The sequence below is a fragment of the Gossypium raimondii genome, chromosome 3 (genome assembly GCF_025698545.1).
Source record: "Gossypium raimondii isolate GPD5lz chromosome 3, ASM2569854v1, whole genome shotgun sequence".
In the NCBI taxonomy this organism is placed as follows: domain Eukaryota; kingdom Viridiplantae; phylum Streptophyta; class Magnoliopsida; order Malvales; family Malvaceae; genus Gossypium; species Gossypium raimondii.
Window position 1 is genome coordinate 51,318,843 of NC_068567.1, and position 72,049 is coordinate 51,390,891.

Here is a 72,049-nt window from a genome sequence, read left to right on the forward strand (position 1 = left end):
AACCCAACTCGTACACACGCAAGCCGCATTGTTCCTAATAATTTTCCAAATTTATGAAAAAATTAGGGTTTAAACTGTAACACCCTTAACCATTCTCCGTTGCCAAATTAGGGTTACGAAGTATTACCGTAAAAATCAAAACAATTAACTTCAAAATAGATCAATAAATCCATTTAATATTAATTACCAAAAACTCATTGAAAACCTAGAAAATATACACATTTGGGCCTTAAATCGAGCCTTCGAGGCCCTAAAAAAAATTTGGAACAATTTAGGACTAATTTAAAACAAATAAAAAATTTGGGAAAAAGTTAAAAAATTTGAAAACAGGGGTCACATGGCCACTCGGCCGTCTGGCCTGGCCATGTGACATAACCCAGACCGTGTGGACATTCAAATTAAGGACACACGGCTGTGTCCCAACTCGTGTGTCCACCGATGTGTGTTTACGAAATTGGGTCACACGGTTGTGTCGCCAGGTCGTGTAACTCTCTGAGCCTATGTGGTTCATCTTGCACCTAAAATTTACCTGTCAGACGGCCATGTGGGGTGACCGTGAGTGGCACACGACCGTGTGACAGCCCGTGTCCCAGGCCGTGTGCTGCTAATTTAGCTTTAAAACAAGTCATCTAAAATCCTATACTTGCACATCTTGACACATCTTTCCCACTCACTTTCATATGACCAAAACACACCCTAACACATTCAAAACATACCAATTCAAGCATCCTATATGTTCTAAACAATATGCCATTCAAAGGCATCACATTTCATATACAAAAAAACCATTCATGAAAAAGATTACAATACCACATCTCAACCATACAACATGGATACAAAATATCACTTCTTTTCAATCTATACTATCTCAACTTACCAAATTAGCTAGGCATAACCAACATGACCATATTCAAAAGTGTTTGGTCATATGCATATCAAGGTTTAGTACAACTCAAAAACATTACCATATTGCCAAATTAGCAACAATTCCTATACATGTCAAAACACATATCACACACACACTCTCTATTTAGTTACTTCATTATCAATTTATACCAGTTAGCCATCCTTCTTCACAAGACACACATGAAAGACGAAATTCATCTATCAACACAAACATATACCAACTAATTTCAAAACATATTTATACGCAAGTAGGTTAAGCATAGGCTCGAAACATATCTAATTAAGATACAACCCTATATAGGCCATTTATAACCATTCCAATATATTCATAGGTTACCAAAGTAGATCGATAGATAGTGTGATCGTGCTCTGATGTTAATTCCAACCGTTCGAGCTTTCCAATTATCTATAAAACAATTAAAACAACTGTATAAACAACTAATGCTTAGTAAGTTCTTATAAAAGGAAACTCAAATTTACCGAATACATTAAATTAAGCAATCAAGCATAATTTAGCTTAGTCATAGTCCAAATTTCTTTTCCTATAAAAAAAACCTCATATGGTTAGTTAGTGAAGCAATACGCATATAAATCCAATCAAAACATGGTATAAAACATGTCAACATTTCCATTTCATAATTCATCACTTATACATGTATAATAAACCATCATTTCCTTTTAATTACACATATAATTATAATCCATTTCATTATCCAAGATCATGAATCATTTTATATATTCATATACTCATTTAAGATTTATTTACCCGTTGAACCAAATAGAATAACATCGAATACCTGGGAAATGCTTACACATAGTGTGTCTTTTCATGTAACTGTAACATAACCTTTCCAATAGTGCTCATACGAGCTGTGAAATGGGCCTGCTCACATGAGCTGTGGGTCGAGATGTTAGCTACACGATATTGCTTACACGAGCCGTGGAGAATCCGCAACAAATGTAGGACCTCAGCCATCGGTAGGACATCCAAGACTGGCACCCAAAACTGTATAATCCTAAATGACATGTCATTTGTATCCTAAGTATTCATAAGGTTTTAACGGGACTCTTTCCATATCCTTATTAATGACCTTCATTTTCATATTAGCATTTCAATATATTTCTATGAAATTCACATTTTTCATAGTTAAATTTTAATTCCCTTTTCGATGCAATATCTCATATAACCATTCATGGAATTTACATGTTCTTAAATTCATCAATAATTCACTTTAATCATTTAATTCAATTAACCATGGAATACATAATAATCAATCCAAAATACACTTACATTAATTATTTAATACCAATTAACAAATTTATAATTAATGAATGATTTAATATAAGAACTTACTTGAACTTGTAACGACTTCTAACACGAACCAACCACTATTCTGTGATTTGTGTCCATTTGAGTTGTTTTTTTTATTATCTTTTGTGCAATTTAGTCTTTAAACCCTAAACTTGCAATTTACCATTTTTAACCATAAATCATGCTAGCCAATTTTTACCTAATCTTATAAAAGCCCATATTTATCAACAATTTACAATATTTTCCTTAAACTTTACTATTTTCATAAATAAGTCCTTAAACCTTAAAATTGTAAAAAATTACTTAACAAAATATGTCTATTTTACAACCAAACTTAAAAATCTACCATAAAACTTCAAAAACATATCAAATTCATCCATGGCATAATTTATAACAATTAAAAATTTTACAATTTGACCCCCGGTTAGCTAGATTAAGCTAAAACAAGCTCAAAAACATAAAAATTACTAAAAACGAGCCAAGAAATCTTACCATGCAATTGAACAAACCATAGCCAAAACTCAAACTTCTCATTTCATGGAGGTTTCGGTTTAGCAAGGTGAAAGCAAAAGAAAGATGATAGCATTTTTATTTGTTTAAACATTAATTTAATTAATTACGTTTTTGTCCTTTAAAAACTAATTAAATTACACCAACTAACCAATATCGTCCACTATCTTTAAATATGGTATAATTACCAGTCAAGTCCATTGATTTATCTTTTCAAAGCTATTTGGTCCATTTAGCTATTAGAAATCAACTTTTCTTTCTATTATGATTTAGTCCTTTTACCTAAATAGCTATTTGAACCTTAAAATTTCTTAACCAAATTTTAATATAACCCTAATAACACTCGTAAATATTTAATAAAATATTTACAAGCTCAATTTATAGAATTAAGTTCCTAAATCCTCATTTTCTAAAATCACTTGACTTTAAGGATTTACCACTTAAACCTAATTATTCGTTCAAATAAAAAAAAATTATCAAATAAAAAATTATTATAATACTATACTTGACTTGTAAATATTAAGTAATAATATTTAAGAATTTTCTCGTCATTTTTTTGGCCTTAAAACCACTATTTTCGACATCACTGAGAAACAGACTGCTTCATAAACCATTTGGTTTAGGCAATTTATTTGGGTGCATATAATATACTGATTTCCTAAAATCATCTAGCTCAAAAGGTGCCATAAGCATTTGATTTTCCTCCTCTGAAATTCTATGCCTCATGAGACAGATAATCGAGTCATAATTTCCAGCATCTCTTCTATACAAATCATCAAAATAATGCCATACCAACATTTCAATAATCACAATTTATCAAAATTTCACAATTTAAGAACATATACAACATGTTTCAACACAATTTCATGTTAGTTATCACATATTAAGTAAATATTGTAATTTTGTACTTTTTCAATTTAGTTATTTTCTGATATTCAACTTCAATTATATAAATTCACTTTAATTAGTTATTACCAAATCACCTCATTACCATGGAATGCAATATGTCATGGATGTGCAATAAATAAATTGGTCCCGAATCATAGAAATACGAACCTTCGTAATTTTTTACAGACTCGATTTACGGAAATAGGATCCCGAAACCACATTCTCCGACACCATTAGAAACTGGATATTACAGTAACAATCAAGTCATCAACATAAAAAACAACATAAATAGTCACATCATTTTTTGAATAAATAAAGGGAAAATTATTGGAGGTAGCAATAGTCAACTTTAATTATATGAGATAATCTCGGAATTTTGAATACCAAGCACGGGGAGCTTGTTTAAGACCATAAAGTGACTTATGAAGTTTGCAAACATGAGTAGGGTGCTGATTATCAAAAAAACCTTGGGTTGTAACATATAAACATCTTCAGCTATGGTCCCATGCAAGAGCGCACTATTAACATCGAATTGATGAATGGACCAATCATTATAAACTACCAAAGAAAAAACAATTCTTATAGTTTTATGTTTAGCCGTTGGAGTAAAAGTTTCAATATAGTTAATGTTGAGACATTGACTAAACCCTTGCGCAACAACTCGAACCTTATATTTATTGATTTTATGATCAAAATTATATTTAATCCTGAAAAATCCATTTAGAACCAACAACATTGTTAGACATATATCGAGGAATAAGAGACCAAGTACCTTGAGATTTGAGTGCATTAATCTCCTTAACCATAGTGAGACGTCATTTCTCACTTTTCAATGCTTGAGAATCTATTCGTGGTTCCACTTCCCTTGGTTTGGCTTGTGGGTTTATGGAATCGATTTGAGGATTAAGTTTTAGTGGTGTAGGAAAAGGCTTGATGGTGTTAAGGCAAAGACGAGATATGTGTTTTCTAATATTGTTCTTTGCTCAGGTAATCATGGTTGTGTTAAATGTTGTTTTGGTGATGTTGATGGAGGTGAATTTGATGGTAGAGATGGGGAAGTGTCAAATGAAGGCTTTGTTGGAAAAAATAGATTTTTGGAAGCTTTGAGGCATATTCTCAATTAGTAAAGGTGGAGATTTGAATCATAAAATTATGGTTTTATATTCTACCCCATGAGACCTTTACAACGGTATATCATACGCTCAAAATGATTGAGTGATGAATGAGAAATTGATACTCAAAGTAAGCTATTTGTGAATTATATTGAGGAAAATGGATAGCTTAGTCCTACATTGGTTAGATATCAAGTGTGGAATATGTTTATATATATGAACCAACATGGTGGTTGTTTAATGACTAAGCTAATGCTCTCCCTAGCACATAAGGGGGTCTAAATCCAAACCCACAAGGGTTGGGGGCACACCCGCATGACGTGGACGATGCGAAATATTTGGATCAGTTGGGCCCTTCTAAGCCTGGAGATATTTTAGCCCAATACGTAATTTTATTTTCCTCAACAGAGCTTATTTCTTCAAATTCTGTTTGGATTTAAAAGGACAAATATTAAATTAAGGTTAATGACTCCTTTAATTCAGACATTAATTTGAGTTTTTAATGGCTCCTTAATTCACGAACGTTAATGGCTCCATTAGTAAAAAAAAATTCAAAAGTTCGTTCATTTTGAATTTATTTAAAATCGAAATAATTTGCATGAATGATACACATTGAATTTTTTCCTATTTTTCTTGCAAAAATTTCGAGATATTTTCCCTTCATATTTCGAACCTATTTTTGGTGATAGAAGAAAGCTAAGCTACAGTTTGTTGATCATTGCAACCGTGCTACTATCGCGCTCATCTCATTGTTGTATCCTGGGAGACAGTGAATCAACGTTTCTCCAGCACCAAAGGAGCGGTCAAATCTATCTTAAGCAAACTGTGAAAACATGCCTCAACTACCAATCGAATTTCTGTCTACCTACGAGCACACAATTTCAATCCAATTTTATTTCCAATTTTTGTTTTTTCAATTTTTTTTTATATAGATGTATCTATATTGTTCTGGTTTGATCTTGTGTTTTAAATCAATATTTTACATTACTGTTAATTTTACTAACGTATGTGCAACAATCTTAAGACATTTATTTTACCACTTTCTAATCCAAGATGAACATGACACCGAGGTGAAATTGTATTCTATTTGTAAATAGAAATCAATTGAACAATTCTATTTTAGGATTTTATTCTTGATATTCAATAGAATTTGTTTGATTTTCTATTTCCAAATGTAAATTAATTGAAAAATTTCATTTTAGGATTCTATTCTGCTGCTCAACAAAATTTATTTGATTTTTATTGTTAACGGTAATCATTTAAGAGTAACAATTTTCTTACCAGAAATTGGTTACTGATTTTGTTTCAGAATTTTTAGTTCCTAACTAAATTTTACCGTTTAATAGAATCGATGGGTAGTATAAACTGGAAATTAAATTTTCTATTTATTATTATTACTAATTCTAGTTCTGTTTCTGAAATCTTAATAGAAAATAAAAACTCCCACAACTTCACGATCTTGAGCGTTGGTTCCAATTCAGGCTTCGAATAAAAATTCAATGTTGCTGGTGGCTGTAAGCCACAATGAGAAGCCTATGAAATTCTCTAGATAGAATTTCAAGACATGGCAGGAGAAGATTTTATTCCATTTGGCCATGTTGAACTGGGCCAAATTTTTTGAGGATAACCCTCCTACTGTTAAAGAGGAGGAGGTAGATGGTGTTACCGCCTTCACTACTATTGAAGCTTGGGAGCATTCTGATTTCCTATGCCAAAATTACATCCTGAATAGGTTGTCGGATGCATTGTAGGAAGTATACAATGTTAAGAAGACGACTAAAGAATTATGGACGTCATTGGACCATAAATACAAAACCAAATATGCTGGAGCTAAAAAGTTTTTAGTTGCCAAAATCTTGAATATTGTAATGGTTGATTCTAAACTAGTTGTGAATCAACTGTAGGAACTTCAATTGACCATTCACGAAATTCTTACTAAAAGGATGGTCATAAGTGAATCCTTTCAGGTGGCAGCCATTATTGAGAAGCTATCCTCTGCTTGGAATGACTTTAAGAACTACCTAAAGCATAAAATAAAGGAAATTTCAGTGGAAGACCTAATTTTCAGACTTTAGATTGAAGAAGGCAATAGAGGTACTGACAAAAAACTCAATAAAGCAGCAAATGTCAATGGTGCTAAGGAAAACGTGGTAGAAGTCCAGAATGGCTTCAAGAAAGAAACAACCACAGAATGGGTCTAAACTGGGACCAAATGATGGTGTTTCCAAGAAGCAAAAATTTGAAGGGAAATGCTTCAATTGCAGCAAGATGGGGCACAAGTCATCTGATTGTAGGTTTCCAAAGAAAGTCAGAGCTAACAAGGCCAATGCCGTGGAAGAAATTTTTAAGGAAGTGTCTAATATGGACTTACGTGCTGAGATTTCTGAAGTCAACATGGTTGACTCAAATCCAAGAGAATGGTGGCCTGATATTGGTGCCATACTTCATATCTGTTGCGAAAATGACTCATTTTCTAAGTTGGTGCCTAATGACAAAAGGGAGAAACTCTATATGGGCAATGTCACGACTTTCAAGATCAAGATGAAGGGTATTGTGGTCTTGAAGATGACTTATGGCAAAGAACTCGAGCTTCAAAATGTGTTGTATATGCTTGAAATGTAACGACCCGTTTTTAGTGAAATTAGAACAGTGGTTTCGAGACCACAATTCTAAAATAGAAAAAAATATTTTAATGTTATTTTAATATCTACGACATGATAATATGATCGTATAAAAATTTTGTTAAGAAATTTTAACGTTTACATGCTCAATTTGTGAAAAAGGACTAAATCTCGTAAAGTGCGAAAGTGGTGTTCTATTAGCTAAATGTATTAAATAGCTATAGAACTTTAAAATGGAGGTCCTTATATGGTAATTAGACCATTAAATGAGTTAGTAGATGAGCATGGCTTGGTAAATATAAAATTATCAAAGTTAGGTAAGGGTAATTTGGTAAAAAAGGCAAATAGGGGACTAGTTTCTAATGATTTTTATGTTTTCGAAATCATTGCAGCTTAATCTAGCTAAATAGGGGACTAATTTGTGATATGATTGAACGTCTAGGGTTATTCCATGAGAGAATTTTATTTATTCTTGATGTTTAATGGAAGAAAATGAAACATTTTTGTTAAATAAACAACTTTTGTTAAGTGAGTTTTGATGAAATTGTTAATGAGGGGTTTAATTGAGAAGTATGAGAATTATGTGTTAAATGTGTGAATTTGTGGAATATATGGGCTACTATAAGCACATATAAAATTCGGATAGGCTTGGGTGTAGTGAAATTGTATGAATTTCATTTTACGAGGCTAGGGACTAAATTGTAAAAAAGTTAAATGTTTAGGGGGAAAATGGTAATTTTTCCATAACATGAAATTGGATTGAACTGAATAGAATAATGATTAAATGAGTTAAATTTGATTATATAAATCATGAAAAATGACATACGGAATTAGATCGAGGGAAAGACAAAGTTATCAATTAAATGATCATTTTTCGTTGTACGAGTTTGAGGTAAGTTCGTATGTTAATAAGCATTAAGTTATACGTGTTTTGAATGGTTTATTATTGTAATTGTAATTATATGAATCTAAGGAAATACTCGACGAAGATTCAACGTATTACGGTTACCTTACAACTTGTGTGGGCAGCACTGTGTAGCTACGTCTTGATTAACAACTTATGTGAGCATACCAGTTATGGCTCGAGAGTGAGCATTGATATGAGATATGTGATAGAGGTATTTTTGACCATGTATGGACACTTAGTGTACGAGATACCCGAGTACCAATAGTATTCCAAGTGGTTTAATGGGCATAGTGATGATACGAGGTTATACAAGTTCAATACGAACTAGTACAGGTACTTACATGGAAATGGTTCATATACGATATACTGACATACGGTAGAGATGCTACATGTACATGAAATTTGATAATTGTTGATTTCATACATGATTATCGGTTTTTATATGAATACATGGTTAATTTGGATGATTGATATATGTTTAGCCATATGTTTGAATTATAAATGTACATAAGTAGTGTGTACTTATGTCATGATATTTTGAGATAAATTGGCTAGTTATTGTGATATTTAACATTGAGAGGTTATTGTTGTTTAGGCTAAGACCAAGACACGTTGGATTGACTTAAATGGATTATGCTTATAAACTGAAGTGGTAAAATTTATTTTTGAGTTACGAACTTACTAAGCATTACATGCTTACTTTGTGTTAATTTCTTTGTGTACCTAGATATCAGAAGGTCGTTAGGGTTGGAAATTTTCAGAGATTTCATCACACTATCTATCGGCTATTTTGGTACTTATGGTTTTATAATTTTGGTTATAATGGCATGTATAGGTTATTTTAGCTAATGATATCCTACTTGTTTTGTTATGTTTTAGCCATTTGATTGGCTTGAATTTGGTATATTTTGTTATGTAAATATGTAATTAGCCTTATGGTATTTGATATATGGTTGTCATGTGAATGACTTGGTTTTAAAATGGTGTTTTGAATACCAAATGGTTGATTTTGATAAATGGCATACATGTTAAGTTATAGGCACAATGATGTATGTATGTGTTTGATCATATAGACATGTTTGAGATATATAGAGTTTGCATGATAACAAGTGGTCAATTGAAGTAATTATGGTCATTGTGTTGTATGTGTGGATATTACATTATTCAAGCTTGATATTGGTTGGTTTGGATGCCTAATTATGCCATGGTTGTATGCATATGGTTGTGGTTAGTTTGGTACCAATTTCGGTGAGAAATGTTGCTTGGAAAATGACCTATTTTTATCTACACGGGCAGAGACACGGGTGTGTGTCTCAGCCTTGTGTGACACACGGCTAGGTGACACAGCCATGTGCCCCCTGATACTTCTTTAGAAACTAAGTAAGTAGCTTCACATGGCCTAGCACACGAGCTTATGGCTTGGCTGTGTAGCGCAAGATAGTATACCCACTGGTTTTCATACGGCCTAGCACACGGCTTGACACACGGGCGTGTGGGTTGACTGTGTCACCCAAGTTAGTGAGTTACACAGGGTCAGACACAGTTGTGTGTCCTCATTTTGAATGCCCACACGACATGAGACACGGACGTGTCTCTTGGCCTTGTGAAACACATGGGCTAGCCACATAGGCGTGTGTCCCTTGTACTTTGAAAATTTTTAATGTTTTCCTAAAAATTCCTTAAGTACCTAGTTTAGTCCCGAACCATTTTTAATGTTTATTTTGGGCCTTGAGGGCTTGTATTAGGTACCTTATGAATGGTTTTTGATTTGAATAAGAATTGTACATGAAATGTTTGAATGATTGAGGTATAAGTCCGGTAATGCTCCGCAACCCTGTTCTGGCATCGGATACGGGTTAGGGATGTTATATTTATTGGTATCAGAGCTACGATTTAGTCGATTCTTGAACTGAACGTAGCATGTGTGAAGTCTAGCAGTACAAGATATTATATAACCTGTGATAGTATGATATCTCCTGGCTCTGATGAGATTTGTTTTACTTAGATAGAGATACCTTCCAGTCAAGCTATTTTCGATAATGCTGAAAAAGATACTCAAGTATCTAAGTAAAAATATTTCTTAGCGATGAGTTGAGACTCATAAAGGTATGAATGGAAGTTCATAATGTTATGTTGTTTATAAACGTTATGTTATATGTGTGTATAAATAAGAGTCAAATTTTGAGGCTTTAGAATCTTTAGCCCCTCACCAGTATAATGTTACACAACGAAATTCACAAGATTTAGATTGAATAAGCTCACAAGTGTGAAACTAAAGAGTTTAGTAGCTGAAGGACTAATCATTCAGTCAAGGCTGAGAATGGGTTAACAAGTAAAGACAGTTCTAGAAGAGATATCAATTTTTTCTGAAGATCATTCGGATTATGCAATGTCGTTGTTAAAGAAGAAATTAATCCTGACTAATCGACTTATCCAAATATGATATCTAAAGAAGGTATTAATCAAAATTTCTTCTGAATTGATTTCGTTAGTGAATGGAATAATGTGGGATTATTGATGACTGTAATAGTAAGTGGAATAATGCTTGAATTGTAAAGATATCTGAGAGCAACAGTTACAGTTGAGTACCATACGACGATCTCTTCTGGGCATTCTATGTGTTCAATTATTCTCAGAGGTATATGTAATTGTTCATTTTTAGATGTAATTCTTGTCGTTTGAGAATGCTAGCTGACCATAATGTTAGTCGGAAGCATTGATAGTCTGGTTGGTTTATGATCGAAATTGCTCTATTTTTTCTTTGGCATTCTATTCCATTATGTTTGGTACAAAATTCGATGGTAAAATTCATATGATGCTATTATTTTGTTTCTACTGGTTGTTACTTTGCTTTATATATATGGAAATTATATTGTCTCAATATCACAACTGAATTCCAATGAGTATGAGCAGTGTTTTTCTTCTGGATTTTTCTCTAAGGAATCAACAAGATCTTTATCATTGAATATGGGATGTGTTCTCGGAAATCCAGTATAGCTTCACATCTTGGATTTTATTATCTCGGTTCTCCCATCATTCTTATTGGTTAAGTTATCAAACATGACTCATCTATAAAGAATATTCATTGGCTGGAGATAATTATAACTATTATGGTTATAATTTCTAGTTTGATGATGGGAGCATGGTGATACTGATCTCAGGTTTTTCGAGTTTTCGTGAAGGGGTTGACAGCGGCAAAAGTGTAGATTGTGGAAGATCAAGCTCAAATTTGTATATTGGTTTTCGTTTCTCAAGTAACCTTAATTAAGGTCAATGAGTTAAATCGGGATGTTATGTTTCGTTTGAGCTAATGTAGTTGGTAAAGATCTTTGACTAGCATTTTGAGGGAATTATGAAAGATAGTAAGTTTGGGTTGTCTGTACAACATGAAGAAGGGATTACTTTGAAATGTTATTATTTGATAGTTAAGATCGACTCAGTTGTTTTAGTCAAAGCGGGTTATTCAGTTGAAAAGTAAGTTGAGTTATATGCATTTAAGTTTATCCTCAGGTATGGAAGTAAATTTTGTGAATTCAAGGGTAAATAGAAGGACAGTTTGAATGAAGAATTCATGTTCTAGAAAACATGATACAGAAACATATCTATTAGATTAGTTCTAACCGAAAGACGTTATTATGAGTTAAATTTGTTCTGATTGATAAAGTTATTGCACTTGTGAAATTTGAATGGTCTGATACATGTTAGGAAAGTTTTAAACAGTTGAAAGCATTGTTAACCGAAGCACTCGTTCTGGTTCAGCCTAAATCGGGCAAAGAATTTGTGATTTTCAGTAATGCGTCATTGAACAAATTGGGATGTGTTTTAATACAAGAAGGCAAAGTGATAGCTTATGCTTCCAGACATTTACAGCCACATGAAAAGAATTATTCGACACGTGACTTAAAGTTGGTTGCTATTGTGTTTGCACTGAAAATTTGGCACGCCATTTCTCGATGGAAAGTGTCATATATTTATCAATAACAGGAGTTTAAGGTATCTGATGTCATAGAAAGATCTAAATCTGAGACAGCATAGATGACTCAAACTATTGAAAGATTATGAGTTAGTTATTGATTATCATCCGGGAAAAGCAAATGTAGTTACGAATGCTCTGAGTAGAAAAATCTTTGTTTGTTTGCGAATGATGAATGGACGATTGACATTGTATGATGATGGCTCGATCTTACTTGAGTTAAAAGCTAAATCGATGTTTCTACAGCAGATCTGCGAAGCCCAAAAAAGTGATAATGAATTGCAAGTTAAACGATACAATGTGACTCGAGTTCTGATTCTGAATTTTAGTTCAGGCCCGATGATTGCTATTGTTCTGAGGTAAAATTTGTGTACCAAAGAATCTAAAGCTTGTATAGAAAATTTTGCACGAAGCTCATAGTGGTAGCTTGCCTGTTTACCCAGAGAGTAATAAAATGTACAGTAACTTGAGACAGATGTACTGGTGGTCGGGTATGAAACGTGAGATTTCTGACTTTGTGTCCAGATGCTTGATTTGTCAACAGGACAAAGCCGAACATCAAGTGCCTTCAGAACTTTTACAGCCAGTGATGATTCCAGAGTGGAAATGGAATAAAGTTACGATGGATTTTGTGTCGGGGTTATCCCTATTGCTGAAAAAGAAAGATGATATATGAGTTATTGTTGACTGTTTAATGAAATTTACACATTTTATTCCGGTACGTATAGATTTCTCACTTGACAGATTAGCTGAGTTATATATTTTTAATATTGTCAAATTATACGGAGTGTCAGTCTCCATTATTTGGGATGGAGGTCCGAGGTTCACATAGCGATTTTGGAGGAAGTTACAAGAAGCTTTGGGTACGCGGTTGCATTTAGCACTGCATTTCACCCTCAAACTGATGGTCAATTTGAGAGAGTGATTCAGATTCTTGTCGATATGCTTCGTTAACTGGGAAAAATATTTACCTTTGATCAAATTTGGGTATAATAATAGTTTTCAGTCGAGTATAAAGATGACACTGTATGAAGCTTTATATGTTCGTAAATGTCAAACTCTGTTAAATTGGATCGAGCTCAGTGAGAAAAAGATACACGGGGTTGATTTGATCAGAGAGACTGTCGAGAAAGTGAAAGTGATTCGTGAAAGTTTGAAAGTAGCTTTAGATCGACAGAAATCGTATGTAGATTTGAAACGTAAAGATATTGAATTTCATATCGACAAAAGAGTGTTTTTGAAAGTATTTCCTTGGAAGAGGGTTTTTTCGATTTGATCGCAAATGGAAGTTGAGTCCGAGATTTATCGGTCTGTATGAGATTAATCAGAGAATAGGGCTAGTAGCGTATCGATCAGACCTTTCGTATATGTTGAGATTTAGTCGACATGTCGTATAATGAAGAACCAATCAAAATTTTGACACGAGAGATTTAAAGAGTTATGAAACAAAGGTCTAACATTAATGAAGGTTCTTTGGCAATGTCACAGGATTGAGGAGGTTACTTAAGAACCCGAGGAAACCATGAGAAAATAACTATTTTCTGGTAAGATTTTCGGGGACAAAAATTCCTAAAGGGGGAGAGTTGTAACGACCTGTTTACAATAAAATTAAAATAGTGGTTTCGAGTCCATAATTTTGAAGTAAAATAATTTATTTTAATATTATTTTAATATCTACAACATGATAGTATGATAGTATAAAAATTTCATTAAGAAATTTTAATGTTTACATGATCAATTTGTGAAAAAGGACTAAATCGTGTAAAGTGCGAAAGTTGTGTTCTATTAGATAAAGATATTAAGTAGCTATAGAACTTTAAATTGGAGGTCCTTATATGGTAATTAGACCATTAAATGAGTTAATGGATGTGCATGGCTTGGTAAATATGAAATTATTAAAGTTAGGTAAGGGTAATTTAGTAAAAAGGCAAATAAAAATAAAAAAACAAAAAAATTAAAGCTACCATCTTTATTCATCTTCCCCAACCGAGATTTATAGCAACAAGGAAGGCTTTGGGAGCTTGAAACTTTTGGTTAATAAATCTCTTGCGTGTAAGTGATTTTTGAACCCGTTTTTTTTTATGTTTTCGGAATCGTTGTAGCTTAATCTAGCTAAATATGGGACTAATTTGCGATATAATTGAAAGTCTAGCATTTTTCCTTGAGAGCATTTTAGTTTTTCTTGAAGTTTAATGGAAGAAAATGAACCCTTGTTAAATAAACAACTTTTGTTAAGTGAGTTTTGATGAAATTGTTAATTAGGAGTTTAATTGAGAAACATGATAATTATGTGTTAAATGTGTGAATTTGTGGAATATATGGGCTACTATAAGCAGATATAAAATTCGGCTAGGCTTGGTTGTAGTGAAATTGCATGAATTTCATTTTACGAACTTAAGGACTAAATTGTAAAGAAGTCAAATGTTTAGGGGCAAAATGGTAATTTTCCATAACATGAAATTGGATTGAATTGAATATAATATAAATGAGTGAAATTTGATTATATAGATTAAGAAAAATGACATACAAAATTAGATTGAGGGAAAGACAAATTTATCAATTAAACGATTGTTTTCCGTCGTACGAGTTTGAGGTAAGTTCGTATATTAATAAGCGTTAAATTATACGTGTTTTGAATGCTCTATTATTATAATTGTAATGATATGACTCTACGAAAATACTTGACGAAGATTCAACGACTTATGGATTGGATCCCGGTTGAACCTTAGGAATAGATAAGATACAAATGACATGTCATTAGGGGTTACTGTGTTTTGGGTGATGGTCTCGTACGTCCTAACAGTGGCTGAGTTGTAGGCATGTGTTGCGGTTACTTTATAGCTTGTGTGAGCAGCACCGTGTAGCTATGTCTTGACTGACAGCTTGTGTAATCAGACCCAGTTATGGCTCGAGAGTGAGCATCGATATGAGATATGTGATAGAGCTGGTCTTGACCATGTATTGGCACTTAGTGTGCGAGATACCCGAGTATCCGATAGTATTCTAAGTGGTTCAATGGGCACAGTGATGATATGAGGTTATACAAGTTCAATACGAACTAGTACAGGTATTTACATGGAAATGGTTCATATAAGATATACGGATATACGATATAGATGCTACATGTACATGAAATTTGATAATTGTTGATTTCATACATGATTCTTGATTTTTATATGAATACATGGTTAATTTGGATGATTGATATATGTTTAGCCATATGTTTGAATTATAAATGCACATAAGTAGTGTGTACTTATGTCATGATATTTTGAGATAAATTGGCTAGTTATTGTGATATTTAACATTGAAAGGTTATTGTTGTTTAGGCTAAGGCCAAGACATGTTGGGTTGACTTAAATGGATTATGCTTATAAACTGAAGTGGTAAAATTTATTTTTGAGTTACGAACTTACTAAGAATTACATGCTTACTTTGTGTTAATTTATTTGTGTACCTAGATATCAGAAGGTCGTTCGGGTTGGAAATTGTCGGAGATTTCATCACACTATCTATCAACTATTTTGGTACTTATGGTTTTATAATTTTGGTTATAATAGCATGTATAGGTTATTTTAACTAATGATAGCCTACATGTTTTGTTGTGTTTTAGCCATTTGATTGGCTTGAATTTGGTATATTTTTTTGTGTAAATATGTAATTAGCCTTATGGTATTTGATATATGGTTGTCATATGAATGACTTGGTTGTAAAATGGTGTTTTGAATACCAAATGGTTGATTTTGATAAATGGCATAAATGTTAAGTTATAGGCACAATGATGCCTGTACGTGTTTGATCATATAGGCATGTTTGAGATATATATAGTTTTCATGATAACAAGTGGTCAATTGAAGTACTTATGGTCTTTATGTTGTATGTGTGGATATTACATGATTCAAGCTTGATATTGGTTGGTTTGGATGCCTAATTATGCCATGGTTGTATGCATATGGTTATGGCTTGTTTTATACCAACTTGGGTGAGAAATGTTGCTTGGAAAATGACCTATTTTTATCCACACAGGCAGAGACACGAGCGTGTGTCTCAGTCGTGTGTGACACACGACCAGGTGACACGACCATGTGTCCCTTGATACTTATTTAGAAATGAAGTCAATAGCTTCACATGGCCTAGCATACAAATGTGTAGCTTGGCCGTGTGGCGCAAGTCAGTATACCCACCAGTTTTCATACGGCCTAGCACATGGCCTGGCACATGGGCGTGTAGGTCATTTCGAAGGATACACGGCCTGACACATGGGTGTGTGGGTTGGCCTTTTGACCCAAGTCGGTTAGTTACATGGGGTCAGACATAGGCTGGGACACGGCCGTGTGTCCCTATTTCGAATGCCCAAAAGGCCTGAGACACGGGTATGTCTCTTGGTCGTGTGAAACACACAGCCTGGCCACACGGGCGTGTGTCCCTTGTACTTTTAAAAATTTCAATGTTTTCCTAAAAATTCCTTGAGTATCCAGTTTAGTTCCAAACCATTTTCAATGTTTATTTTGGGCTTCGAGGGCTTGTATTATGGACCTTATGAATGGTTTTTGATTTGAATAAGAATTGTACATGAAATGTTTGAATGATTGAGGTATAAGTTCGGTAATGCTCCGCAACCCTGTTTCGGCGTTGAATACAGGTTAGAGGTGTTACATGACATACACAAGGTCCATGTTTCTAGGACACTCCTAAGTGTACATGGCTTTAGGACAGTGTTTGAATCCCAAAAGCTAATTTTGTTAAAAAGGGGAATGTTTGTGGGAAGGGGATATGTTTTAAATGACATGTGGAAACTTAATGCAATTTCTGTAAAAGCAAAGTCAATAATAAGAATGCCGCTTCTTCTTCTATTTATATGTTTGAGTCATTTATTTTATGGTATGGTAGGCTCAGACATATTAATTATGATACTTTACATAGATTAATTAATTTAGAGCACATTTCTTCATTTCACATTAATTATAATCACAAATGTGAAACTTGTGTTGAAACAAAATTAACAAGGTCTTCATTTCAAACTTGTGTTCACATTAATACATACCAATGTTTGTGACTTAAAGTTTGTTCAAACTAGAGGAGGGAATAAATATTTTGTTACCTTTATTGATGATAGTACAAAATATTGCTACGTATATTTGCTTCAGAGCAAACACGAAGCTATAGAGAAATTTATTCTTTATAAATAGGAAGTCAAAAACCAACCTAATAAAAAGATTAATATGGTGAGAAGTGATCGTGGTGGTGAATATGTTGAACCATTTGGTGAATACTGTGCACAATATGGTATTATTCATGAAGTGACACCACCATACTCTCCTCAATCAAATGGAGTAGCTGAACAGAAAAATCAGACTCTAAAGGAAATGATGAACGCATTGCTAAGAAGCTCTAGGTTATCATAGAACATGTAGGGGGAAGCTATTCTATCAGCTAATTACATTTTAAATAAGGTTCCCCACAAGAAAAAGGGACAAGATACCGTATGAGTTATGGAAAGGTAGACAACCTTCCTACAACTACTTGAAAGTGTGAGGAGTGTCTTGCAAAGGTAATGACTTTGTTACCAAAACAAATGAAAATAGGTCCTAAAACGGTGGATTGTATTTTCATTGGCTATGCATATTATAGCAATGCATATCGGTTTCTTGTGTATGAATCAAAGGACATTCATAAGAATACTATATTGGAATCAAAGAATGTCTCATTCTTTGAAAATATCTTCCCTTGTAAAACTAGGGAAGTTGATTTAAGTTCAACGAAACGAACTTCAAAGACTATAGATGAAAATAGTCAAGACGTTCAACAAGAGGTTGAAACTGAGATAGAGCCAAGAAGGAGTAAACGAGCAATGATGGAAAAATCTTTTGGATCAGATTTTTTAGCCTTTATGTTAGAGGCCGAACCTTAAACACATAATGGTGTTATAAGGTCATCCGGAAGCACTTTATGGAAAGATGTTATTAAAAGTGAAATTGACTCCATCATGCAAAATCATATGTGGGAATTAGTGGATCTTCTTCCGGGAATTAAACCATTAAATTCTAAGTGGATTTTCAAATGGAAAATGAAAGCAGATGGAGCAATTGATAAGTACAAGGCCAGATTGGTTATAAAAGGTTATAGAAAAAATAAATGTCCTGAATATTTTGATTCTTTTTTCTCCAGTATTATAGAAGTTATCCTGGATACTTGCAATTGCCACCTTGCGAAATCTAGAAGTACATCAAATAGATGTTAAAACAGCTTTCGTAAATGAAGATCTTGATGAAGAGATTTACATGGAACAACTTGAAGGTCATGTAGTTCCAAGACAAGAAAGGAAAGTTTGTAAATTGGTGAAGTTTTTGTATGGACTTAAGCAAGCACCAAAGCAATGGCATGAAAAGTTCAATAATATCATGATGACAAATGACTTTAAGTTTAATAAGTGTGACAAATGTATGTATGTCAAAACCACCAAAATTAAATATATAATCCTATGCTTATATATTGATGACATACTCATTGTTGGAAGTAACAAAGAAAAGGTAAAACGTACCAAAGACATATTAAATTCAAGATTTGACATTATATATATGAGACTAGCTGATGTGATTTTGGGCATCCAAATCATGAGGTCAACTGAAGGTCTCATATTGGCTCAGTCACACTATGTGGACAAAATTCTTAAGAAATTTAGTAAGGATGATTCTGGTATAGCCAGAACTCCAATAGATACGAGCCAATATCTGTCCAAAAATAAAGGTGAAAATGTTGACCAAGTGGAATATGCAATGATCATAGGCAATCTAATGTACCTTATGAGTTGTACTAGGCTTTCACTGTGAGCAGTTTAAGTAGATTCATAACCAATCCAGTGGAAGACCACTGGAAAGCAATTGTGAGGGTACTAAGATATCTCAGATATACTCGGGACTATAGACTGCATTGTTCCAGAGATCCTGCTATTTTAGAAGGATTCTCCAATGTTAGTTGGATATATGATATTCAATATACCAAAGGCACAAGCGGGTATGTTTTTACATTGGGAGGAGGAGCTGTGTTATAGAAATCCTCAAGATAAATAATTACAACTAGATCCACAATGGAATCTGAGTTTGTAGCTCTAGATAAATCTGGAGAAGAGGCTGAATAGCTTCGAAAGTTCTTGGAGGATATTCTTGACTAGCTAAAGCTTGTGCCCACAATATACATATATTGTGATAACCAAACAACAATTGGTAGAGCACAGAATGTAATGTATAATGGTAAGTTGAGACATATGCGTCATCGACACAATACTGTTAGACAATTAATCTCAAATGGAGTTATCTCTATTGATTTTGTAAAATCAAAAGATAACATTGTGGATTCGCTAACTAAAGGATTAAATCGAGATCAGGTTGATAAAACATTGAAAGGAATGAGACTAAACCCCACAAAAATTAAAGGCATTATGTGAAATAAAACCCAACCTAGTTGACTGGAGATCCCAAAATCTAGATTTAAAGGGACAACCTACTTGCATAGACCTTGTGAGGTCACTGTGGGGGGTTCTTATCCCAAGTTTGTTCTGATGATATAAATAGTGGTTAAAAGTGGGATAGGTTAAACAATGCTTTTAATAACCATTGTGTGTTTCGGTGAGCTGAGCTACATAAGTCACCTATGTGAGAATTAAGTGGGGCTGCTTCGATAAGACTACTGGAACATAGTTCTCTCAAAATCTGATAGAACCAGGAGATGTTCATAGTCATATGAACATACCCATGAGAACTAAAACCTAGCCAAGGAGGTAGTTGTATGAGGTATATCATCGTTTACACAAATGGTAGAACAGTTCAAGGACATTGCGTCTACTTGTCAGCTAGAAAAGTAAATATACTTTCACAAGAAAAGGTTCAAGTGTTGATGCCTACCTATCTTATGCAACTATCGACTGTAGATTCTATCACCACATCGAGTCAATGTTATATGGGAGATTGTTGGAAAAAATAGATTTTTGAAAGCTTTGAGGCATATTCTCGATTAGTAAAAGTGGAGATTTGAATAATAAAATTATGGGTTTATATTCTACCCCATGAGACCTTTACAATGGTATATCATATGCTCAAAATGATTGAGTGATGAATGAGAAATTGATGTTTAAAGTAAGCCACTTGTGAATTATGTTGAGAAAAATGGATAGTTTGGTCCCACATTAGTTAGATATTAAGTGTGGAATATGTATATATATATGAACCAACTTGGTGGTTATTGAATGATTAAGCTAACGCTCACCTTCACGCGCAAGGGGGTGCAAATCCAAACTCGCAGGGGTTAGAGGCGCACTCGCACAACGTGGGCGATGTGAAATATCGGACCGGTCGGCCCTTCTAGGCTTGCAGATATTTTAGCCCAATACGTATTTTTATTTTCCTCAACAGAGCTTATCTCTTCAAATTCTGTTTGGATTTAAAAGGACAAATATTAAATTGAGGTTAATTGCTCCTTTAATTTAGATGTTAATTTGAGTTTTTAATGGTTCCTTAATTCACGAACGTTAATGGCTCCATTAGTCAAAATTTTCCAAAAGCTCTTTCATTTTGAATTTTATTTAAAATCAAAATAATATGCATGAATGATACACACTGAATTTTTTTTCTATTTTTCCTGCAAAAATTTCGAGATATTTTCCCTTCATATTTCAAACTTGTTTTCGGTGATAGAAGAAAACTAGGCTATAGTTCATTGATCATTACAATCATGCTACTGTCGTGCTCATCTCGTCGTTTTATCCTGAGAGACAGTCGACCAACGTTTCTCCAGCACCAAATTAGCGGTTTAATCTGTCTTAAGGAAACTGTGAAAACAGGCCTCAACTACTAATTGAATTTCTACCTACCTATGAGTACACAATTTCAATCCAGTTTTATTTCAAATTTTTTTTTCAAATTATATATATATATGTATCTATATATTTTTTGTTCGATCTTGTGTTTTAAATCAATATTTTACATTATTGTTAATTTCACTAACACATGTGCAATAGGCCCAGGTAAATTATCTTCATGCATAATAGATGATGTAGGAGGTTGTGTACCTGAATTTGAAACTTGATGATTTTCAAAGTCATTTGATGGAGGAACTACACCAAGAGAAGCATTAATAGCTGAAAGCCTGTCAGATAGATGTGAATGGGACTCTTGTGGTAAAATTTAAGAAGTGGATGTTATAGGGAAAATATAGTGAGGAACCTAATCATGAAAAGACTCTTCAAAATGATGAGTAGAATGAATATCAATATTAGTATATGGAAAAATATTCTCTACAAAATCAACATGACGAGAAATATAAATTTTATTTGTTGACAAATCAGAACACTTGTAAGTAGCTTGATTTAAAGTAGAGGTGAGCAAAATTCGATTCGACTCGAAAAAATCGAAAAAAAATTCAAACTTCGAGTTAAACGAATCGAGTTATTCGAGTTAATCGAGTTATTCGAATCAACTCGAATTTTTTTTTCGAATTTCGAGTTCAATCGAGTTGAGTTTTCAATTGAATAACTCAATAATTCAATAATTCAATATCAAACTATAATATTTTACAATTTTACCCTAAACTCCCAAACTTTTTACTTTTCCTCAAAACTTTTACTCCTTCCCACTTTTCCCCAAAACTTTTACTCCTCCTCCCAACCCCCAATCTACCCAAAATCCATTTCCCACCAAAATTTTACTCTTCCATTCATTTTTTTCAAAATTTTACTCTCAAAACCCTCAAAACCTTTTATTTTCCCCAAAATTTTTACTCCTCCCACTTTTCCCTAAAACTTTTATTCTCTTCCCATCCCACCTCCCATCTACCCCAAACCTCCCCCTCCAATTTTTTTTAATATTTTCCTCCAAAATTTTACTCCCCTATTTACTTTCCTCAAACTTTTATTCCCAAAACTTTTATTTTCCCCTAAACTTTTACTTCTCACCCTTTACTCTCAAATAAAAATCAAAATTATCCAAAAAATCACTAAACATAAATAGTAATAATTTTATTTATATATACTATTTATATTATTAAATTAAATTTCACATTTTATATTATTTATATTATTGAATTGTTTAGTCATATTGAATATTTATATTAAAATTGAATTCTTAATTATGCCATAAAATATTCGTGTTAAAATTTTATATTGGTATCAATTTCAAATTTTATTTTTAAAATAAATTTTATTAAAAATCATATTTTATATTTAATATATTTTAATTCCAAAATACATAGTGACAAGAATCAAGATAATTGAAACAACTAAGCAAACAAATAAGCTAACCAAGATATAAAAAATTAATAAATAAATTATGAGGTGATGAAAGTTAATAAAAATTTTGATTAAGGTGGACAAATTTTATTACGATGGGTGACAATGGTTACAAGGACCCAAAATTATTTTTTAAAATTTAACTCGAACAAATATATTCGATTCGATTCGATTCGAATTCCATCTCACTCGACTCGATTTGAGAAAACTTCAAATAAGGTTAGGATGATAAAATGAGATTCGAAAACTCGATTAACTCGAAAATTTTCGATTCGATTCGATTCGATTCGATCGAATGCTCACCCCTAATTTAAAGCATACCCTAAAAAGATACAAGGTCTAGATTTGGATATCTAACTTGTTTCTAGAGTAAGGTTTCAACCAAGAATAACACAAACAATTAAAAACTCTGAGACGAATGTAATTTGGTAAAGAACCAAAAATTTGAAAGTATAGGAAATCTTTATTTATGATGGAAGTTGACCTCCGATTCGAAAATATAGCAAAAAGAATTGCATGAGACCAAAATTCTAAAGGTAATTTAGCTAAATGAAGTAAAGTAAGCCCAGTTTTAACAATATGAAAATGATGACGTTTAATAATCTCATTGTGTTCAGGTGTGTAAGGTGGAGTAAGGAAGCTAGAAATTCAATTTGAAGACATATAATCACGAAGATGAGTAATTTCCCCACCATTATCTCAATAAAAAGAAACATGAGACTATTGAAAGTATTTTTCAACAACAGCTTTAAACTTAGGAAAAATATCAAAAACTTCAAACTTTATATTGTAACGGGTATAGCCAAATGTATTTAGTGTAATGGTCAATAAATATAAGATAATAATGAAAACCATCAATTGATAAAATAGGTGTTCGACCCCAAAGATCAATATAAATAAGCTCCATTGGAGAAGAACTTTTTATCGAAGATATAGCAAATGAAGATTTATACATTTTATTTCACTTACAAAAATTGCAAAAGAAACGTGAACTAATAGATTATATTGGAAGATTCAAAGAATAAAAAACAAGACGTATAACTTGAATGGAGGGATGACCGAGACGACAATGCCAGGTTGACACTTGAGAAGTTTGGGTAGAATATGCTAGTGGTGATGGACGCAACTTAGAAACGTGTAAGAGCCATTCATACATACCATCCTTAGGTTTTCCAGTTACTAAATGCTCCCAAATGCAGTAGTCCTTCACAATAATTGAGAAAGGTGAGAACTCAACAGTTACAAAACCTGAAGAACACAATTGATAAACAAAAATTAAAATTTTCTTCATAGCAGGAACACAAATAACATTAGATAAATGTAAAGGCTTATAATAAGAAGACAAAGTTATGGAGCCACTATGAGTTACTTGCAAGTTATTACGATCACCAATCATAACAACATCACCATCTTCATAATTAGAATGAATAGATAAGTTCTGAATGTCTGTAATTATGTAATGTGAAACACTTGAATCAACTAACCAATTTGAAGAACTGAAAAGTTCTCAACAAAATACAGAGGTAAACAAGAATTAAACTGAAAAATTGTAAAATATTTCCTTATTTCTTTACTGAATACTTCTACAAATATTTATAAGCATTGTAAGAGCTAACTGCTACTAACAACCTTACTAATAGTATAACAGCCTGAGTGTAACAGACTAACAAACCAGTCCATCAACTAAGACCTTCTTATACTCTTAACATTCTCCCAATGTAACATCCCTAACCCGTGTCCGTCGCCGGATTAAGGTTACGAGGCTTTATCGATCAAAATACAACTCAGAACAGACATTCATTTCAATTCAAGTAACAAAAAAAATCAATTCAATACTATTCATCTAGTATAATTTTAAACCAAACTAACATGCTTCGATACTATAATTCATACTCTACCCAAATTAATATCCAAACATTATAACCAATGAATCATAGCAATCGAATACTTAAATTATAACCAATTATAATTCATTTCATATATCGATCATATATTAAGACATCTATTCATATAAATCTATTTCATTAAATACTTTCCAAAAGCACTATTTAAAAATATGCGCTTCTTCACATTTTACTAAGTCAAGCCAAACCACATGATTTATTAAATATTAATATATATATATATATATATATATATACGACATTAACAACTTCACATAATGGTCAAGTATAAAATTTGGTTTTACCAAATTATGCACATTTTACCAAAATAATAACTACCAATTTCACAACTCGAATCAAAGCTAACTGTACCATTTATAACCGTACCTAAATGACCATCAAATAAATTACAATATATGTTCATATTTTTACTATCACAAATTGTACTTTAATAATCAATATGCAAGCTATCACACATACATAACTTAACTTATGTGAGCATATGCATTATGTCAAAAACACATCATTTACCACTTTCAAACCTTTACACAAGACAAATTATACATCCAAAATGAGCTACTTTCATGGCCAAGTATACATCATCATTAACATTTCTCATTGCCGAATCATATAACCAACATCACAAATATATTTAACATGAAACATACCTCCAAATTAAGCTTATAACATGACCGAATATGTATACCAACATTAGTATCATGATCAAGCCATTTTCGCATGGCTATATAAATATATACAAACTTCAAAACCAAATATCTCAAAACTAGCCTTTACATGCCACATAACCAAAAACTCAAAGCTTATATTTACTGAAGCGATAACCGAATAGTGTGATGAGGTCTCTTATGACTTCCAACCCGAGCAAGTCTCCGAAACTCTATAAACATAGGAAAAATACACAGAGTAAGCTTTGAAAGCTTAGTAAGCCATAAGCAAAAAAATCATCTCAATGATATTATAATTCAATTTGACTAGGCCGAATTTAGAAAATCTCAACCACATATACATTCATCATACTCGTAAATTCTTACGACCACATTAAGTAACTTCACTTATCTTATTTATCAATGAACATATAAACCATGCTTTCAAATTCAACCATTTCAATCTCATTTATCAATTCAAATTTCAAATTAACTACCATACATCAAATTCATATTACACATGCTTCATAATTCCACTGCTCAAACCATATATACTCCTCATTCAAATATATATCACATTCGGTCACACATAACCAACAAATCAAAACATGCTTATTTAACTCTTTCACATATATATAACATATTTAATAATTTAACCTTATCAATAACATTTATCTAATCATCTTTCAAACCAAACTAACATACCTCAAACCATGTTCCATGTTTCATAAATCCCATGTTCGATACATAGGACCATAATTTCATGGTATTCGAACTCTTGAATATAATTAAGCTTATTTCATTACAATTTCATATAACGAGCATATGTATCACCACATTCATTTAAATAAATTCATTTCATTCATTGTCATGTATTTCACATATTGTCATTTGAAACATACTCACCTTTCATTCTTGAATATCGTATACACTTCGTACGTACCTGAATCAAAATATTTTCACATAGTCATTCATTTCTCGATATTACTCGTTGAACCGTTCAGAATCAATAAGGATACTCGGATAGCTCGGAAGCTCTTACAATGCCAACGTCCCAGACGTGGTCTTACATGTAATCAAATATCAATGCCACTGTCCCAGACAGGGTCTTACACGAAATCGTATACGATGCCAATGTCTCAAACATGGTCTTACACGTAAATCTCAAATCAACACCAATGTCTCAGATGTGGTCTTACACGAAATCACATATCGAAATCCTATGTCATGACATATGTATCAACCATTCCTATGGTTCGTACGGGACTTTTGGATGTAATAATTTGTTCGATTAAAGCTCGTATTTAATTCTCCCATGCTTATATCAATTCGGCATGAATACATATAAACATAGTAATTTAATTCAACATATTTAATACATATACATTTAAATTTAATGACATTTATTCACTTATGAACTTACCTTGTACGGACACGAACAAACTGGACGACTATTCGAAAATTTTTTATTTTCCCCGATCCAAATCTGATCTCCTCTTTTCTTGATCTAATTCAATTCAAATTTGGCTTGTTTAATAACATATTCATAAAATTTTGTCCAAAAATACATAATTTGGGCATTTTGCATTTAGCCCCTAACATTTCACATTTTTACAATTTAGTCCCTATTTCAAAATAACACAAATTACTCAAAATTTCCACAAACCCATGTTAGGCCGAATTTACCTTAGGTCCTTAGCAACCCATTTATTCAATTTATTTCATAATTTGATACTTTAATTTACAAATTTTACAATTTAATCCTTAATACACATTTTTATCAAAAATCATTTAATTAAACATATTAATCTATCAACAATTATTTATTTTTCATCATCAAACAACAAAAACATCGAGCTATCATCAATGGCAAATCACAAGTTCATCATAAATTCTGAAAATTAGGGCATGGGCTAGCTAGAATACGAAGCAACGATTTCAAAAACATAAAAATCATAAAAAAATCAAGCAAAGAACATACCTAAATCAAGATTTAAAGGTGCCGAAATATTTAAGCAACCGTGGTTTCTTTTTCCTTCAACTTTTAGCCAAAAAGATGAGAATGCATGGCTATTTTTTTGTTTTGTATATTTAATTAACCATTATTTATTTAATTACCAAAATGTCCATTAATAAAACATAAATAAAACACTTAATGGTGTTCCATCTTTGTCCACTCAATTATTCAATGGTCAAATCACAACATAAGGACCTCACTTTTAATTAGCTAAAGCAGATAAGCACTTTAACTTATAGCATGCTACTTTTTAATTTTACGTGATTAAGTCCTTTTTATCAAATTGGGCACACAAACGATAAAATTTTCACATGAAATTTTCACACATATTAATTCACATATTGTAAACACTAAAAGTAATTTTAAAATATTTTTCTGACTGAAATTTGTCGTCCCGAAACCACTGTCCGACTAGGGTCTAAACCGGGCTATTACACCCAACTTCTCTATCGGTAAGATTTGAAGACCATTTCGAAAGCGCACAAAAGACGAAGCAAATAGTGGTTTGGTGAAAATGTCAGCCACCTGATCACAAGCCAGAACTTCACCAACCACTAGTGACCCATTGGTAATTTTTTCACGAACAAAGAAAAGATCGAGCTCCACATGTTTGAATTTAGAATGAAGAACAGGATTGGTCGCAACAGCAACAGCACTTTAATTGTCACACCAAATGGCAGGTAGATCAGCTGACTTCAATTGGAGTTCTTGTAACAACGAGACTAACTAAGTAACATCACTGGTACCAACAGCAAGACTCCTATATTTAGCCTCAGCTGTAGATCAAGACACTACTTGTTGTTTCTTTGGTGACCATGAGACAGGCGTACACTCAAAATACACACAATATCCTATCGTTGACCGTCGATTGTCAAAATCTAATCCCAGTTGGCATCAGCATATCCCACTAAGGACAACCCATCAGAAGAAAGGAAAACTATTCCAAAATCAATAGTGCTATGCAGATAATGTAAAATTCATTTTAACGCAACCATATGCACGGTAGTCGGAGCATGGATAAATAGACACACTCGATTCACAACATAGGCAATATCAAGTTGAGTAAGAACTACATATTGTAAAGCCCTAGCCAGACTCGTGTATTCAGTGAGATCATTCAGACGATCTCCTTCTTCCTTTAACAATACTGAAGAACTGACCATATGTGTATGAACACTTTTTGCATTAACTAAGCCACTTTTAGCAAGAATCTTTCGAATGTACTTGCGCTGACATAAATGAAGACTACCAGTAGAAGACCGTGAAACCTTAACTCCAAGAAAGTAATGGAGATCACCTATGTCTTTAAGTGAAAATTCACTATGTAGTTGTTGTATAAAACCATCAATATCATTGGACAAACTTCTAGTAATAATAATATCATCCATATAAACCAAAACATACAAAATGGAAGTTGATGTAGCACGAACAAACAAAGAAACATCGGATTTAAACAAGATAAACCCAGCAGAAAGAAGAAACCTTTTCAATTTATCGAACTAAGCATGTGGAGTCTGCTGAAGTCCATATAATGCTTTTTTCGAAACCATTTTTTGAAAACAAAAAATTTAGTTGTCGACTTTTAAAAATAAAACTGGAGTCGTCACCGATCCTTTATTAAGGTGTGATCAAACGAATTTTGATGTCTTAGTGTCGAGGGCTAAAAAATATTTTTAAAACAACTCAAATGATGAAATCTGAAAAGAATAATCAATTGTTCAAGTCATGTAAAGAAATCGAGTCCCAATACGTTAGGGTACAATTTATCAAAATCCCCGAACTTTGAATATCACTTTTATCTTATGCGAAAATCTTCATTTTGAGAAAGTAATATGTCATGCCCAATACATTAGGACACAACAAGTTAAGTTCCCGAAAATGATTTTTATACTCATATATTTTGAATAAAGAATATTCTCGGTTATTTAAAATTATCAAAGAAAATCGGAACCCAATACGTTAGGGCTCTATTTCCTTGAAAATCTCAAACTTTGAATCAAGGGAAAATGATTGTGATATATTGACGAAACCAAAATATATTTCCCAGAGGATATGTTAAAAAGTTAATGTACAATATAAAACAAATACTTCAATTTAAAATATACATGTCTAAGTATTTTCAAAATATATAAATTCAAGCACAACATACAAGTAAATTTGAAAATATGTGTGTGCATATATGTAACACACATATACAAGTATACATATAAAAGAAGGAATGAAATATACCAATAAAAAACTAATAAAATGCATGTATATGTATTTGAAAATCATGAAAATAAAATAAAAATAGAAAAAGTATGTATATGTGTATATATTTACAAAATAAAAATGTACAAGTACTGTATGTATTGGTAAATCATGAAAATACGTATATGCATATTAAAATACTTATATATGTACAATATGTATATAAAATAATAAGGAAATATTTATAATAATTTAAAATATAAAAAAAAGGTGTACGTACATATTGTGGAAATGCATGTATGATTTTGAATTATCAATGTGTTACAAAATGTGTATAAAAATAAGTGTATATATGTGTATATAAAAACTATGCAAATAGAATAATAATAAATATATATATATATATAAAACATGCGTCTGTATATGTATAGATAATAATAATAATAATAATAATAATAATAAATGGGGATTAAATCAAAATTAAACAGAATTTTAGGGTCAAAATTAAAAATAAAAAAACAAGAAAGGGCTAAATAAAATTGCGCATGAAAGGGGGAGGACCAAAGAAATAAATATCTCTGCGCTTGGCCAAACTGCGCCGTTCCAGTGGGCGCATGCACATGGTCCCTGGACCAGATTGAAACAGGAAAGAAATTTCGTGGCTAAATTGAAAGTACATGAAATACCAAATTGAAATCAAAATAAAAGAGGAGGGACCAAACGCGTAAATTCCCCATTCGGGCCAGAACGCGTGGATCCTCCCCTCCGGGTCGGGTCGACGCGCGGATCTGGCCCTTTCAAAACGGCGCCGTTTCATCTTGCTTTAAATAAAACAAAACTTAAAAAAAGAAAAAAATAAAATCATTTGTTCACTTTAACAAAAAAACCTAGTGTGGCTCTACTAGGGTTCTTTTAAACCATCCTTGCGCCGTCGCTCAGCCTATGCCTCCATGCCCCGATTTCGACGGAAGAGACACAGGCTCGACGACTCCGGCGACCAGGTAAGTCTCTTCCCCCTTTTTATATTTTAAATGAAAAATAAATAAAATAAAATAAGAATGGAAAAAAATAAAAAAAAGACACGATTCACCTTAAAAAAACTGATATTTACTCTCTGTTTTTCGATCTTTTTGCATATATCCCCCTCATTTTACACAATCATCATTCGGTTTTATAGCCGAATCCTCGAGAAATAACAATAAAATAAATAAATAAATCCCTTAATTCTCTATATTTTTTGTTGTTGTCTGTTTTTGAGTCTCGTTACAGGTACGTGTTGGAGAAGAATGCGCGCGACACGCGCGGAGTAACGTGCGCGACATACGGAGGCGACGGGCGTGACATTGAGGGGCTATTGCGGCGTGCGAGGGTGAGATTGTTGCGGCGGCTACTGGCAAAGGTTGTTAGGGTTTTCTTTTTTGTTTTTTAGTTTTGGGCTGATTTGGTTATTGGGCTAGGGTTAATTTTTATTGGGCCATACGGATTTTTGGGTTTTGTAAATTTATTTGTGCCCGAGCATATTTGGGCTTGTACAGCTTTAGTCAAACGACACACTAACTGCTCACCACGAGAGCCATACTGAACATATCTTGAAGGCTGTTGCATAAACACCTCATCAGTAAGATCTCCATTTAAAAATGCATTATTAACATCGACTTGACGAATTCGCCATCCTTTAGAAATAGCTAGAGCCAATATAACTCGAATAGTAGCAGGTTTGACTACAGGACTAAATGTCTCCTTAAAATCACACCCAGGAACTTGAGAACAACCTTTTGCTACTAAACGGGCTTTTCGACGAGCAATAGTCCATTAGGATTCCTTTTAATCTTAAATATCCACTTACAAACAATAATCTTCCTATCAAGTGGCAAAGAAATGAGCTCCCTAAGTAGAGTTTTGAATAAGAGTATCATATTCAGCTTGAGTAGCCTGACGTCATTCTGTACTGGCAAAAGCTTCATTAATGTCGTGAGGTTCATAATCAGAAGCTTCAACAAAAAATGTTTTAGGTTTGAAAAGTCCAGCTTTCGAATGAGTAACCATGGAACGTGTGTTGCTCGGAGGCGAAGAAACAAATGGACTTGCAGACAGAGAACCAGATGGAGAAACACAGAGACATTGGATGGCTAAACAGCAGGAGCAGTAGGTAAAGATCCTGAATTGTCTAAAGAAGGAACTGAAATAGATGGAGTTGTAGATGTTGCCAAAACATATGACAAGCCTAATTCCTATTGTGAAGAAACAACATCTCTGCTATTTACAATAGGCACATACGTAGATTCATATGAGCTGAGCGATGAATCTGCAACAGTCATAGGAAACAGAAAATGATTTTCATCAAACACAAGCTGACCGTTATGCATCCTAATACCGGGCCCAACAGATGGCCCAAACATACCACCCGCACCATCCCTATTATCAAAATGTTCAAAACACTGAGGATACCTAAGTTGTAGCGCAGCAGAAAATGACGAGCCATCAAACCAATAATTCGGCTGTGACACCGTCGCAGAATCATCCATCATTCTCATACTCAATGTCGAACCACCATATTCCCTATTAAAACAGTAATAGCACCTTGAAGCCAAATCTCTAAAATGCCCGCATATCTGACATTGGGCAAGGTCCGAAACCCTCTCCCACGACTGACGAGAGGTCGACCTCTGCATCCAGAATTAACAACCACCGGTGACGAAAGAGCCTCTACCAAATGAGCATGCACTGGCTCTTCTTGAACCGCTCGAACCTGCTGGCTCTCAAACTCTAAAAAAACATCCACCAAACGTTGAAACGGCAGCAGTTCAGACGAAAATGACACAAGAGTAAGCACGATGTCATATTCCGACGGTAGTCCGGCTAGAACAATCTCAACCTTCTCCGCTTCAAAGATCCGAGATTCAGCTGCATCTATTAAAGCACATGTATTCTGAATCTTCACAACATACTCCATAATCGACATCGCTCCCATCTTGATCGAATGAAGATCGTGATGGATCCGAGAGAGTTTTACACCAGAGACAGCAACAAACAATCGAGTAGCCGTGATCCAAACATCGTTCGCTATTTTAACATCTGTAAAATTAGATAAAACTGAAGGAGCAACAGTAGAAAAAAGCCATGATGTAAGTAATTTATTCTGTTGAATATAGACTAAAGATTCTGGATTTGCCACCAATGATCCATCCGGCGACTACACAAACCTCGGTGGAGCAGTGATGGTGCCATCAAGAAAACCAGTCAAGTTGTAGCCATTAGTAATTAGGCGAATATGCTGCCTCCACTACACAAAGGTATTATATCAAGCTTAATAGTTTCATGTCGAGAAATTGTTTGAACCAACTTATTGTTGGTAAACGTAGAGGAATAGGGCGACGCAGCAGTGAATTCACTAGAAGCATTGGTAGCCATTAGATCACAAGACGACAGGTCTCCAAGAACCAAGCGACTAATACCATGAAAAATTCTCAACAAAATACAAAGGTAAACAATAGTTAAACTGATAAATTGTAAAATCTTTCCTCATTTCTTTACTGAATACTTCTACAAATATTTATAAGCATTGTAAGAGCTAACTACTACTAACAACCTTACTAACAGTATAACAGCCTGAGTGTAACAGACTAACAAACCAATCCATCAACTAAGACTTTTTTATACTCTTAACGAGAACCATTAGAAGTAGATGAAGAAAAAAGTGCTAAGGAGCAAAAGAAGGGGCAACAGTAAGCCACAGAAACACAGCTTGCAACTTACAAAATTGTTTAACAGTATGGCCAGGTTTATCACCAAGTTGACAAATAACCTGATTATTAGTCCATTGAGGAGTTTAATAAGTAGAACGATGACTGTCCTAATTCTTTTGCCGAGGGTAGTTGAATCGTTGGTTTTGACCATTAGACAAATGAGACACCCGGTTATTGGCGCGACTACCATTATTATTAGTACGACTAGCAAAGTTAGCAATGATCGGAATAGAAAGGGTAACATCACGTTGAAGAAGACCTTCATAATCACATAAAAGCTCATGCAATTCTTCAAAATTTAATTGTGTCTCTTGTTCGAAGAGTATTGGTATAGGAACAATATTCTAATGGAATACCATGAATAACGTGAAGAGTAACATTATCCATTGTGATATTAGCGCCTGCAATATTAGGTAAATCATTCCAAGATTTTTTATATGTAGCAGGTAGGCTCCTATGCTTTGAGATCCCTTTTTGGTAACAGTTAAAGACTCTTTCAAAGAAAGCATCAGAACACGAAAAGGATGTGCATAAATTTTTTGGAGTGTTGTCCAAATAGTAAACGAAGTGTTTGCAGATAGAGGTTATTTTACCAAACTAACCCAAAAAACTTGATACTTACAAAATGACCCTTGTTTAAAAACAATCACCAAAATAACCTGAAATGAAAGGTAAAAAGGGGTTTTGACCTGTCAATGGCTGGCTCCACCTGGTATTTTGGACCCACGATTGCCTAATGATTGTGTCAGACTTTAAAAAGTTAAAATTTTCTTGTTCTGGCGTGTCAATGGCCTGCACCAGTGTATTTTTTTAAAATCGTATCATACTGGTATACAAAAATTTAAAAAAAACAAAAAAAAAATTTGGGTGCTGCCTTGTCAATGGCCGGCACCAATATACGAAAAAAAAAATTTTTGGGTGCTGGACTGTCAATGGCCGGCACCACAATACGAAAAAAAATTTATGGTGCTGGCCTGTCAATGGCCGGCACAAGCAATATGAAAAAAAAATTTGGTGCTGGCCTGTTAATGGCCGGCACCAGCAGTACGGAAATTTTTTTTTTTGGGTGTTGGCTTGTCAATGGCCGGCACAAGATATCTTAAAATTTTTTTTGTCTTTGGCTCGACAATGGCTCGCACTCAAGATACAAAAAACTTTTTGAGTGTCGGCTTCACAATGGACGACACCAAAGAAGAAAAAAAAATTTAGGTGCTGGCCTGTCAATGGTTGGCACCAGTAGATGAAAAAAAAAATTTTGGTGTTGGCCTGTCAATGGCTGGCACCAAATTTATCAAATATATATAGGTATTTTATCTTCCATTTTGTTTGGTTTGAATTTTTTTTTCCTTTGTTTAGAAGAAAGCAAAATTTTTTTTAAAATGAATTCCCAAATGTTGTTTCTTTATGTTCATTTTGATGGAGAAATGATGAATACAACTGAAGAAGGCTGTGTATTTCGAAGCCGAAAAAAAATAGAAATGAAATTCAACAAACGGATTTCGCTGTTGGATTTTAAACGAAAAATAAGTACAAAGATAGCAACCCGTTGCGGAGAGCAAATGTTGAGACTGTTTTACAAATTTTCGGTTTCAACTGATCCGCTAATGTTCTCAGAAATGGAGCTTGAAGATGATAATGATTTAGGGACAATGATAGCACTTTGTTGCCCCCTTGAGATAGAAAATTCTAGCCTGGTTGAGTTGTTCGCGAAGATAGTTGAATCGAATCCCATTCAAGTGGTAATTCCAGCAAGCCAACCCTCCGGAATTGATTTTGATCTTAACGTCTCTTGGGAAGATCAATCGGGTTTTGGACGGTCAACGCCAACTCCCGAAAATCCAAACACCGGTGGATGTTCATATAACACCCCAGACTCATGTCCTCACCTAGAAGTCCATCCAGAGGTGTTGGCCACCATAGAAGATAGTGATGAAGGGTCTGATAATGATGATCAGTCCCATCGTGATCCCAACTATGCTTTTTTTTTTATACTGGTGGTGTCGGCCATTGACAGGCCAGCACCAAAAAAAAAATTTTTTTCGTATACTGGTGCCAGCCATTGACAATGCAGCACTCAAAAAAATTTTAAAAAATAAAATTTGTATACCAGTATGATATGGTTTAAAAAAATACACTGGTGCCGGCTATTGACAGGCCAGAACCAAAAAATTCAATTTTTTTAAAGTCTGACACAATCATTAAGCAATCATAGGTCCAAAATATCAGGTAGTGCCGGTTATTGACAGGCCAAAACCCCTTTTTACTGTTCATTTTAGGTTATTTTGGTGATTGTTTTTAAACCTGAATTATTTTTATAAATATTAAATTTTTTTGAGTCAATTTAGTAAAATAGCCCAGATAGAGCATGAGAGACAACTTCAGGAGAAAGAGAAGCAACCAAAGCACCTAGAATCAGTTGATCCTAATGAAGCCAAAAAGTAGTTTGCATAGAGAGAGGTGATACTGTGACATATGATGTGAAATCATATCCAATGAGTAAGGATCGCTATTCACATCATATCCAATGAGTAAGGATCGCCATTGTGTATACCATTCCTGATAGTTAGAAGGGATAAGCTTGATTGGTGCGGGATAAGCTTGATTGGTTCTCGAGCAGAGACATTTGTTGTAAGAAGTTGTTGCGTAGAAGAAGAAGAGTAGACAGTTGTAGTACATAATGTTGATGGCTGAATTTGGGTTAGTAAGGGAGGAAGAGAGGATGCGGTTTTAACGTTAGGAATTGCTTGTGGAATTGTGGGTGTAGTAAGTACCGGGACAGATAAGGTGGGAGAAGATTAGTTTGTTTCCGTAGGAAGATTAAGGAGAGATTAAGAGATTACAATAATTTCGTTCATTCCAATAAGAGAACAGATAAAACAAATACCGTTTAGCTTTAGGCTTGTGATACCATGAAAGAGTTTAAATGCATGGGCAAAAAACTAATCAATTATTATGAAATAGATACCTCAAAACATAAAAGATAAAAATAAACTTTCTAATATCCAAGTTAATTGGGGAGATAATAATGGACGAAAATATTTCAGTCCACGCTTTTAGGTACTGCTTGAAGTGCTTAACATTCTCTTCAGTTATTACTATTTTTTAACATGTTCGTCTCTTCATTGTCAACGTCACCTCCCCCCTCCCCATTTCTTTATCCTCTCCCCCGCCATTGAAGCCTGCAATAATACACATATATAATTCAAGTTAGATACAGCATTTCCACTTTTTCTGTATATATATATATATATCATAAAATGATGGATATTATTTAATTTCTCTTACCTCTTTATTCCAACTGGTTTTGTAAATCATTCCAAGTAGTACACAAGTTTGGACGACTGTTCCTGTTAACATCCCACACCAAATTCCCTGCACAACAAAATGTAAATAAAATTAAAAAGATAAGCAATTGAGCTAAGCTAAGAAAAACATTTCTCAAAATCCAACTCTTCCAAAAAAATAAACAATCAATATCAACTGCAGTAGACCTCAGCAACAAGTAGAAACTTTTAAGGCCGTTGCACCAGCTAAATACAAGCCCCATATGCTCTTGAAACACCAAAACCAGTAACCCAAATCATGCCTACGCATTTCTCAAGAAGTCATACCAAAACATCCTATATGATATCAGCGAAAGCTCCCCCACTCAACAAAATTCCAAAAACTGAGATAAGATTCTATCAAACCAAAGGCCTCGCCTAATGTGAGAGTGAGACCCAAAGGATCTCCAAACAGATAATATAGGTATTTACCAAATGAGGAGATAAGGAGATACGACGTACCTTGACACCCATGTGAAGCAGGAAACCTAACGTCAGACCTAAAGGAACTCCAAACAGATAGTAACACGTAATATTTACGTATGCAACAGCAGTCTGCCATCCAGCTCCAACCGCCATTCCTATATCATACGTAAACTTAAAACCATGCAATCAAATTTCCATTAAAACATAAATTGGAAAAAATTATGAAAATGGATGTCGTAAAGTCAAACCTGAGAGGACAGGTTGAACATTGTTGATGGTAATGCAAAGGGCCAAGAGTGGCGTGAGGTCTATAACCATCTCTTGAACTTGTGAATCGTTTGAAAACAAGTAGGGATAATGGTTTCTGAAGATGATAAGAATAAGGGCTATCGTAACACCAATCATAAATGAATACGACACTGCCACCAACAATGAAAATTTCGCTGTTCTAGGATGCCCTGATCCCAATTCATTTGAAACCCTCACGCTGCACTTTCATTCATTTTTAATAATAATAAAAAAGAGTTAATGTCTGCCATTATTAATAATTATTTTTTTGCATTTAATTTGTAAATAATTAAGATACTATATACTTTATAGTTTCAGTATCACCTTATAGCTGCATTCATTCCCATAGCCACCATGATTGTCCATCCCAATATGTTCATACTGCACAATTCAGCATTCCAGATCAGTTCTTAATTCTACTCATATACTGGGATGTCAACAAAAAGAAATTAATTTAAACAAGAATAATAAAACTACAGCTAAACATAAAATTAATTTGCTTTTATACCAACTATATATTTACCGGGAATTTTCTTATTCATATGTTGGAAAGTTATAAGATTAGAAAAATATCATGAGGTATGCATGTGTGTCACTGTTATTGTCTGTTTGTTGACAAAACTGCGTGCGTCAGATGTGGTTGAAACTTTTATTTGTTGAATGAATGCAAGATTTTAGATGAAATCAGCAGATCCTCCAGTAGGCGACCTTCACATTAAATAGAAACAAACAGTGCCCCACAATCAACAAGTAGTGGTTAAAATGATTACTTAAAATAAATGCACTCACCAGATAGACAACGCATCCACTGATACTTCGGCGTTCGTTAGGTATCCAGCGAAAAGTATCAATGCCATGAAATACCATACCTCTAAACTGCAAATCATTTTATACATTTATTAACCATTTCTCTCTTCTTTTCCTGGAATCTTAAGTATCTATTTTTTAAATTTAGAATTTAAATTCAATTATTAATACTGTTATATTTACTTTTGTAAAATTTATTGGTGTGATATTTTAAAATAACAAAATAATACTCACTTCATATTAATGTAATTAAAAATAGCTCGTAATGAATTTAAATTTAACAAAATAATTTCAATAGTGTTAATAATTGTATTTAAATTTTAAAATCTTAAAAAATTTAAAATAAAAGTATATGAACAAAATTTTAATTTTACAAGAGTACATTATTTTTTACCTAAATAATACAAAAAATATAATTACAAAATGAAACATGTTATAAATTACTTACTAGAATAATATATTTTCTACAATAAAATTAAATACCACCAATATGTGTCAGATGTGGACCATCTATAAAAAACAATATGTTAATAAAATAAATAAATCCAAAAATAGATGTATAAAATTCAAAATTATACCATAATCACTCCAAATTAAAGAAAAGTAATTAAAAGTAAGAGAATTTTTAATTTATTTTTATTAAAATATTATTTTATAACTGCGGCCGTCACATTGACTACATCCAATTTCACTGTAAAAACATATAATACTCCTAAATAATCTAAAATATGTCCATTTTCTTAATTAATACTTTTATTATTTAAATAAAACCCAAGAGTACACTCATATTTTAAATCTAAAAGAAAATAATTGGATATAGAAATTTAAGGAAACTTGTTTTTTAGGTCATAAAGGTGATGGAAACGTAGAAAAGATGTCCAATAAGGATTTTTTACCCCATTAGTTTAAAATAAATAATTAAATATTAAAATAATTACCCTACAAATTAATTATCAAAATGGATTATTTATTACAATATTTTCTAATATCCCTGACTCAGTTCAATTCCACAAATAATATTATTTTATCAAAATTAATAAAATATTATATGTAAGAATTAAACTTACAACTATCAAATTAAACATCACACACTCTACCACCTAAGCTAAAACAACTATTCTTTTATATAATAATTATAATCACTAATTATATTATAATTTGATATAATTAATATGTCAAGCGACATTAAAAATACTGTAACAAATGATTTATTTTTAAAGGCTGTTGAGGTAAAAAAAGGGTCAAATGAGAAATGATATTGTTTCTATCTTGTCATGCCTTGTATTGGACCTTCATAAAATATTTTAAAGAAAATGATTGAATGGTAGGTGTTCAACTGACAAGTAGGCTGACCCTTTGCCTCACTCTTTAAAAAATAATTCTAAAAATCCCAAAATTTAAAATTAATTTTTTTCAATGTATTTGTTTCAAAGTATATTTTAAAAACTTATATCAATTTTGAAACGTTAACTTTCGGTATAAATATAAAATAAATAAATGTAAACAGATGTGAAATAAATAAAATATTAATAATTTATGAAAATTAGATAAAAGTTAAAGTTTATATAAATAATTACGTGAAATTAAAATTAAGCATTTAAAAATAGTTTTAGGTAAAGGGTTTAAACTCGTTCTTAAAAATGTTATAAAACATGTCTCAAAAATAGAATCGGATTGAAATTGGAAGAATAAAAAGACCTAATTCATTTTTTAAAGTGATTTTAAGTTTTTCTGCCTAGGTGACTTACCAGAGCATTACTGCTGAAGCTAAAGACAATCTAACAAAACCCCACAGATGTTGAAATGCCTTCCCAGAGAAGCCGGTCCAAGTCCGATCACATGCACCGCTAATTATGTACAAAAACTGAGCCACAACAATGAAAATCCACGACATATTTAAAACAACGGCTGCACCTACTAGGCCCCATCCCAGCTTTAGCATCAAGAGCCAGCTTAATACAGTGTGCAGAACCAACGCCACTCCTGCTATCACCGCCATCACCATGATCTTGCTCTGCGCCTGTAAGAACTTCGCCATCGGAAAGTTGAACGCGTAAGCAAACAGTTGAGGCAACATCCATATTGCGAACATTCCGGCCGCCTTCGATATGCTTTCTGTTTGGCCTATTACCCTCAAAAATTTTGCCGCAAATATGTATAACAAGCTTAACATCAAAGCCGTTGAGTTGAGGATGACCCATGATCTTTGCATGTACACCCCTAACATATCAACCTGCCCTGCTCCAAATGCTTGGCCGCATAAAGTTTCGAGTGCACTTCCCATCCCAAGCTATTCAAGTTTTAATCAAGTATTGTGTGATTACTGTTATTTGTAACTAAGCGAACAAAACTAAAACTATTAACAAAGGAAATTTATTTTACAGATTTACCATGATGCCAAAGGAGAAACCGGCGATGACTGAATTCTCCACGGAGACGGCGGCAAGAGCTAGAGTGCCAACTTGGCCGGAAAAGACTTGAGTGATAGCGCCGAGGGAGTATCGGCAGAGAGATGTGAAGATGGCGGGGCCAGCAAGGAACCAGAGCTTCTTGGACTCTATCAGGTATTCTCTGAAGAAGTCACGGACGCCGTTGATCGGTGGGATGTCATCGATGCCGGGCGTGAAGGTGGTGTTTGATGGTCTAGAAAGTAACTGCTCCTGGTGGTGGCTGTCCTCGCCAACTAGCCGAGGGGAAAGAAGCGGTTGCTCAGCGTCCTCCATAGCCATAGGAGAGCACAAAGAGCAATCGGCCAAGATATATATAGATTATATGTTTAGGATATATTAGAATTAGAATAAAGGGGTTTTTTTTTTACTTAGATAATATAAAAAATAATATTTAAATACCAAAATGGTATTCCATCTCTATTATTTACCAAAATGATATGGATTGAATACTATTTAGTGGCACTTTTAGCGGCGTTTGAATAAAAAACGCCGGTAAAAATCGAGCATTAGCGGCGCTTTATGGAAATCGCCACTAAAGATCGAGCATTAGCGGCCGCTAAAAATGAGCATTCGCGACGTTTTTCAGAAAAACGTCGCAAAAAACCAAAGCCCATCGGCGTCGTTTTCTTACCTTTCAGGGCTTTTGCAGTGTTTTCAAAAAAGCGCCACTAATGCTCGGGGTTTTAGCGGCGTTTTTCAAAAAGCGCCGCTAATACTCAGGGTTTTAGCGGCGTTTTTGAAAAAGCGCCGCTAAAAACATTTTATCTTAATTGGTTTATTTATATTAATTAAATAAAATTCAATTTATTTCTAATTGAATATTTAAAATCTTCAGAAAAGAATAATAACACGTAGAAATAATTTGAAATAAAACACATGGAAAAATTAAAATACTATTATTTAAAATAATTTTAAAGTTTTTTGGGTACATGATTACTGATTATTTTTTAATTTATATATTAAATTTTTTTTATATAATCATAAAAGAGTTAGTAATAATTTTAAAATATTGAATTAATTATCACTATAGTTTAGGATTTTTGGTTTAAGGTATATGATTTATTTAAGATTTAAGGCTGGTTTAGGAGTTACTATTTTAAGGTTTAAGGAGTATTGATTAAGGATTATGGTTTAAGGGTTGAGATTTAAGGTTTAAGGGTTAGGGGTTAGGGGTTAGGGGTTTAGGGATTTAGAGTTTAGGGATTCATGGGTCGAGTTAGGGTTTTGGGTTTAGATTAATTATTTTTTAATTTATATTTTAAATATGTTTTTTAATTTATATATTAAATAATTTCATATATAATTGAAAAAGATAAGATAGTATCAATTTTAAAATATTTAATTAATTATCATTATAGTTTAGGGTTTATATGGTTTACGGTATATGGTTAATTTAAGATTTAAGGCCAGTTTGGGAGTTACTATTTTAAGGTTTGAGGATTATATATGGATTTAGGAATTACGGATTAGGGATTATGGTTTAAGGGTTGGGATTTAAGATTTAGGGGTTAGGAGTTAGGAGTTAGGAGTTAGGAGTTAGGGGTCAGGGGTTAAGAGATAGAGATTTAGGGTTTTAAGGGCCGAGTTAAGGTTTAAGGTTTAGATTAATTAGTTTTTTAATTTATATATTAAATATGTTCTTATATAATTGTAAAAGATATAATAATAAATTTAATATATTGAAATTATGAGTATAGTTTATATTATTTAAGAGATACATAATAGATAGACTTTATGTATATTGAATGGTTAATTTAGGGTTTAAGGTTTTCTTGAGATTTGTTAAATAATACAATTTTATACAATTAATTAATGCTTTTATATTTAAAAATATTTAATAATTCTTTATGTAATTCTTTATGTAAAATTTTAATAATTCTTTATGTAAAATTTATAAGAAATATACAATAATTGAATATAAAAAAATATGCGAGCTTTAGCGGCGTTTTCAGCAAAAAACGCCATTACTATGTACTAAAATTTCCCAAAACGGCGCCGTTTCAATAGAAGAATTTAAATTTCTTAGTGGCGTTTTCAGAAAAAATACCGCAAAAGATACACATTACCGGCATTTTGATAAAAAACACCGCAAATTTGTATTACAATTTTTCAATACGGTGTCATTTCAGTTTAAGTAGTGGCATTTTTTCTTTAAAACGTCACAAATGTGAAAGCAAATAAAAGATAATCAAAATCCCGCTCACTTCCAAAAAAAAATTTTTGGTTACCCGCTCATTACTCCCTCTTCTTCTCATCTCTGTCGTGCGCCCTAAATCCCCCAAATAAAAGTTTGTTTTTCTTTAGCTGAAATCCCCCAAATTTCCCATTTCCAACAACAGACTTCAAGGAAGAAAACCAAAAGATGGGATGGGATCACCCAGACATATCGCTGGAAGAAATGATGAAACTGATAGAAGGGTTTGTTGATATCCTGGTTTTTTTGTTTTGTTTTATTTTTTTTAATTTTATTTACTTTTAGGACTTTTTAAGGAATGACAAGAAAGAAGAATCTGGCAATGACAAGTTCGACAAACCCATATCAGAGACTAGGGTTTCAAGGGAAGAATGTGGTTCAAATGGGAGAAATCTAAATAAGAAGAGAAGTTATGCACAGTTTCATTTAGAGTTAGGTCAATCTGATTTTCTTTTCCATGCCTGTTCAATTTGTGGGGTCAAGTGTTCTCCCGGGGATGAAGCTGATGAAAGGAACCATTCCATTTTTCACAAGAATTTCAGTCTTGGGGTTCAATTCAAGGTACATCTCTAATTTGCTTAATACTATATATATACACATGAAGAAGCTTCTCTAAGTTTTCGCTTTGTGCTTTTTAACATGCCTTCTGCAGTTCAGGATTGTTCTGCTGCTATTTACATAAATACAATAGTAGCAAAAAAAGTAGTGAATGAAGAAAATAGAGTATTTGAAGAATTTGAAAAGTAGTGAATGAATGGTAATTTTCACAGAATCTTTTGACTTCTAGCTTCATTTTACAAGTATGGTGAAATGAGAGGGTTGTTCATGCATACCTTAAACAGAACCAAGGACCATTTTTCGCAACAAAAGTATTAAGTACTGGCTGAGCTAAGTTTGTAATTTACTGTTAAGAAAAATGGATTTTGCTATGATTAAAAATTTAACATGGGCTATGTTGTTAATCACTGTTCTCTCTTTTTTCCTTTTTTTTTTTTTTTTGTTATTACTTGTCTACTTCAGTTTAAAGTGAGAAAAGGGTTTATTTAGTGTCCTTTAATCATCATTTTGGTGGCCATTAATGAGTAAAAGGGAGCGTGTAGGGCATCAATGACATAACTTTATCATATATATGCTACATAACATAATGTGTCGGATTTATATTCATATCTGATACTTGTTTTGTGCTTGGTGCTAGATATTTCTTTGTATTGTTCATGATTTATCTTTTAAATAACAATATTATTAGAATAACTCCATGAAAGGGGTTGAGAAGCATATAATAATTACATGGCTAAAGTGATGCCTTTTATTCACATGAATCAATGATACAAAGCTAAAAGATACTTATTCATGACTTAAATTTTATTAATTTTTGGGTAAGCTACAATTATGCTTTAAGTTTTATTTTGGTCATCTAATTAAAAAATTACAAAATAGTTATCCAAATTGTATTTGTTTTTTGTTTTTTGTTTTTTTTGTCTAATTTTGTTAATTATCATTGACTTTGTGATGAAATGGCAGTTCTAAAATCTTCTATTTTCCTTTTTGTTCTAAACTCCTTCCCCATAGAGGATGGATTTGGGAAAGTAATGGAGGATAAGAAAGGAGAATACAAGAGAAAAAAAGAAAAAAAGTTAGGGAAAGAAAGATGAAAAAAGGTTATAATTAGTTTGTTTTTAAATTACTTTTTAAGGCATGCACTTTTTAAGGCATGCACTTTATACAAAAAATATGTTCGCTGCATGAAATTAACGTGTTATTTACTTTTGTTCTGTTTCCTTTTACTTTCTCGATTAGTCATGGGGAGAAGTTGCTAGATGTATGTAGAATTGCTTCTGTGTTGTATGAAGTACTAAAGACAGTTATAGCTGGTCCTCAGGTTCTATTTCCCCTTATGATTTAGCCTTCTTACCATAGTATTTTGTAATATCTGGATTTTGTTACTATGCTTGTCATCTTATGTTATATCTCTTTTTTCCTTTGAAGGCCCTTGCTGACAGAGAGAGCATTCAAGCTAGATCTGAGTTGTTTGCCTACAATATTCTGCCACTTGATCATGGAGGTATTCAGCAAGCAATTATGAAATTTCCTGAGGTCTGACACTACACGAATATACTCTGGTTTTCTTTTTTCAGTCCACTTTTGTCTCTAAGAGGTAGTTGTCACAATATTCCCCATGGGGACATATTCCATGCTAGCCCATCCCTTAGTGAAGCTCAGTTCCTTTGTTTGAATTCTTATGCTTTAAGTAGATAAGGGTTTCTATGTACTGCCTGAAAACATTTTGTACTTCAAATAATAATATGCCATATGAAAATAAAATATTTTACCAATAAAATAAAATAAAAAACAAGAATCGAATATCAAAAAATTTGAACATAGAAGAAGTTTAATCAATTTGCTTGCAAAAACTCTTCAAGGTCTATCTCTTTTCATCTTCTTAATTAATTGTTACTCTTCCCAATGGTCGCCTACCAAAGAAAACGACATTTTGCCAATCAAACTAGGTATGTGTTTTCTTGGTTTTTTATATATATTCTTTTCTTTTGACAAAGAACTTGAGGTTGAACTGATTTGACTAAGGACTTGGAGTTGAACTAATTTGATTCTTGTTTTTTATTTTATTTTATTTTATTTTATTGGCAAGAAAGATAAAATATTTTATTTATCAAATAATCTAAAAGATTTTGAATTCTTATGCTTGTTGATAAAGTTGGCGATTTTGAGTGGTTAATTCAGAAATCTCCATTATCTTAGACTTGCAAAGTAGAACAGGACACTAACTGTTTTGGTCCCTTTTAATAGAAACAGAACTCTCCAGGATTTCTGCATTATTATTTAGTGTGAACATTACTAATGTATTTCCATATGACAGGTTCGTTCAACTTGATGTGGGTCTTCTAAAGGTCAGAAATAAAATAAGTTGAGCATATTAGGTTTGTCACTTAAAGGGCTCTGCAGATTGTTTTAGATTGGCTTGATTTTTTATTCACTCAATATTTCTCTTTATCTCTCCATTTGATCCTGTTCTAGTATCATTTAGTACTTGTTCTCATATGTTCATTGATATTTAAGTTATGTTCTTTCGTGTTCGATTATTTTAGGTGCTGTTGAAGAAGCAAAAGCAGTTTTTGGTCAAGCAGCTGCTCTTTGTGTTCAAAAGCAGTACGTGGATCATGGGGCAGCTGGCCCAATTTTGTATATTTCCAGTGAGGATTATAATTTGGTTTTGTCGCGGAATACATTGAATCTGAGAACTTGAGTGATCTAGAAGATGTTGATACATGTCTTAAGGTATAATTTACTTTCAGTTTACATTTGTCATCTCTAGCAAATGACTCAAACTTGAAAGTTACTGCAGCTTCTGTTCTTAACATTAGTTGTCTTAAAAGTTGCATTTGAATGAATCTGAAAATTATATAATCCTAAACTTAGTGTTCCTGAACACAATTATAACATCTTTTCTTAGCATATAAACTTAGCATGAATCAAGTCAATGATCAGTTTAACTTTTCAGGTTTGGAGCCATCAAACACTGGTGGTGTTGTCTTCTTTATGGTTCAGACTGCGAGAGTGGAGAGGAGGATAAATGAGACAGATAACTACAGCAAATTGGTGTATGTATAGGAAGCTTAAATTTTTATTTTGTAGCATTAAGTTTTCTGTAGCATTAAGTTTTTATTTTGTATGCATTGGTGTATGTGATTTTATCATGAGGATAATTGTTTTCTGTAGCTATCTTTCCATTGTTTATTTTAGTTTTGATTCTAAATTTTTATTTTTACTTTAATATTTACGACAAGTTGAGTTCTAACTTTTGGATTTTAATTTTGTTATTAATTTATTATTTTAAATTTTAAAACTAAATTCATTAATTTTTATATTTAGTTTTAAAGTTAAAATTTTTATAGAAAATTTAATTTTAATAATATTTTTATTTATCCATAAAAAGTATATTTAAAGTTAAAATTTTAAAATAAAACATAATATAATATTTATCATAAAAATAAATATTATTTGATTAAAATAATTTTTTTAAAGTTTATGTTTTTAGCGGCGTTTTTGCTAGAAGCGTCGCTAAAGGTCATGGTCTATAGCGGCGTTTGTGGGAAAAGCGCCGTTAAAAGTCGTGGTCTTTAGCGGCGTTTGTGATAAAAGCGCCGCTAAAGGTCTTGGTCTTTAGCAGCGTTTGTGGGGAAAGCGCTGCTAAAAGTCGTGGTCTTTAGCGGCGTTTGTGGGAAAAGCGCCGCTAAAGTTAGCAACGCGTTCTTTAACGGCGTTTTTTTCGGCGCTTTGCAAAGCACTGTTTTGGTGTAGTGAGAGTTTGAAGGAGGCGGTTCCACCATTATTTTGCCGGCAATCATAACTCAATCGTTAAGTATATAATTTGTGTTAAAAAATGTATTTAAATGATGGAGGGAGTAGGACAGGCAACACCTGTATCTAGTTTACACCGGTTAAAATGTAGGTTGAAAAAAATAATTTTTAAAGGCTGGAGAAAGGAACCTGAAAGGCAACATCAGTGGAGGCAGTGTTTGTTTTGCTGGAAATCATAACCCTATCAAGTATATAATATGTGTTAAAAATATATATATTTAAATGATGGAGGGAGTAAGAGATGCGACATCTGTACGTAGTTTATACCGATTATAATACGGGTTAAGAAAAATTAATTTTTAAAGGCTGGAGGAGGGAACCTAATAAACAACACTAGTGGAGGCATCGTGTTAGGTAGCACCTTCTACGACGAAAGTGACTACACACTCACGGGGTCTGACGGCTTAAATGGGCTGATTTAGGTCTCACGTGTGAAAAAAAATTAACTTTAAAAGAGGCCATGGATCTTTCAACTATAAAAAAATAAAAAAAATTAAAAAAAGAAAGAAAGAAAAAGAAGCTAACAATTTATGAGAAGAGAAGAAGGGAAGATGTAGCACAGAAGAGAAGAAAGGTTTTGAAAGGTTAAATTTTATTATTGTAATTTTTTTTTTGTTTAGGGCTTTAAAGGGAGGAATATATTGTTATGTGGTTTTAATATTTATTATATGTTTGATTTAGGGTTTAGTGTGAAAGGAGGCAACAACAAATTCTTTGAAAGGTAATTTTTTTGTAATTATAATTTATTTGTTTAATATTTTTTAATACTTGGGGTACGTTTGGTTCGCTGTAATGGAATAGATGTGTAATGAAATATATGCGTAATGGAATAGAGGCGTAATAGGTAGTTCAATTGTTTGGTTGAATGAAATACAATAGAGGCGTAATGGTATTCTTGTGTTTGGTTGAATGGAATAGAGGTGTAATCTCATAAGGAAAAAAACTAAAATGACTAGAATATCCTTAGCAGAATTTTTTTTAGGTAGATGATTATTGTTATTGTTATTAAATTTTAATAAGATTATTAATATAAATAATAAATAATTTAATCATATTTAATAAAATTATTATTAAATATAATTTAATAAAAATATATAATTTAATCTAAAGTTTGAATGTGTATTTACCTAGCAAAAATCAACGAACTCTCGTGTAACTATAACCTAATAATATATTATGTATAATTAATATTTCGTGACTAATTAATAGCATAGAGATAAATATAGTAATGAAGAATTTATAGTATACGATTAAAATGCTAATAATTTATAGTATACAATTAAAATATTATAAATAAAATAATAGTAAATGATATATAAGATAAATTAACATATAAATAATTCATATATTTAGAAGGAATAAAGATAAATTTAGTAAATAATCTGAAACAATCAGGTAAAACTCTGATCTAGTTATCACTTATGTCCAACTCTTCAAGCATCTCAAGGTTTCCAATTGATCTTGGTAAGGCTCTTAAATCTGCAAAGTTCTTCCTCACATTCAATTGATCTCAAGGTTTCCCCACATCTCAAGGTTGAAGACTCCCTCTTACTTCACAATGTACCTATTAAAAATTATTGTAACCTACTTAAGTTCCATGTAGCAAAGGAAAAGCACAAGAATAAACTAGAATTAAAGTCGGATGACGTAACATATGCTTCGATAGAAATATTGACAACATCAAAACAGAACACATCCAAATTTATGGATTTTCTTATCCCAAAAGTTGTAGTTTCAGATTAATATATCAAACCTAGCAAGACATCTCTCAAATCATATATTAATATTCTAATGAAATAAATTTTCATTTGTTTTCTCAATAAAGACAAATCAATTGAGACACAACCCACCGTGCTTTGGCTACCGTGATTGCACGACATGCCTACCAGCTTATGTTTGTAACTTGTGCTTTAAAATTAAGTTCAATTAATTGCTTAAATCTATAGCCCCTGAAATAAGAAGAATATAGAACATGGCATAGCTACATTTTCACTCTTTCATAATTATACAATCAAACAATACATACACACACGACATGCATCAAATTACGACCAGTATACAACTTGACAGTTTACATCTCGAATAGTTCATGAGTTTCAACCAAAGCATTACGAAGTTGCGGTAAAAAGACGGTGATTGTTTTTTATTGCTTCTAACTACATTATGGTCTCAAAGAAAATGCAAACCTCAAATGGAGGGGAAAACAAGTGCAAGTGACCATAAATAGCTATGCATTTCAATGCTCAATTAGATAACCAACACTCAGATTTGTGCATAAAGTGTAGTGTGAAATTCTTGATATCTTTATTAGGACATTCTATGTATAATAATCTAAACTTATACATTCTATGTATAATTATCTAAACATAGATAATAAAGTTGCACTCTGTTGCTAGAAGTAGCATGACAAGGTCTAAGGCAACAGAAAACATATAAAGTTAGTATGTTGGACACAAGTGCTGGACATGGGTACTTCAAGAAAAATTATTCAAGCAGATCATGCCCGTCAAATTTCCAAGTAATTAAAAACGTCTTAACATCATTTGATATAAATAATTTCAAACCATCAAATATATATATATAAAAAGACAATATTCTCAACAGATGTGATAGAAATATCATATGGATTTAAAACTTTGTATGCACAAGTGCTATTATGTTGTTAAATCTGAGGTCATTGTGAAATATTAATTAGACATAGTCTTCACAGAATTAATACCAATTCTTTAGCAAAGTGATTAACCTTGGAAACTACTTGGATCAAAATTTGCAGAAAAAGAACACCCATATTAAATCATAACCAACATCAATTCACACATCAGGAATCTAGAAAATACTATGGCACTTTGAGACAATCATCCCCCCTAAGCTCCCTCCAACATATACCCAAGTCTCTTACTGGTGAAATTAAAGCTTCAAGAACAAGAGTAGAGTCAAAAACAAACATCAAAGGGTATAATACTCAAAGCAGTCGTTATGAAAACACTTCTTGTATTATTTTGCTTAAGTTTAAACTAGATCTCATCTATATACAAAAGAATATATTAGAAAAGATATATGCAGTAACCAATACCATGATCCATTTTATTTTCCCATTTTTGATATAACAATGTCTACTAGAAATATTTTCCTATAAAAGAAGAAAAAAATAACCAAAAAACTTGCCTTCATTGTTGCCTGCAGAGCAGCACGCATCGCATCTCGCTCAACTTGCCTAACAATGACTGAAGTTCTTGTAGATTTCCTTATAATTCTTTCACCTTCTACATCATCAGGGGCATCATGATACAAAATCAAACAAACACGACCAGAGAAGAGGAACAAAATCAAAAATCGCGGCAACAAATATAGATTCGAATGTCAACAACCACGAAAACCATGAATAAAAAATGCTTAGGAAATCAGGATGCTGACCAAGAGTTGAAGAACCAAAAGTTGAAGAATTGAATAGCAAATACATTTGCAGCCCAAAATTTTGTCTGTCCTAGCTTCGGCAATGAAAAAAAATCATAACCAGCAAGAAACGAAATGCCGATTTACCAAGAAACTAATGAACTGAAACAATTGCACCAAAAACTAATCGCATTTATAAAAAAAATTGCAATAACACCCACTAAAAATGCATACAGAGAGGAAAGAAATAGAGATTACTCACAGGCCTATATATTTGGGAAGCCACTACAACCACACTTTCCTCACATAAGGTTGAAAATTTATCCCAAAAATACCCTAATTTCAATAGACAAAACCCACCATTAGTTGAAGAACACAAATCTGTTTTTGGTCAACAAAACAATCATGAGGAAGAAAATAAAAATTTGAATTAAGTGAAAAAAGAGAAGAAGCACTTGCCGCTTCAATTGGGCCGGAGATCTGAGACCTTGGAGTCGGCGAAAGATGCCAAGATGAAAGTTGAGAGCGGGTGGAGGTTTGGTTCGCTGGCAGCTTCTGTTGATGTTGGGAGGGAGAGGGTGGGGAGGGTAAAAGAAAGATTAATTAGCTAATCCTTGCTTTTGGAATGGATTACAAATCAGCGCTGAAGCAGAGAAAATGAGGAATACGTCCGTAACGTAATAGGCTCGTATTAGGGCAATACACCGAACCAAACACAGGATTAAGTGGGGCCTACGGAATAGGGGTGTAATGGCTAATCCATTACACGTACCCAACCAAACATGGTGTTATTATTTGTTTGATTTTGTGGTTTTGGAAGGAAAGGAGGCAACAACAAATATTATTTTGAAGGTATATTTTTATTTTGTAGTTATTATTTACTTGTTTAAGGTTTTGTAATTCATATTATTTGTCCTATTATGTGGTTTAGTAATTCACATTAGTTTGATTTGTAATTATTATTTATTGGACTTTACCACAATAATTTAAAAAATAATTAAATATTAAATGGGGTACCCTACAAACTAATTATCGAAATGGGTTATTTGATACAAGTTTGTACGATGATCCATTTTGGTATTTAATTATTTTTTGGATTATTGTGGTAAAAAGACCAAATATGCGATAAATTAATTGTTTTCAAGTAAAAAATTATCATAATACTTTTTATTTTTATAAAAAAATAAATCCCAGATGAGATTTTTAAAATAGAAAAGCACGTTCTTTGTTTTTCTTCTAATAGAAAAATTATCACAATAATTTTAACTTTTTTTATATAGATTTATACATCTTACGTTAAATTGATTGAATATTAATTAATTGGATTGAATTTTCTTTGTCGAAACCACTTTTTTGATTTGAAAACAGAAATTGACTTTTAAAAACGAAAATGGGAGTCGTCACCGATCCTTTATTGAGGTGTGATTGGCTCACCTTGAAAATTATTTTGGTCTGTGAAATTTGAGAAAACTGGTTCGGGAGTCAGTTACGCACGAGGAAGGGTTAGCACCCTCGTAACACCCACAATTGGTACCGAATCGATTGTTTAATGTCTTCGTGTCGAAAGTTTGAAAAGATTTTACAATACGATCCTTTAAACTTGAATAAATTTAATTAAATGATAAGACACTCTTATTTCAAAGAAATAAAATGTCACACCCAGTGAGTTAGGGCGCAACATTTTTAATCTTCAAAATTAAGTTTATCTTTTGACTTTTAAAACCCATGCATTTCGAGAAGGATATTTGGTTATTTGACTCAAATGAAAAATCAAAACCCAGTAAGTTAGGGTTCAATTTCCCAAAATTCCTAAATACCGAATATTGCCTTTATTGTTTTTTTAAATCCTTAATTCGAGGTAGCAAAATGTTATATCCAGTGACTTAGGATCCAACATTTTGAAGTCCCAAAAAACTTTTATTTAAAATTTGTATGGTTTTATTGCAAAAGAAATACTTGGCTATCTAAATTCATCGAAAAGGATTGAAGCCTAGTAAGTTAGGGCACAATTCTCTCGAGAATCGTGAACACCGAGCATTTTTTTGAAAATTTACGAAATGGAATGACTTTAGTGCTTTTATGAAACATCATTTTTAAAAAAAATGTAGTATGATTGAATGGCAATGTATGATGCAAAAGATAACTGTAATCCAAATACACACTAAGGGATAATAAACAAGCAATAGATAACAAGAATAGCAACAACAATTTTAATCACATTATGCAAATATCAATATTAATATTCAAAATTAAACAAATCCATCATCAAATTTTTAAAAGATACACCGAGATAATACAAAAATATATCCTATGTATAAAAGTTTTAAAATAAAAATATATAAGAATATTCAAAAGGTGAGTTTTAAAACAGAATAAAAATAAAACATCAAAATATATAAATTATATCAAATTTTCATAAAATATATATATTAACAAACAATGAATTAAATAATAATATGTCAAGTTTGAAAATAAAAGTATATAATGAATTTTAAAAATAATGTATGATAATTTTAAAATATGTTAGTAATAATTTAAAAACAATAGCTTATTATATTTTAAAACTATACTAATAGTGAGTTTAAAAACACTATCAAATTTAAATATTAAAATAATATTAATTTTTTAAAAGATAATATGTCAAAATAAGACTAATTATAATTAAAATTAAGTACTAAAAAAACTAAATTAAATACTAAATTAAAAAAATAAAAAAAGACAAATTTGAGCTAAATTGATAATTGATTCAACACTGCGGGACTAAAACAACAATTAAACGCAAAGGCTCAAAGATTCAAAACCAATTAATGAAAACGGTGCCGTTTAACCTTGGACCAAAATGTGACTAGAATAAAATATATGGTATATATTTAAAAATTAAAGAAAATCATATTGCAGCAATACAAAACAAAGGGCGACTGGTTGCGAAAATAATCCAATTAACCAAAAAGTGCTGATCCTGCCCTCGGGTCGGGCCATCACGCGGATCTGAGCCTTCAAACGACGCTATTTCGAAACCATCGTATTGGTATCAAACGACGACGTTTTAATCACCATGCTTGAAGGCTAAAATAACCCTAAAAGCCATAACCCTTTCACTTAAAAAAAACCTAAACTAAACACTCTTTGCGCCGCTCTGTGAATCGTCCACTCAAGGACTCTCCGAACCTATCCTAAACTCCAATGACGACGGGGAGAGCTAGGATTCGGCCACAAGCCAATCTCTTAACTTTCTAATTTCCTTCCTTTTATTCTTTTACTCGAATCATGAACCAAACAAGCGTAGAAAAGAAAACCAAAAGAAAAAAAAACGAAAGATACAAAGGAAAAAAATCAAATCACCTTTAGAATTCTGCTATTTTCCTTAAATATTTTTCTTGATTTTCAATATGTTGTATGCGTAATATTTTTACAGATTCTAATGTAGCTTTATATAGCCAAATAATATAGGAAATAAAAAATTACAGAAATTATTATTTTTTCTATTCTCTATTTTTTGTTGTTATTTGCTGCGTGACTGTTTCTGTTACTGCTGTTTGTTGCAGGAACGAGGCCAGCCTGGAGAAGAGGAAGCGCACGCGCGCGGAGGTGTAGCACGCGCGAGGAAATCTGCAACGCCTGAGCCACTGTTGCGGCGGCTGAAACCACTATTGCTAGGGTTCTAATTTCTGCTTGTGTTTTAGGCTAATTCGGGTATAGGTTTGGGATGTTTGTATTGGGTCGTGTTGCATTTTGGGGCTAGAGTCTGTATTGGTTTTTTTTGGGTAAATTATTTTGGGCTAATGTAAATGGATTATTTTTTGGCATGTTATTTTATTTTATTTGGTTTTTATTTTTTTATTTAATCTGCATGGGCCTGGGCTAAAATTGGGTATTACAGCTGCCCCTCTTTGCTCGTTGTCGAATAACGAGAACAGAGTAAAGACTTTAGAAATGGCTAATTTTTTCCCGGTCGCGCTAGTTCTTGGTGCTCTTCTTCTTCAAGTAACCTCATTCTAACCCACTGCATCTTCAATGGTATAGGAATTAGTGATTTGATTCATTCCACTGTGGCGCTAGGGAAATAAGATTCACTGTTGTAGCTTTAATCTGTTCCACTGCACCTCCAGGGAAGTAAGATTCGTTGTTGTTGCTTCAATCTATTTAACTACAATGTCGGGGAAGCAAGATTCGCTATTATAGCTTAAATATGTTCCACTGCATCGCCAGGGTAGTAAGATTCGTTGTTGTAGCTTCAATCTATTCCACTGTAATGCCAAAGAGATAGGATTCGCTACTCACAGCTTTAATCTACTCCACTTCAGCTATTCCAAGTCTTAACGCCAAGGAGATAAGATTCGCTACCCTCAGCTTTAATCTGCCCCGTTGCAACGCCAAAGACACAAAATTCGCTATCTTTAGCTTTTAATCTGTTCCACTGCAACGCCAAGGCAATAAGACCGGTGTTTTCGATCTGCTTCGCCGCCAGTACAGGAAGGCAAGATCTGCTATTTTCAACCTACTCCATTCTTTGCTCGGGGAGATAAGGTGGTGTCTTGATCGCTTCACGCCAAGATAGGAAGACAAAATCGCTATCTTCGATCGCTCCTCACGCAACTCGTGGAGATAAGACTTGCTATCTTCGATCTACTTCGCTGCCAGTACAGGAAGACAAGATCTGCTATCCTCAGTCTGCTCTGCTGCAACTCAGGGAGATAAGACTTGTTATCTTCAATCTGTTTCGCTGCCAGTACAAGAAGCCAAGATCTGCTATTTTCAACCTACTCCACTGCTACTCAGGGAGATAAGGCTGATGTCTTCGATCTGCTTCACTGCCAGTACAAGAACATAAGATCTGCTATCTTCAGTCTGCTCCGCTGCAACTTAGGGAGATAAGACGTGTTATCTTTGATCTACTTTGCTGCCAGTATAGGAAGACAAGATCTGCTATCCTCAGTCTACTTCGCTGCAACTTAGGGAGATAATACTTGCTATCTTCGATCTGCTTCGCTGCCAGTACAGGAAGACAAGATCTACTATTTTTAACCTACTTCACTGCTGCTCATGGAGATAAGGCTGATGTCTTCGATCTGTTTTGCTGCCAGTACAAGAAGATAATATCTGCTATCTTCAGTCTGCTCTGCTGCAACTTAGGGAGATAAGATTTTCTATCTTTGATCTACTTCGCTGGCAGTACAGAAAGACAAGACCTGCCATCCTCAGTCTGGTCCGTTGCAACTCAGAGAGATAAGACTTGCTATCTTCGATCTACTTTGCTACCAATATAAGAAGACAAGATCTGCTATTTTTAACCTACTCCACTGCTGCTCAGGGAGATAAGGCTGGTATCTTCGATCTACTTCACTGCCAATACAGGAAGACAAGATCTACTATTTTCAACCTACTCCACTGCTGCTCAAGAAGATAAAGCTGGTGTTTTTGATCTACTTCGCTACCAATACAGAAAGACAAGATCTGTTATTTTTAACCTACTCCACTGCTGCTTAGGGAGACAAGGCTAGTATCTTCAATCTACTTCGTTGCCAATATAGGAAGATAAGATCTGCTATTTTCAACCTACTCCACTGCTGCTCAAAGAGAAAAGGCTTTATGGTTTCACCGATTTGTTCTCTGGGGAACATGACCTGTATAATTCATTTTATGAATCAAATTATGCCTAGTGATTTGGATGTCATGATCAGAATGAATCAAATGCTCCTAACTAGATGTGTATAAATGATATTTGAATGAATGAAGAATTTTATTTTTTTTGAGAATGATCCGCTCAGGTTATCATTACTCAAAGTTCCTTAAAATTTTATCACTGACGTGCTACAACGCCTTCTTGCTCGGCTGACATCTCCAAAGAAACACTTAATCAGATTGCCCCCACTATAAACTTCAAAGTTCAATCTACTGAGATGCAAAAATTGTACCATCTTTCTTCCACTGTAACCCAAGGGCATAAAAATCTAGCTTTTTCTCAATCCTTTTCTAGCGCAATTTAAGGATACAGAATGTGAAGCTCTTTGGTCTTTTACATCGTTCTCAGGGTGTCATACCAAATGCCTATACACAAATGAAGAAATCTCTTCTCCAAGAATAGGTTTGTCACCATTGTTTGCTTGTTCATTTAAGCTTTGTCATCATTACGACATCTTGTCATTTTGTTCAATCAATGTTTTTTACAACAAAATCCAAAGAGATAGTCTTAATTTAGACTCTTCCTTCTCAAATTTCCAACCTTTAAACTTGGTGCGTTCTAAACAATAGTCCTATTTCAGGTTCCTATATTATTTAGAAACTTCTAGAGTAATATGCGAAACTTCCCTTCTAAAATTTTTATTACTCTATTAATCATTATTCTAATGCAATATGCTTGCAAAAAGAACATAGCGATGGATAAAATAAAATTAATTTGAGAGCATAGCTCGAAATGAATAAATTATCAAGGATAGTAAGAATAAAAACAAAGAAATTGATTGGGAATGCTTCTCTTGGAAAAGAATGAAGTGTTCCAAGAATAACAAATTTAGTATAAATAGTATGAAGATTAGGTGCCCCAGATATCACAGCTTGAGCTTCTCTGTACAAACTTTCTGAAGACCATTCTGAGGTTGACATGTGTTTAGGAGATCTACAGTACTCTGTCAATGCCCCAAGATATCGCGTACCCTTTCCTGATGATTCTGATATAGCAAGATCGTTGCATGCCCCATTCTGATTAATATTTGAGCCGCACTGGTCATCTCATGCCCCATTTTGATCAATATTTGAGTCGCCCTTTTCGGGTTTTCAACTCAAATCTCCTTTGGTCTCAATGCGCCCTTTGCGGATTTTCACTTTTTTTTTTAGGAATCAAAGCGCCCTTTGCGGGTTTTCACCTTGGTCCCTTCTCCTTCTTCAGGTGAAGTATTTCTTGACCGAATCTAAGTTTACAGAATTTGACAAGTTTTTACCATCTATCTCACTCAAGGTCGAAGCTCCTCCGGAAAAGGCCTTTGGCATCCATTTTCCTCTAAAATCCTTTTGTATAGGAAGGATATTTTTCAACATTAAGTTCTCTTCATAGAATTCTCTGGGACGAACCTTTTTGTTGTAGGCCCGCATCATTCACCTTTGGTACATTTGACTCTGCTGAATAGCTTTTAGCCTTTTTCCCTCTATTAGGTTCAACTGATCACATCGCGATTGGATCCATTTTGCTTCATCCAACTCTTAGCTCAACTAATACCCAGAGAAAAGAGATTTCTACTTCAATGGGTAAAACTACTTCCATCCCGTAAATCAAAGAGAAAGGTGTTACCCCGGTGGAAGTCTTGATAGATGTTCGACAAGCAAGGAGGGCAAATGATAATTTCTCATACCAGTCCTTGTAAGTCTCAGTCATTTTTCCACAATCTTCTTAATATTTATTTCTGGGTGATACAGTGATGAATCGCGGTGTTTGATTTTGAATTGATTACAGACCTCAGCTATCGTGCTATCATTCAAGTTCAACGCATTCTTCGATACCATCTTCTCTGGAATTCTATATCGACATATGATGACATTGGTGTATAAAGCAGCCTCTTCCCGTTTGATGAAGTAATTAATGATCTCAAAAATGAAGCAATACCCATTAGAAGCCTTCGATGATGATGACGTCCAGGCCTCATTTTACTCAAAATTTGAGTCGCCCTTTTCGGGTTTTCAACTCAAATCCACCTTTGGTCACAAAGCGCCATTTGCGGGTTTTCGCCTTGGCCTTTCATTTTTCTTTTCTTTTTCATTTTCCTTTTTCTTTTTTTATCATTTTTATTTTTTTATTTTGATTTTGATTTTTTTATTTTGATTTTGATTTTTCTTTTTTTCTTTTCTATTTTTTATTTTTTTGATTGAATCTGAACTCATAGGATTAGTCTTTGTTACCCTTTTGATCAGAACCAATGTTTTTCTAGATAAAGTCTTCCACATAAGATCTTCCACTTTCATCTTGTATGCGAAAAATCTTCTTTGGTATCAGATTTCTTTCATAGAGCCTTTTGGGGAAAAATTTAACTATGATGAAAAAACCTTGGATCTTCCTCTTCAATTAGGATGAAATTTAACAAAAATACGAAGCGATCGACTTCAATGGGCAAAGCTATGATAAGTCAAAAAAAAAGGCATTCCCTACATTCTTTAACCCGAATGACCCCACTTTATAGCAAAACGTTCCCCATAAAGTATGAATATGGTCTTTCCCATATCTTCGGGATGCATCTTTATCTGATTGTATCCAGAGAAGCCGTCTATGAAGGAAAACAGTGAGTAGCCTACCGTATTATCTACTAAAGTGTCAATGAGAAGCAATGAGAAATTGTCTTTTGGGACTGGCTTTGTTCAAATCCCTACAATCCACATACATTCGTATTTTCCCATCTTTTTCAAAAACTAGTACGATGTTGGCTACCTATTCTGAATATTTGATCGCTTGTAAAAAACCAGCATCAAATTACTATTTGACTTCTATTTTTTAGCACAATATCAGGTCTCATCCTCTTGAGCTTCTACTGAACTGGCTTGCAATCCTCTTTTATAGGAAAGTGGTGCACTATAACGTCAGTGCTTAACCCGGGCATATCTTGGTATGACCATGTGAAGACATCCTTGAATTCTTGGGGTAACTCAATAAGGTCTCGCTTCATCTTTGCGATCATGTCAATTCCAATCTTTACTAAGCTCATAATTTCTAATGATTCCTTGTGAAGTAGGATCTGTCTATCCTCTTGTTCTACCATCCACAACAAGTCCGGACATAAGCTACAATCTATGTTATCTTCAAAGTCATGAGATCCCTCTAAACACATGTCTCACTCAAAAAAAGATTCTGAGTCTGTAGCAGCGTCACTCATGTCATTGATATCTGGGGACCCATAGTAGGTACCAAATAATATACAAAAGAATATATGAATTTATGAATAATTATTTGTACAATATGATTATGAATGAAAGAATGATGTGGAAAAAATCAAAAAGAATGAAAGAATAATTATTCGAAAAAAATGAAAGAATATTGGCTCAAAAATGAATGCAAAGATGTATTTTATTATAATAATGACGTTCAGACATAAGCCTATTTCACAGAGGAATTGCTATCATTATTAGGCTAAAAACAACAAGAATGTTTTGGACATTACTCAAAGTAAGCTCTAAAAACTACAGGGATTTCTTTCGCAGTCCAATTGTTTAGCTCACTCCCAGGTTTATAAGGGCAGATCTCTAAAAAGGTCCCTCCTTCAATTGTGTCTATGGCATTGATATGAACATTTTCCAACCTTTCCTCATACATCGCATTCACCTCATTATCAACATGATTGGGTAGTGGGTTTTCTGTACTGGATGAATCATCAATTGTGACAATACCCATACTGATGAGCCTTTCAGCAAGCTTTTTAAATGTGGTACAATTTTCTATAGAATGCCCTATAATTCCTGCATGGTAGTCACACTGTGCATTCGTGTCGTACCATTTGGGCTATGGAGGTTGTAAGGGTTTCAAATAAGAAGGGGAAACAACGTGTGCATTGAATAAACTCTGATACAGCTCATTATACGACATTGGAATTGGTGTGAACTGGAGCGTCTCAGTGTTTTCCCTCATGCTAGATTCTTGTCTTGATAAACCTTGTTGATTCTTAGCCACCTTTCTTGGTTGATTCACCGTAATCGATTTGCTATATGTATTCACGTTGTTCACCCCGCTTTCCTTTTTCTTCGGGGCTAACCTTCCATTACTTTCTCCAGCATCAATCTTTCCGCTCCTTATGGTATTTTCAATCATTTCACCATTCATGACTATGTCAGAAAAGCTTTTTGTGGCACTTCCTAACATATGTGTGATGAACGGGGCATTCAATATATTTATAAAGAGCATTGTCATTTCTCTTTCCAAAAGCAGTGGCTGAACTTGGACGGCGACCTCCCTCCAGCTCTGTGCGTACTACCTAAAACTTTCATTCGACTTATTTTTCATGTTTTGTAAGGTGATTCTATCAGGAACCATTTCTGCTACATGACTGTACTGTTTCATAAAAGCCTGTGCCAAATCCCTCTAGGAACTAATCTTAGTACGGCTCAATTGATTGTACCATTTAGATGCTGCCCTTGTGAGTCTATCCTGGAAGTAATGTATTAATAGTTGGTCATTGTTAACATATCCAGTCATTCGCCTACAAAACATGGTGATGTGGGCTTCAGGGAAACTAGTCGCATTATACCTCTCAAATTCTAGCATTTTAAACTTATAACGGAGCACCAAATCTGGGACCAAACTCAAATCTTTAGCATCCATTCCACAATAGCTTTCAGTACTTTCCATTGCCCTGAATTTTTCTTCAATCCATTTCCACCTTTCTTCTATCTATTTTTGCAATTCTTCCTTTGCTTTGTCTTTCCCAGCCACTTCGTCGAAATTAGGGATAATATGATTAATGGGGTTATCTCTAGGGTTAGAGCTAGATTCGGCTTGAAAGTTCATTGGTATTGAGGTACTAGCCTGAAACTACTGAGGCCTGATTGTGACAGAGGATTTGCACAAGTGTACCTCAACTTGGGTTTGCACATGCGGATGAGTAAAACTAGGAGGATAGAGAGGTCCATCATTGTCTCCTTCTTCAGCATTAGCCATAGGGCCCTTCCCCTTATTTACTCCACCCGTCAATAGTTGAGTCAACTGAGCCATCATATCTTTTTGAGATTCCAGCATCTTTTCTGTCATATCTTGGTAAATTTTGTTTAACTGCTCATTCATTTGTATTTGTAACTGTTCTTGCAATTCCTTTTGAAACTGCTCGAGCTTTTCCAATCTTTGATCCATAGTTCTTGACTTTGCTCGGGTACTGTAACGGTGTTTGGTTGATTGGTTTTCCAGATTAGCTAAGGAATAATTTTAACCAATTAGGGCTTTTTAATAATCTTTAATGCATATGATGTCATGTAATGCAAATGCATGAAATGAATGCCTAAAGAGATATTGATTCTGATTCAATTACATTTAGAAAACTTTACTAGAAAACAAACTTCTTTACATAAAACAGATGCATGTACGGCCTCGCCCTCATATTCTAAGAGACAACATCGATCCTTTCCTTCATCCGTATGTTTAAGATGAATCTCGTAAATTTCCAATGGATGTCACTACTAGCTCCTTTTGCTTGATCCTGGTCGCGATCCATTGTCTGCCTATCTGCGTAATGCTTATCAGCTTCTTTAAGGAAGTTGGAATGTCGAAGGCTCTTAGACAATCATCTTGAATCTTCTGGCCACGAAGTAAAGTCATGAACTCTTCCATCACCGTTCTTGTGTTTCTCGGAATATATTCAGGCATCTGTATTATTTTCCGCTTTATCAAGATATCTGTATTCCATGATAAGTTTTCTAATTTAGAAATCAAACTTGAATCAACATTTCTTTTCTAAGATGCAAATGCAATGCAATCATAATCAAAACAAAACAAAACGAGTTAGTACAAAACAAAAGCAAACAAGAAGGAAAAAAATACCTAGTCGGGTAACCACTAGGGGTTTGGAGTGGCTCTACCTAAGATGGGTTCCTAAGGTCTTCTACATGCGGTTTGGTTCTAAAGTCAAGGTACCCGAACCAGCAGATTCCTCGATCCTCACCCATTATAGGCTCATATGGACCGAGTTCGATTCAGGGGAATACATTTCCCTATGGCTGCACGGAGATGAAAATCTCACGAAGACATAGGTACAGATGTATCCCGAAAGTGATCCACTATCCTGCACAAAGGTGAAAACCTCACGAAGGAGTAGCTTCTCACTCCTACTTAAGAAGGTAAGACTAAACAGCCTTTATGCAATATGATGCCAATATATAAAACTCAATTTACAGTAATCATACCACAAATAAATGCAATGAGAGGATCGTAATTTTTCAAATCAAATTTTTAATTTTCAACAATAAGATAAAAAAACAATCAATTTTATGGCTTGACTCTCTAGGTCCCCGGTGGAGTCGCCAAGCTGTCGAAACTATTTTTTTATTTGAAAACGAAAATCAGCTTTTAAGAACGAAAATGGGAGTCGCCGCTGACCCTTTATTAAGGTGTGATCGGCTCACCTTGAAAATAATTTTGGTCTGCGAAATTTGAGAAAACAAGTTCGGTAGTCAGTTACGCACGAGAAAGGGTTAGCACCCTCGTAACACCCAAAATTGGTACTGAATCGATTGTTTAATGTCTTAGTGTCGAAAGTTTGAAAAGATTTTACAGTACGATCCTTTAAACTTGAATCAATTTAATTAAATGATAAGACACTCTTATTTCAAAGAAATAAAATGTCACACCTAGTGAGTTAGGGCGCAACATTTTTAATCTTCAAAATTAAGTTTATCTTTTGACTTTTAAAATCCAGGCATTTCGAGAAGGATATTTGGTTATTTGGGTCAAATGAAAAATCAAAACCCAGTAAGTTAGGGTTCAATTTCCCAAAATTCCTAAATACCGAATATTGCCTATATTTTTTTTAAACCCTTAATTCGAGGTAGCAAAATGTCATATCCAGTGAGTTAGGATCCAACATTTTGAAGTCCCGAAAAATTTTTATTTAAAATTTGTATGGTTTTATTGCAAAAGAAATACTTGACTATCTAAATTCATCGAAAAGGATTGAAGCCCAGTAAGTTAGGGCACAATCCTCTCGAGAATCGTGAACACTGTGCATTTTTTGAAAATTTACGAAATAGAATGACTTTAGTGCTTTTATGAAACACCATTTTTAAAACGAATGTAGTATGATTGAATGGCAATGTATGATGGAAAAGATAACTAGTAATCCAAATACGCAAGCACAAGGATTTTTACATAGGCCCGACATGAATTATGTAACACCTATCGCCCGACAAAATCATTGGGTCCAAGCTATGAAATGCTACATTCGTTGCCGAAGTAACCTTACTCATTTAACTTTCAATTTGAATCATTAAACAAGTAATACAAGCATTATAAGTAATAAATTTAGTATTCAACCATTATCTAGTCTTACACAAGCTTACAAATGCTCTAATGCTAACCCATGATCGAAAAATGACCTAATTGCAAAATTTTATAAACATCGATTCGTCGCGGAGAGGAGGTTCCTCGTTGCACCGGGCCTGGAATCTTGGGCTCGTCGCAATGTGACATCTGTTTCTACAATTATACAATACACATAGGATATAACACCTTAATATTCAATTACTACATCCACTTGATTTAAAGCAAATCAAGACATATCAATTAGCTCAAACATTCAAATATCGACCTTCAACTATGCCATATCATATTGAATCAAGCCATTCCATTTCAATTACTTACAAATTTAATTCACTCATCATAACCTTTATGACCTTGATATGAACCATATTAATTCCAAACCAATACTTACCTCAAACATGACGACCAATCATACCAATTTCAACTAGATATCAATTATTTCAAAAACATGCATCCACTTAACCATTCATTTTACCTTTTACCACAATCTTTTGTATACCAATTTCAAAAAGGTACTTATATCACCTCCTCAAAACTTCAAACATTGCCATGAAACATATACAAAATCTTCACAAGCCAAATTCATTTCCATGTTCAAATCATCAAGACTTTAAAACATTAAAGTATGTACCAAGACACTTATATACATGCCACAACCCTAAGTTCAAAATGATTAAACATCCACAGATTTGGTGATAGGATAGTGTAAGCTTTTAGTCGATCCAGCTTGACATGTTCCAAGGGTAACAATCTACAAGAAAAATGGAAAACAAACGGAGATTGTTGGTAAGTTCATAGGCATTAAACAAAAGTTTACTTTAGTTTTCAATTAAGCACAATAAGCTACTAGCTTGACATAAATTGTCTAGACATGACAAATCACAATAACAACAAGGTGAACTTTAACATATAATAAAACTGCATAACATCTAAATCACTTATCATATCAATTCATGTCATTTTGTACAACAATTTTACAATCTCCATTACACCGGTGAACTCTAGTAAATGGATTTCAATACACGGGTATCTCAATTACACCAGTTGCTCGTCCGAGCTAAATATATTTGTGTCAGGTTACTCATCTGGGCTAAAGCTTTAAAACGACACCAGGTTACTTGTCTAAGCTAAACATATGCCACATGTATCTGAGTATCTATAACTAATGCTGGAACTCAGTAATCATCTGTAACCAATCCAGTAATAGTGCACACAAAACCCTATTGACATGCCAATTGTATCCCAACCTTTATCACCCATTACACAATTTAACATTTCTTTACAATTTAGTCCAAATCTCAACTTTTGAATCAATTCACAACCAATCACATATAATTAGAAACCAAGTACATAATAATCCATATGAATAATTACCATATGAACTTACTTGGTCAAAGCAACAAAGAAGTTAAATTTTAAGTGGCTAATAGATAATTTTGGCTTCTTTCTAATTATCTTCGGTTTGATCCAATTCTTGATCTATACTTATTTTAAATAATTCATCAATACCAACAATTTTCATATTATACCATGATATGTATGAACCTATACAATTTTATTTTTCTAATACCTATAAATTTTTTACATTTTATTCAATTTAGTCCATAAATTCGAAATACTCATAAATTTCAATTTTGAGCTTCGATCTGAAAACTGTAACATCTATACCCAACCTGGTCTCTGAGTTCGGGTCTCAGATGATACAAATCCTGAATAACTGGCTAACACATTTGAGTTATGTTCTCAACTAATTGACAATACACCATAATATATACTAGCATAAACAACTTTTAAAATTTCTGCTTTACAACTTCATTTAAAACTTTGACTTTCAAACTCTAAAATTTTATGACTTGACTAAAACCCCGAGGCATAGTCTCTAGGAGCACCCCTTTATACACATGTTACAGCTGCCACTCCCTTCTCTTTCAGGTTGGCGAAGTCTGGCTCAACCTCCATTTGATTTTCGGTGACAACTTTATCCTGTAATTAAGCAGTCCATTTGTATGTTCAATAAAACTTAGTGGGAATTCTGCATAATAGACATATAGCAAAATTCAAAACTAAGGGATTGGAGTTTAAAAATAATTTTTCCACTCTCTAGTCATCCTTGGCCATTAGCTGATTGTATCGATGAGGTCTTTGTCTTCCCCTTTTTCCCTGCAGCCTACCGTTGATTGACTTTTTCTCTATATGTAATCTACACAAATTTTCTTCTAGATATGGGTTCTCTAGGAACATGGACTTGAACACACCTCAACCAAATTTATTTTCCCACGCAACCTTAGATGGGAGACCCAATGTCAGTCATTGGTTATCTGTCATTTATTTCCTTGGGTTTCAAATTCTTATCCTCCTTATTTCCTTGACAAACTACCTGCCTTAAGTTAGTCCTTGACGGACTCCTTCTTTTTCCAACTCAAGTGACTTAACCTTGTATGACCTCGATAGACTTAGCCACCACTAATAGCCCCTTATTCGTGGACTCTTTAGTCTCGGTCCTTTGTCAGGTACATTCTCGCTTGTTTCGTCAGCCTTAGAGCTCATTCCTTTTTAGCGACCCTCATCAATTATCGTTGCTGCTAAGATCCTCCACTTTAGAATTCCTGTGTCCACTTTCCCTGTTGATTCTTCATACTTCCATAGTTGAGCTATGGTCTCACACTCTTTTATCCCATTTTGAATATGCTGGTGGTATTCTCATGTCTTCTATTCTAGCAGACTTTACCCTGATTATCATCTCAACAGATTATCCCTTATTTACTGTCTCGCGGACTACCCTGTGATTACTGCCCCAGCAGACTCCACATGACACCATAGCCGAACTATGGTCTTACACAATATAACACATGTTTAAAGTCCTACAAAACTCTATTGGTTGCCATAGCCATACTATGGTCTTACACCTTGTAATCGTTGTGTTTACTGTCTCGATGGACTATCCATGATGCTGTAGTGTCTTCCAGCTATGGTCTTACTCAATATAACCCCGTGTTTACTATCCCGACGTACTATCAAAGGATGTTATAAGGTCTTTCAGCTATGGTATTAGTCTTATTTACTATTTTGGTGTACTTTCATATGATGTTATAGCATCTTTTAGCTATGGTCTAACTAATTTCTATCATGATATCATAACATATTTCAGTTATAGTCTTACTCATTTTAGGCGTATAACCTCTAATTGGATCTATGGCCTAGCCATGATCTTTCTTATTTACACTTCCCATTGCATTCCTTCTATTCCTCCATTTAACCTTTCTTAACCTTGATGCTCAAACATCGCACTGTCTCCTCCGCAAGGCCCGAAGCTTTGCACATCGTAGTTTGCACTCAGCAATACCGTATGGCGATATCTAATAGAATCACCCTTTTTCCCATTCTAACTTCATCTATCCCTTTAATAATTTCCTACCATGGTTCACCATGTATAGCATACAAACACAAATATTTGGAATCACTAAAAACATAGTAATAAGGAACAAGCCAACTAATACATGAGTCATTTACCACATTCACACCAAATTTATGCTATTCATTCAACATCTCAGAAAAGGATATAAAAACTCACATTTCTTCCTTATTTTTAATAGCTTAGCTTGTTCTAATGCTAAAGCCTCATTCATCCTCGTAGCTAAGCATAACAATAATTTATTGATTAACTTGAAGTCATTCAAACTTTAAAACCCATAATTTATAATTTTACAAAAGTTCAAAGGATTCTTACTCTACTTTTTTTTCTTCAATCCACAAGTTCAAAGGGATAAGGAAACTTACCAGTTTTCGATCTTTGTACTTCTAGACTCAAATCTGCATGAAGGTTGCAACATGCATGACTTCCTTTAGCTACATCCTCTTCTTCTTCATGGCGACTGAAGAAGACGAAGCTTAGAGAGAGATTTTGGGGAAGCAAAATTGAGAGGAATTTCATTCCCACGTACACCTATATATACTCCATCAGCACGGTCTCCACAAACCATTGCTACCACTTAATCTTAATTATTATGTCTCCCATTATGCAACCAACCGGTTCCAATCTAACTAAACCATGATTGAAATTTAATCATCCTCTAACCAACCACTCAAGTTTTCTAAATATCTCATTAGAGTCATCAAGTTCCCCTTTCCATCCAATTGGCTCCCAAACTTTTCTTTAAGTTAGGGTCCTCAGGGGACCAGGCATGACAACTTTCCCACCCTAAAAGAAAATTTCGTCCTCGAAATTTTTCTCTTGTGGTGGGTCATGAGCAGCCTGCAGGAAACCTATCCTTCTTAAGATTAAGAACATAAGTAAATACCATCTTTTCTGTTGCTAAACAATAATTAAAACGTTGAGGTATAATAAATCGACATTTAAACTAAGTTTTCTACTAAATTAAATAAATGTTTTAAAATAATTATTTTCAAAAACTCCGATAATCCTGCTAGGCCATCTCGGTGGCTGATGTAATCCCTTGAATTTAGGTCTAACGTCTAGGCCAGGTTAGGGAGGTTACAATACCATAATGATTACATGGACCAATATTTTGGCACCGACATCGCCCGACATTGTAGATTTCAGGTCATTTTTTTAAGTAATAAAGTTTTCGGGTTATTTTTGAAAAAAAAAACCCCTATTTTTGTAACATTTTATAGTTGGGTAACCAAAAAAAAAGAATTTACTTTCTTTGGACCAGTACCCTTTCCGATTTCAGTCTAAATGGTTCAAGCGATTGATCTGGTTCAATTCAAACAACATTGATTCTAACAATTATTCTCATTATCCAACGGTTGGTCTATTATCACATGCTCATTTTGATTTTAGGGGTTTAATTTTCAAGATGAGAAACCAAAAAATGAATATTTATATATTTTTAACACTTTATAATTTTATTTTAAAAAATAAATTTTATAATTTATTAGAACTTATTAGATTTTTTATAAATTTTATAATATTTAATAATCTTTTATAACTTTTATAAGGTTATATCAATTTTAATATATTTTTTTATTTTTATAAGTTTTAATAATTTTATATGTTTTATAAAATTCAAAATATGTTTTGTTAATTTGATTATAAGTTTTAATGTTTTCTTTATAATTTTTATAAGTTTATATCAATTTTATTATTTTTAAATATTCTTAATTTTAATAATTTTATAATTTTAATAATTTTAATTTTTATTATTTTAAGAGAAAATATAAAATTAAATTGGAAGTTACCACATCTTACCATCTTATTGTTTGTCAATTTATTTTGTTCATCTTAATAAAAGACAGAAATAATTAACAAAAAGCTCAATTGAATTTTTTTATTAACAACATAGCTTAATTTGGTGCGAAATTAGTGTACTAACTTAATTAATTTTTCCGTTTTTTTCTTTTAAGGTTTCTTTTACCTATAACCCAATTGTTTAATAGAAGATCCTAAGGTATAGGTAAAATGTACATACAAAATGGTTCATGGAACACAAGAAAATAAAAACAAGGCTTAGTATAACCTTTGTTGCTTGAGTTTGAAAATTTTTAATTTGATATTTAAGATTTTTTAATTCTTTAATCTTAATTGACATTTTTCTTAATTCAATACTTAAATTTTTTGGTCTAATTTGATACTTAAACTAGTTAAATGTCATATAAATTACCTCAAAAATACTAATGATGTTAGTTTTTATGAGGGAACAAAATAGCTAATGTAAGACCGACATGTGATAAATGACGTGAAATTTAATGAAAAAATGTTTACATTTATTTGGAGTTTTTTGTTTCGCTAAACAATATATTTAAATTTTAATTTTGTTGGCACTAATATTATTGTAATGGTTAATGGTAAGAATTATTTAAGAGGGTCCGTGTATTTAAAACATGGCGAGTCTTCACAAATTCCTCGATTTCACAAAACATTGTAGAATTAAAAGAAATTTGTGTTAAAAATTACATTTCGAGCTATGATTAATAAATGGATATTGAAGATGAAAACAAGACTTTTAAAACTAAAATAAAAGAAATCTATTATGTTATATAAAATTAAAATTAATTAAACATTTGAAATATAAAAAGAAAGAAAGAAAATTCTATATCATCTACACATATGTTAGTTATACATTGTTTGTTATGTACTCAAAAAAGAAATGTTTACATGCATTGATAGCTATTGATGAAAGATTTATTAAATGGTTTCACTTAATTTCTTGATAAGACTTTATTTATAAATGTAAAAATAATTATATAAAATTCAAATCCGTAATTTAAAAATAAAATAATAGTTCAAGATAATTTAAAATTAGGATGTTGATAATAATTAATTTATTTAAATATTTCAAACCTAATGCCACTATTAATAGGAATGATAATCTCATAGACGCTCTCATGAAAATGAACGTGAAAACTAGTTTTCTTTTGTCTTAGTAAATAAAAGAGCGGAAGTAACCCATAAGAAAATTCTAATTCAATGTGGATAAATTGGAATCTATCATTGTCAGTTCTCTAACTGAAATTGGGGTTCTCCAATAGATGAAAACACAATAGCTCTTATTAAGATTCTTTTTAGCTATTGTTATTATTATCTTGTAGCATATTCTTCTCTCCAGAGTGAATTTCGCCTCCCCATTTCTTTATCCTCTCCTCCGCAATTGAAGCCTGCAATAATATATATATATATATATATATATATAATTCAAGTTAGATGCAACATTTGTAGTTCTTTTCTATTTATCTGTTTAATTTTTCTTACCTCTTTGGTCCAATTGGTTCTGTAAATCATTCCTACTAGTACACAAGTTTGCACGACTGTTCCTGTTAACATCCCGCACCAAATTCCCTGGAGAGTAAAATTAAAAGAAGCAATTGAGTGTTTGCAGCACTCAGCATTTTTATAAATTCTCTTGCACTATAAACATTTTCTTGAAAAGTTTTTATTTGAGTTGGATGATGGAGAAGATACATACCTTGACACCCAGGTTAAGCGCAAAACCTAATGTGAGACCCAGAGGAACTCCAAAAATATAGTAGCATGCAATGTTTACATAGGCAACAGCAGTTTGCCATCCAGCTCCAACGGCCATTCCTATATAATAAATAATTTTGTTTATAATGTTTTAAAGGCAACTGATATCCCTGAAACTAATTAAGAAGCAAAGAAGACGAAACCTGAGAGGACAGGTTGAATATTGTTGATGATAATGCAGAGGGCTAAGAGTGGAGTGAGGTCTATAACCATCTCTTGAACTTGTGAATCATTTGAAAACAAGCCGGGATAATCATCCCTAAAGATGATGAGCATTATGGATACTATGACACCAACCATAAACGAAGATGTCACGGCCACCAGCAATGAAAATTTCGCTGTTCTTGGATGCCCTGCTCCCAGTTCATTTGAAACTCTCACGCTGCACATTCATTCAAATATTTATAAACAAAAATTAATGTCTGCCGTAATTATTAATTATTTTTTGTATTTAATTAAGATACTAATACAGTTTCAATATCACCTTATAGCTGCATTCATTCCAAAAGCCACCATGATTGTCCAACCCAGTATGTTCAAACTGCAAAAGTTCAGCATATGTTAGACTGGAATTTTCTTATTAATATGATGAAAAGTTTAGACAGAAGTCATGTGATGTGTCAGTGACAAAACTGCGAGCGTCGAGTTTGTGGTGAAATCGATCAAAGTGACGCAATTAATAGTCCTGACTCTCCTCTTCTGCAATGCCCACCACGTTACTAAACGACAACCTCCAAACTACTATAATAATTTTTAATTTTTAAAAATATTAATATAATATTATTAAACATCCATATTTAATTATTTATGTTTAATAATATAATTAATTATTTTAACAAATTATTAATAATATATATAATATATTTTGACAATAACATTTTAAATTTTAAATAATTAAAAATATTTATATTAATATTTTGATAATATATATTACACTTTATAAATATTTAATTTTAAATGTTTTATAGTATAAAATATTATTATTTTAATTATACAAATATGAGCATTTGTTTAAATCAATCATAGCTTCATAGATTTGAATTATTATATTATTAAATATATATTACATCAATTATATAACTTTAAATTCATAATAATTAATAATAGAACAATTAAACCAAAAAACCCCAAGCTTTAAACTTAAATCCTGAAATAATTAAAAAATTACAATCTAGATTCCCCATCCAACCCAAGTAATCCATAGATCTGCATATACTAATAGAGGAGTGCAATGATTAACTTGTTATATCTTCAAAAAGAATAGTTAATAAAGAGAAGTAATACCCTACCCAACTAATCTGTAGTCCTGCGTATACTACCGGACATAGTCGAGTGCAATAAATTACTTTGAAATCTTCAAAAAGTGACACTTATCTTAAACAAATATAAAAAGAATATTTAATAAAAGACAAGTAATGACAACTAGGGGTTAAAATGATGCTTAAAAAAAGACTCACCAGATAGACAACGCATCCACAGATATATCAGCGTTCTTCAGGTATCCAGCGAAAAGTATCAATGCCATAAAATACCATACCTCTAAACTGCAAATGTTTTTGTGTTAACACTTTTAAACTTAAACATACTCCTTCAAATTTGTAATAATAATAAATTGGATTTAAACATGCAAAACATGGGGATTCTGTTTTTGTTTTGCTTGAAACAAAAAAAATAAAAAGCTCTATTTCTAAAGTAACTTTTTTACTTCCGGCTATTTTACTAAATTAGTCCAAAAAAATATTATATTTACAAAAATAACTAAGATTTAAAAATAATCACCAAAATAACCTAAAATAAACA

General features: G+C 33.0%; 3 protein-coding genes across 10 annotated transcripts in view; 1 reads left to right on the forward strand and 2 right to left on the reverse strand.

The window, feature by feature from the left end:
* Positions 1-35,845: 35,845 nt before the first annotated feature.
* LOC105794617 (protein DETOXIFICATION 29) lies at positions 35,846-40,582 on the reverse strand. Its single transcript, XM_012623878.2, has 8 exons — positions 40,244-40,582; positions 39,602-40,143; positions 37,836-37,922; positions 37,371-37,427; positions 37,007-37,245; positions 36,795-36,913; positions 36,295-36,381; positions 35,846-36,188 (listed from the first exon to the last, which is right to left on the reverse strand). The coding sequence occupies exons 1-8, from the start codon at positions 40,580-40,582 to the stop codon at positions 36,141-36,143; spliced, it is 1,518 nt and encodes a 505-aa protein (XP_012479332.1). The 3' UTR covers positions 35,846-36,140.
* LOC105794620 (protein CHROMOSOME TRANSMISSION FIDELITY 7) lies at positions 40,014-46,311 on the forward strand. 8 transcript variants are annotated; one of them, XR_008194522.1, is made up of 6 exons: positions 40,014-40,162; positions 40,238-43,058; positions 44,484-44,591; positions 45,373-45,433; positions 45,602-45,791; positions 46,015-46,311. XR_008194522.1 is itself a non-coding variant. In XM_012623886.2 (5 exons), exons 1-4 carry the CDS (start codon positions 42,666-42,668, stop codon positions 45,743-45,745), a joined length of 573 nt encoding a protein of 190 aa, XP_012479340.1. In that variant the 5' UTR covers positions 42,107-42,665; the 3' UTR covers positions 45,746-45,791; positions 46,015-46,311. The 8 variants fall into 8 exon arrangements, 1 of the variants encoding a protein (XP_012479340.1); XR_008194521.1 differs by lacking the exon at positions 40,014-40,162 and having other exon boundaries at positions 42,068-42,721; positions 42,794-43,058; positions 44,484-44,559; positions 45,373-45,403; XR_008194520.1 differs by lacking the exon at positions 40,014-40,162 and having other exon boundaries at positions 42,069-42,721; positions 42,794-43,058; positions 44,484-44,559.
* A 23,308-nt stretch (positions 46,312-69,619) lies between these two features.
* Positions 69,620-72,049, reverse strand: part of LOC105794616 (protein DETOXIFICATION 29) — a 4,306-nt gene continuing 1,876 nt past the window's right edge. The window contains exons 3-8 of the mRNA XM_012623877.2: positions 71,707-71,793; positions 70,734-70,790; positions 70,393-70,631; positions 70,191-70,309; positions 69,977-70,063; positions 69,620-69,882 (exon numbers count right to left, since the gene is read on the reverse strand). Of these exons, the coding sequence (XP_012479331.1) occupies positions 69,790-69,882; positions 69,977-70,063; positions 70,191-70,309; positions 70,393-70,631; positions 70,734-70,790; positions 71,707-71,793 (682 nt within the window). The 3' untranslated portion in view covers positions 69,620-69,789. The remainder of the gene's footprint in view (positions 69,883-69,976; positions 70,064-70,190; positions 70,310-70,392; positions 70,632-70,733; positions 70,791-71,706; positions 71,794-72,049) is intronic.

Coding starts and splice junctions, on each gene's coding strand:
- LOC105794617 (XM_012623878.2), bottom strand. CDS start 40,582: ATGGCTATGGAGGACGCTGAGCAACCGCTTCTTTCCCCTCGGCTAGTT. Junction 40,144..40,243: donor GTTTCTCCTTTGGCATCATG/GTAAATCTGTAA, acceptor AAACTTGAATAG/CTTGGGATGGGAAGTGCACT. Junction 36,189..36,294: donor AAACCAGTTGGAATAAAGAG/GTAAGAGAAATT, acceptor GTATTATTGCAG/GCTTCAATGGCGGGGGAGAG.
- LOC105794620 (XM_012623886.2), top strand. CDS start 42,666: ATGGGATGGGATCACCCAGACATATCGCTGGAAGAAATGATGAAACTG. Junction 43,059..44,483: donor GTCTTGGGGTTCAATTCAAG/GTACATCTCTAA, acceptor TTTCCTTTGAAG/GCCCTTGCTGACAGAGAGAG. Junction 44,592..45,601: donor CAATTATGAAATTTCCTGAG/GTCTGACACTAC, acceptor CGATTATTTTAG/GTGCTGTTGAAGAAGCAAAA.